General features: G+C 46.7%; 2 protein-coding genes across 4 annotated transcripts in view; both read left to right on the plus strand.

The window, feature by feature from the left end:
- The first annotated feature begins 16832 nt into the window (after positions 1–16832).
- Ccdc69 (coiled-coil domain containing 69) lies at positions 16833–44399 on the plus strand. 2 transcript variants are annotated; one of them, XM_028775926.1, is made up of 8 exons: positions 16833–16937; positions 33838–33922; positions 38950–39023; positions 40712–40840; positions 40935–41006; positions 41436–41555; positions 42830–42927; positions 43558–44399. In XM_028775926.1, exons 1-8 carry the CDS (start codon positions 16890–16892, stop codon positions 43637–43639), a joined length of 708 nt encoding a protein of 235 aa, XP_028631759.1. In that variant the 5' UTR covers positions 16833–16889; the 3' UTR covers positions 43640–44399. The 2 variants fall into 2 exon arrangements, with proteins under 2 accessions (XP_028631759.1, XP_028631760.1); XM_028775927.1 differs by lacking the exon at positions 40712–40840.
- A 16248-nt stretch (positions 44400–60647) lies between these two features.
- The window catches only part of Anxa6 (annexin A6), a 54225-nt gene continuing 43413 nt past the window's right edge, over positions 60648–71459 (plus strand). For both annotated transcript variants that reach the window (XM_028775853.1, XM_028775854.1), the window contains exons 1-2: positions 60648–60754; positions 71044–71087. In XM_028775853.1, coding sequence (XP_028631686.1) covers positions 71070–71087 — 18 coding nt within the window. In that variant the 5' untranslated portion in view covers positions 60648–60754; positions 71044–71069. The remainder of the gene's footprint in view (positions 60755–71043; positions 71088–71459) is intronic.

Raw genomic sequence — 71459 nt, forward strand, 5'->3', positions numbered from 1 at the left:
GCAAAGAGAAAAGAGAGGTCATTCATACTCTGGCTGATCCCACAGGTTGTAGGGGTTGCCCGTGGGGCCTTACCCTTAGATAGGCAGGACTACAGTACTAGCTCTAGACTGTTGCAGGATATTTGATCACACTGTGAACCCCAAGATTGTGTTATATACTGGAAACACCTGTTTTTAGTTGTGGTGCGGCTCAGCCTTAGCATATACCTTTAATCCAAGAGCTTTCTGGTTGCATATCGTAAACAAGAGTAAATAAAATCAACTCCAGGTCAATAGGCTGAGCAAGCAACCAATTGATGAGAAGAAGGAACATAGGATTAAGAAAAAAACAAACAGAGAGTAAGAGGGAGTCAGGAGAACGGATAGAGAGAAGTACAGGAAGTAGAAGGGAGGAACGTTCAGTTTGAAGGAGGTTTTTTTAGACAGCGTGAGAGGGGGAATTGCTTCTGGGACATCAACAGGAGGAAGGTCAATGGGTGCTTTCTCGGCTTCTCTGAGTGAGCAGGCTTTCACCCCAGCATCTGGCTCCCGCATCTTCATTGGTAAAACTGAATAATTGAGATTTTGTTAAAACAAAACAAAAAACCAGTGGACCTGCTGGAGAATTATTCATCCATGTACACAGTTGTGAAATCCCCACACCCCCATCATCCACTTCCTCCTGACTCCTAACCCTCCATCTTCTCTGCCTGACAACCCTCCAGCGTCTCACAGGTAGGTGAACGGACACATTCCCTCAGGTTTGTATTCCTGCATAAATGGATTTGAAGGAAACGCTAGAATCCCACAGACACAGTCACTGGAAAGCAAACCATAACCACAATGGAAAGGGAGATGGGACAGGCTTGTTCAGCAGGCTTCTACTTTGGCCCTGCCACCTACTGCTATAGAAGAGTGGTCAGGGGTCTCAGCTCTCTGACTTCAATTTTCTATTTGAAAAATGAGGATTTAAAAAACATAAGGATAGAGGTGAAGGTGTAGCTCACTTGGTAGAGTGTTTGCATAGTATGCACAAGGCACTGTGTTCCATCCTAGCACCACATAAACTGGGCATGGTGATGCCTGCCTGTGATTCCAGCACTTGTGAAGTAGAAGCAGAAGATCAGAAGTTCAATGTCAACCTCAGCTCCCTGTGGAGTTCTAGGTCTGCTTGGAGTACATGAGACCTTGATACAGCTAAATGTATCAGCAAGGAAATGTATCATAAGAAAGATGATTCAGTCATAAGCCTTCTCTATTCACTGACAGATTTGACAACTGGACAAAATAAAGGCCTTGTCCACACAACACTGCCACCCCCAAGGCACATCCCACCCTCATCAAGTCTGGAGTCTTAGTGATGGGCAGTAGCATCTAAAGAAATCAACAGATGGTACCAAGCAAGAGTCTCCAAAGACAAAAATCCCCATTAAAGCAGTACAAAGTGGGGGTGCTTGCCTTCCCGAGCCAGAGGGGAAGGATCTCAGGAGGTTGACTTTGCCTCTTCTTGGTTAAAATGAGAATCATTGAGAGACTAGCCGACCTGAAAGCCAGTGTCCTGACAATCAGGCCATGGCTTACAGTCAGGGCTATACAGTGACACTCTAGGAACCTGTTCTCAGAGCAGCACTGCAGACCAACTCTAGGCATCTCATCTCCAGAGGCTGGGACTTTCTCATTAACACACAGGACAACTGGGGGGACGTAGCTCAATGGCAGAGCAGCTACCTAGCATGCCTGAGAACCCAGGCCTGATCCTGAGCACCACAAAACAAACAAACATTAAAAAATGGGGTGGGATATAGGTAAGTGGTTATACACTTGCCGGAGCCGTAGGTTGGATCTACAGCCCCACAAAAAAGAAATGCACAAACATATATGCAGGGTGTGGTGGTGCATGTCTATAACAACCTCCCCCCCCCAACCCCCACCTACAGTGAGCCTCCTACCTCCATATTCCCACATGTTTACTTGGTCTTTGTTTTTTTGTTTTGGTCTGGTTTTTGGTCTTCTGAAACAGAGTCTTGCTAGTTGGCCTGGAACTTGCTGTGTAGTGCAGGCTGGTCTTGAATTTACAGAGATCCACCTGCCTCTGTCTCCCAAGTGCCAGGATCAAAGGTATGCACCACCACACCCAGCTTTTATTTTCACTCAATATTTTTACTTCAACATTTGAGATGAGATAACAGCTCTTAATCTCCAAGTCACATGTTGGTGTACTTTTATAATCCCAGCACTCCAGGGGCTAAGGCAGATTGCCGGGAATTTGAAGCCAACCTGGGCTACATAGTGATTTCCAGGCCTTAGACAATGGTTACTTCACTAAATCAGAGTTGTTCTCTCCATAATGATGGTGCCTCTGACATCTCCGACTTTAAGCAAAACCCAGGAAATACAGAATTACTGCTATCTGCTTTCTTTTATATTTTATGGGTATGAGCGTTTTGCCTATGTGTCTATACGTGTACCAGGCGCAGGTTCAGAAGAGTGAAAGATACCTGGGAGCCACCATCTAGGTGCTTCTCTGCAAGAGCTGTCAGTGCCCTTAATCACTGAGCCATCTCTCCGGTCCATGTTCCATTTATTGTTGTTGTTTTAGGATTTTATCTTCCTGGGGGGGGAGGGGCAATGTTGTTTATAATTCTCTTCTTACAACTGTGACAATCCAAAGGATGTTTCCTCACCTCTCTTTTATTTATCGGCTTGTGTGTGTCACAGCACATGTGTAAGTCTGAGAACAACTTGTGAGAGTTAACTCTCTCCACCAGGTGTGTCTTGGGAACCAAACTCATAATGTCAGGCTTGACAGCAAGCACTTCTAACCACTGGACCATTTTGCTGCCCCAACTCTATTTTTATGTTGTTGTTGTTGTTGTTGTTGTTGTTTATGGTGGTGGTGGTGGTGGTGATGGTGGTGGTGTGTCTGTGTTGGTATTTTTGAGACTGGTCTCACTATGTAACTCTGGTTGTCCTGAAACTCACTAATGTAGATGTAGATCAGGCTGGCTTCAAACTCACCCGTATCTGCCTACCTCTGCCTCCAAAGTGCTGGGATTAAAGTTCTGTGCCACCACCCAGCTGCACTCCTGCTTTTAAGACAGGATCTCACTACATAGTTCTAGCAAGCCTAGAAGTCAGTGTATAGTCCAAGCTGTAACATGAAGCAATCCTCCTGTCTCAACCTCCCAGGCACTGGATTATAGGAGTTACCACACTCAGCCACCTAATCACTTTTGGTTATTTGTTTCCAGAGTTCTTTCCGTTACATTCATTCCCGCATAAGGGTGTGTGTGGGTGTGTGCCTGCATGCGTGCCTGCATGCGTGCCTGTGTGCGTGCGTACGTGTTTATAACACTAGAAAGGAGTTGGAGTGTAGCTCGGTGGTAGAGCACCTGCATGGCATGAGCAGGTCCTGGGTTGTGGTGGGGAGGCCTACTAGGATTTATTTTAATGGGATATTCCATAACTATCCAGTTTTGGAGAAAACGAAGCAGCGCGTCAGAAACGGGGACAGGCCTGCCCAGGGTCACGCAGCAGCAGAGTCTCCCCACCTCAGCCACATCTGGGGGTCACCACAAAGCAGATAGGAGTACAAACCCCTCATCATCTCAAAAAAATAGCCTGAACCTTGAAAGCAACTGGAGGCCTGACAGTGCCACCAGGAGCAGGGTTGGGACTGGTTGAGGAGGCCGGACAGGGAGGGGAAGGAGCCCTGGAAGCAGTGCCCCTCGGTCTCAGCAGCCATGGTGGGAGGTGCCTGTGCCTTGGAACACTGCTTTGATTCACAAAGATTCCCATCTCGTTAGGGTCTTCCTTGACACCATCATACTTACTTCAGGCTATACTGTCATCAGCTAGGGAGCCCCAGACAAGTCCTTTGCCCAAGCTGTACCCTGGGGCGGAAATGATAGATTGGCACCTTGTCTAAAGATTCCAATAGCTTCCTAACCTGAAGTTCTACTGTCTCCAGAACTAAAGTGTGCATAGCATCCATGATCTCATTAAAGATGAAGAGAGTCATCAAGGAATCTGAATGGTGCCCAATAATTTGCATTAAAAAACCAACCTTCCCTAGGCTCAGCCCTGCAGGTCATACCTATAATCCCTATATTCCCAACACTTCCGTGGGGAAGCTTCAGGATAGCAGGATTCCAAGATGAGGACATTCTTGACTACATTTTGAGATTAAGGCCAACCTAGACTATGTAAGACCTCATTTCAAAAAGTCAACAAATAACATATAAACAGCCCCCCACCCCCACCCCCATGAGCCAGTGCTGCTAGCCAATACTAAACACCACAGTTTCAATCGTGTTGGGACTCCGGAACTAATACCTCAAGGTATGGCACTTTGAGCTGAAGGCCACTGGAAGAACTTCAGATCTGCCTTGATGTTCTCCTGCCCTTCTTCTGCTCAGCATCTTGTCCAAAGCCAAGCTATGAAGCCAAGAATAACCTCTTACCCAAGGCAATCCCTAGAACCAGAACCCACCTCCCCCAAGGCTAGCCATAAAACCTAGAAATGCAACTGTCCTTTTCTCCTGCCTTCCTGGGGAACAGATTGGAGAACACACAGTTATACTACCTACCTTATTTGAGGATCATTAAGATCCTCATTCCAAAATGAGTCTTGCCCCATACTTGGGAGGACAGAAAGATGCACACAGAGAGAGGGAGGGAATATCGGAGCAGGTCTTGCAGATTGTCCAATCTCTGTCTAATTACTGATAAGTAACTATATAGATGGGTCAGGACCCAGCCCCTCATAAGCAGCTGCTTGTAAAGCCAGGAGCCAACCTGCAGGGCTTTGACTACTGGCCATAATGGGATTTAGGTCCTATCTCTGGCTCTAGGTGGAGGCATAACTTTCTAAACTGCCTACAGTGATTACCATCTAACCAAGCATCATCTCTGGACATACCATTGGCCTCTCCCTTGAGAGTTATTCCAAATGGGCCTATAAATCACCCAAACAGAAAAAACACACCCCAGAGTACCTGTTCCAAAAATTTCAGTAACCATTGTCTCTGTGGTTTTTTTCTATTTGTTCACAGTCTACTCTCAGCTCTTGAGGGTGCCTTGCTTTGGTGTAATAAACTACGTGTCGTCTACACTGCTCTGTTCCATGGCTTTCATCTGAATTCTTTCTATAGACCAAGGAGCCAAAGAAATGCCAGGGCAAGGTCCTGCTGACGTTCCAGTTAGATAGATAGTTCCATTTTTTGTTCCATCACATCTCGATATGGCTACCTGGCTCTCCAATCCATACAGCAGTCAAAGGAAAGAAAGAAAGGTCGCTGGACCTTTTTATAGAGGATGAGGGTTTGGGTACCAGAGACTGAACGCAGGCCTCACATACTAGATGAGCTCTCCACCAGTGAGCTGCATCCACACTCAGTTTCTTTCTATGATTTTTTAGATTAAGAAGGGTTTTGTTTTTAAGGTTTATTTTTATTAATGTGGATGTGTGTGGGGTGGGGGGGAGTACCACCTGTAGACAGGTGCTGGAGCAGGTAGAAGAGCAGGTGTCCATATCCTCTGGAACTGGAGTTACAAGCAGTTGTGACCTTCATAATATGGATGCTGGGAACTGAACTCTGGTCCTCCAGAAAAACAAGTGCTCTCAATCACTGAGCCATCACTCCAGCCCTGAGACAGGGTCTTGCTGCAGGTGTTTTTAGGGCAAAACCCTAACTCTAGCAGCCCCAGCTGCTAGGTTCTGTCACCTGCCTCACCAATTAAGAAAAAAGTAACTGGGCTGGAGAGATGGCTCAGTGGTTAAGAGCACTGTCTTCTCTTCCAGAGATCTGAGTTTAATTCCCAGCAACCACATGGTGGCTCACAACCATCTTTATTGAGATATGATGCCCTCTTCTGGTATGTCTGAAGACAGCGACAGTGTACTCACATACATAAAATAAATAAATCTTTTTTAAAAAGTAAAAAGTAACATTCCTGGCAGTGGTGGCGCATGTCTTAAATCCCAGCACTTAGGAGGCAGAGGCAGGCAGGACCTCTGAGTATGATGAGGCCAGCCTGGTCTGGTCTATAGAGTGAGTTCTAGGACAGCCGGGGAGACACTCTGTCTCAGAGAGAAAGAGAAAGAGAGAGAGAGAGAGAGAGAGAGAGAGACCCCAAGTCTATTTAAGGGCTAGTTAAATGAACTTTAGGTATAAATAGAGGAAATGCTGGATTGGGTGACATCCTGGACAAGGTGTTGTCATGGTCTCAGCTCTTGTTCCTCAAGGTGACCCAAAATTCTCACTCTTGAGGCAGTGGTCTGGCTTTTACAGGCTGACTACCTTTTCCAGGTATGGCTTTGCCTTCATGGATAGATGCCCTCATCCAGGGATCCAAGGTGACTCTGAAGGAAGATTAGGACAGTGATGTAGTTCTGAGCCTTCACTCACAGTAAAGGAGACAGACAGGTAGGAAAAAGAAGAGCTGTCCAGCTGACTGGTTACTGTGGCCCTGTGAGAAGTCACTGCTTCTTAGAGGGACAGATGGTAAACACCTGTGTTCCCACTGAGCTGCACCCCTAGCCTATGCTTTTCTCTTGTTAACATGTGCTTCAATACGAGATCTAAGCTCTTTTTTTATGTTGAGATACAGTCTAATGTAGCCCAGATGGGGCTAGGGTGGTCTGAGATAGCCCCCTTTTCCCCCCAGCTTTCAATTCTGTGGTGGCTTCCTGCACTCCACTTAAAGCAAGGCTTGGGATCAAACCCAGACCCTCAGGTTTGTCACAGTGGCCCTCTACCAACTGAATCACCTGCATGCCGCCATCTTTGACTTGGGAGTGTAGACTATGACTTTTATGGTGGGCTAGACCAACATTCTGACCAGACAGTAGCAGGTGTCCAGGTTCAATTAACTTTTGCCATCCTTGGCTAAAGTCACTATTTCTTCCTAAAGAAGCCACTAGGTGACTGTCCCTTCCCTGCCCCCACCCCCACCCCTCTGCTTACCACAACAGGAAGGAAGGATTCTGCCTCATTCCTTCCTAGATCTCTGCTGAGTGAGGGGAATGGATTCCTCCATGCCTCAGAAGGGGTCTAGATCAGTATTGTTAAAACAGATCAAGAATCTAGCTCTGACAAGTTGCTCAAGAAGAGAGGTAGGTGCCCAAACATCTTTCCTTCCTTCCTTTCTTGCACTCTGCCTTCCTGCTGGGTTCTAACAGACTCAAGGTCTCAAAGTTCTCTCTCTCTCTCACTCTCTCTCTCTCTCTCTCTCTCTCTCTCTCTCTCTCTCTCTCCCCCTCTGTGTGTGTGTGTGTGTGTATGTACAAGCATGCACTCTCAAGCATGAGTATGAATGTGCCTACATGTTTGGGGGTTCATGCGGCCCTGAGCAGTGGTTATCATCTTCCCCATTTTTATATTTTTTATTTATTTTATTTATTGGGGGGGGCTTGAGATAGGGTTTCTCTGTATAGCCCTGGCTGTCCTGGAACTCACTCTGTAGACCAGGCTGGCCTTGAACTCAGAAATCTGCCTGCCTCTGCCTCCCAAGTGCTGGGATTAAAGGCGTGTGCCACCACTGCCCGGCCATCTTCCCCATTTTTAACTCTCATCTCCCCAGACCCCAGACCCAGCTGTTTTCACAAAAGGCTGGATTGAGCAGTAAAAAGTCCCTTCTTAAACCTTGAGCGCTGGATTCCAAGATGAACCATATCAATTTACCTACCAATATTAATAAACCCTTTGCAAGTCCTCTGCAGTTTCCGAAGCACTATACAGCTCGTCTCAGTCATTCATTCATTCATTCCTCACGCATTTGCCAGGCAGGGTAACACCAGGGCATCCGGCTCTGAGATTACACAACAGACAGTGCTCCAGCAACTTTACCTGGGCTGCAAGGATTCTATCCTGCACACAGCCACCTTCAGTGCATGTCATTTTCCAGCAGGGGGCGCCCGAGGCCAAACTCTTGCCTTACCAGTTGAAGAACACTATGACCTAACAGGATTTTCCAAGACTGAGAAGGAAATCTGGATTTTTACCTGAAATCTCCAAACTTAAGGGTAAGCAGCTAATTGCAATCTTCATGAAAGACTTCATAAACTAAAACAGATCTGTAGGACAGATAAACCCTAAAAATCACAAAAGGAAAGAGATGCTCATTCTCTCAGGTTTAAGAAGAGAGACCCTCAACTCCTGACTTTGATCCTGGTCCTCTGGTCCTTTTGCCTATGTGGTCCCCAAGGAGACCTGCCTCTACAGCTTCAGCAAGTACGGACTTCAGAGAGCCAGTCCTACTGTGAAACCAGAACAGGAGGCACATTGCTAAGAATATCTTATTGCTAAGTCACATCTCTTACAAGAATAGGTTTCTGGGCTGGAGAGATAGCTCTTTGGTTGCTTACCCAGAGGACCTGGGTTCGATTCCCAGCACCTATATGGCAGTTGACAATCACCTGTAACTCCATTTCCAGGGGATCCAATGCCATCTTTGGACCTCCTCAGGCTCCTGAAGATGTGTGTGTGTGTGTGTGTGTGTGCATAGACACATAAAAATAAATCAATAAGTAATTCTTTTAATATTCTATTTCTAGTTAAGAAGTTTCTGTTTCCTAAACCTGATATACCCTGCAAAACCTGTTTTTAAGCTAGACAGTTAGAGTGTATGCCTTTAATCCCAGCACTTGAGAGGCAGAGGCAGGCAGATCTCTGTATGTTTGTGACCATTCTGGTCTACAGAGGGAGTTACAGACCATCTAGAATTACATAGTGAAACCCCTTTCCCCCAAACAAAACAAAACAACATACAAACTGTGGTTTTTGTAGCTCTGGCTATCCTGGAAGTTGCTCTGTAGACCAGGCTGGCCTCAAACTCACAGAGATCCACCTGCCTCAGCCTCCTGAGGGCTGGGTTTAAAAGTGTGTGCCACCACCACCTAGCTATTTTTGCTTTTATTCTTGCTTTTTTGTTTGTTTGTTTTTTGTTTTGTTTTGTTTTTTTTGAGACAGGGTTTCTCTGTGTAGTCCTGGCTGTCCTGGAACTCACTCTGTAGACCAGGCTGGCCTCGAACTCAGAAATCCGCCTGCCTCTGCCTCCCTATTCTTGCTTTTTTGTTGTTGTTGTCTTTTTTTCTAGCAGTCAATTATCTCACCCCTGTAAATACACTTACAGTTGTTTTCTTTTAACTTTGTTGCTCTTCCCCATAAAAGGGACCTCAAAACCCTAGCCCAAAGCTGCTCTCTTGAATCCTCACTTAGGTTGCATCTCTAAAATAAAGCTTGCTTTAATTGGTTAGTTATGGAATTGGTCTTTCTCCTTGAATATTTGGGATTAACACTACCACCAGGAGCCCTGTGGGCTGGGGAGGTCGCCAGGCGGGAGGGGGAGCAGAGAGTTTATTTTTAGCTGCCTACACTGAGCCTCAACCTTATTTAGACATCAGGCAACAGAGTGAGCTGGAGGCTGCAGGCTGGAGGGGTCTCCAGCTCCTCTTACCATCACTCTGCCCTGTCCGCCCCCGCTTACCATCCTCTCTGGGAGGCTAGAAATAGCAGCCCTTGCTGGCTGTCCTTAGTGCCATGAGATGTTCTGCAGCCTGGCTTGCTTTTCCACTGATACTTGGCTATCCTCTTTCCCCCAGGATCTCACAAAGAAACTTTCAGAGGACCACAGGGTGCTGTCCCTTCTTGTTCTAGTGGTTTAGAATGCTAACTACTACTGATCTGGGTTCAAATCTCCTGGATGACTGTTAGTGACCTACCCTCCTGAAATCCAAATACAAGTTGGCCCCACCCTCTCCTTTGTTTTCTTCCTCTTCCTCCTTCTCCTCCTCTTCCTCCTCTTCCTCCTCCTGATTATTAGACAGAGACTGATGGGAGTCACACAGTAGAGCCTCACACATGCTAGGCAAGCCCTCTGCCAGCTGAGCTATAGCCCCAGGGCCTCTAAAAACTTGTGTATTCACACAGCAATGTGCTGAAAAGGGGAATTGGGGGCAGTGATTGGGACATGAGGTCTGACCTCATCAGTGATAAAATCCACTGATGGGTTCTTATTCTGCCTATGGGCAGGCAGTGGGCATGGAAAGTGAGACCTAACTGAGAGCCAGTCCTTAGAGGCTGCTACGATTTGAATATGAAATGTCCCCACTGGATCAAATGCTTGAACCCTTGTTCCCCAGCTGGTGGTCTTGTTTTGGGATGTTGTAGATCATTCAGGATGTGAGGCCTAGAGGAATTGGCTAGCCTGGTGACAGGTCTTGAGGGTTATAGCCTGGCTCCACTTGCTGGAGGAGCTTTCAGTGCTTCCGGGTGAGTCCCCATGTGAGGATTTGTAACCAGCATGAAATCCACTGTGCCTTCCTTGCCATGATGAATTAATTCCCTCACCATCACTGTCTAACATGAAGACACAAGGGCTGGAGAGGTGGCTCTATGGTTAGTAGCACTGTCTGGTCTTCCGGAGGACCAGGAGTTTGATTCCCAGCACCCACATGGTGTCTCATAATGCATCTAACTCCAGTTCCAGGGGATCTGACGCCCTCTTCTGGCCTCTGAAGGCACCAGAGTGCATACATGTACCATGTAGACATATTTGTAGGCAAAACACCCATACACATAAAATAAGTTAAATAAACCTTAAAATTTAAAAAAAAATGAGATAAAAACTTTCTTTTTTCAAGACAGGATTTCTCTGTGTAGCCCTGGCTGTCCTGGAACTTGCTCTATAGCCAAAAAATTCAGAGAGATCCGCCTGCCTCTGCCTCCCAAGCACTGGGATTAAAGGCATGCACCATCACTGCCCAGTGGAAAAACAGTTTTATGGAGGTATAATTGGTACACGAAAAGCTGTATACATCCAACATACGCACATAAGCCCACACTCACATCACCACATCAAGGTAACAGTCAATGCCAAAGACCTCCAGGTTTCCTTTGTTCATTCCTTTGGTTTTCTCTGCTGAGTTTTGGAGGGCTTGGTTTGGTTTGGTTTTACAGGAATGATGTTCACAGTCATACCAATTTAGCACCCAATAAAGTGTTATTAACTCATCTCTGCTTTACAGCAGATTTCTAGTACATGTGTGTGTGTGTGTGTGTGTGTGTGTGTGCATGCGCATGTGCACGTGCTCACAAGTTTGTGCACGTATGGTGTGGATGCATGTTCTCCCACATGTGCATGTCAGTGCAAATGCATGTAGAGGCAAAGGTACACATCAGGCGTCTTCCTCGATCACTCTCCACCTTACATACTGAAGCAGGGTCTGTCACTTGAACCCAGGGCAAACGGACTCAGCGAGTCTGGCTAGCCAGCTTACTCCGAGGATCCTTCATCTCTGCCCTCTAAGCACTGAGATTTCAGGCAGCTGTGATGCCCATCGGGCTTTTACATATGTGCCGGTTAGTTTTTGTCAAATTAACAGAAATTAGAGTCGTCTGGGAAAGGGGAACCTCAATGAGAAACCACCTCCATCAGATCGGCTACTAGGCAAGTCGGTAGGGACATATTTTTGGTTACCGATTGAAGTGGGAAGGCAAAGCCCAATGCAGGTGGACCTGGGTTGTATAATAAAGAAAACTAGCAAGTCATATGAGCAGTTTCCTCCATGACCTGTTTCAATTCCTGCCCCTAGGCTCCTGCCCTGACTTCCCTTTATGACTGTTACCTGGAAGTGTAAGCCAAACAAACCCTTTCCTCCCCTGAATGCTTTTGGTCATGGTTTTGTTACAGCAATAGAGAGCAAACTAGGACAGCATGAGTGTTGGGGAATCTAAACTCTGGTTCTCACGCTTGCGTGGGAAGAGCTTTCTACACTGAGCCATCTCCATATAGCCCTAAGAATGCAGTTCTCTGGAAGCCCAGTGCTGTTACTAGAATTTCCAACCCCAATAAGCCCGTATAAACAACACACAATCCAGTTATTATAAGCTATAAGCCCTGATTAGGCAGATCTAACACTACACTAACATTCCCCAGCTATAAGACCCTTAGCTACTTGTGGTTTCTCCTTGCCACACGGCTCCATCATGGCTCCCTCCTCCTCTTCTTCTGTCTTTTTTCCTCCCTTCTTGCCCTCCTCTTCCCTCTATCTGCCCCCACTCTCAAAGATCTCCCATCCCACCTTTCCCCTCCCCTGCCCAATCACAGGCTTTTATCGACCAGTTAAAATAGGAAGAAGATTCGTGTGAGATCACTAGATTGACTGCTCATCTGCTTGTGAGGAGGAAACCCCTCTTGAGGAAGCAGAATTAACATCAGAATACAAATAGCATCAGCACAACCCACAACACTTTGCTGATTCATTTAAGGAAGAATATCTACCCCTGAAAAGAACCAAACAAAAAACCTCGTCCAATCTCAATTAGATGGCTCTGATTATCGATTCTCTGGGGAGCCCTCCCCAGGCAGCCCCTTGCATAGTTTTAGAAACAACACTGTCCTGTGTTACCTTTGCTTACACATCTCAGTGGTACTACTCTCTGTTACACCACACCCCTGAATCAATAACAGGTTGGAGAGTTTCAGGCAGCTTGGGGGGGGGGGGGGGCTGGGAAAAGGACATATTTCGGTTCCTACTACCCTCTGCTCCTAGATCTTCCAGACAGCTTGGAAGATGTTTTATTGTCATCAAATGTTCTCAGAGAAAGCCTGGTCCAATGTAGTATCCGCCTGCAGGCTGCCATGCTTCTTGTCATGATGATTTTTTTTTTTTTTTGGTTTTTCAAGACAGGGTTTCTCTGTGTAGCCCTGGCTGTTCTGGAACTCACTCTGTAGACCAGGCTGGCCTCAAACTCAGAAATCCACCTGCCTCTGCCTCCCAAGTGCTGGGATTAAAGGCGTGTGCCACCATCGCCCAGCTTGTCATGATGATTGACTGAACCTCTGAAACTGTAAGCCAGCGCCAATTAAATGTTCATCTTTATAAGAGGTGCCTTGGTCATGGTTTCTCTTCACAGCAATAAAACCCATACGAAGACAGGTGGGTTATAATATAATCCTAGTATTGAGGGGGTGGAGATGGATCCAGCATCCTTGGCCAGTTCTAGACCAGTAAGAGACCCTGTTTCATTAAGCAAGATGGAGAACAGCCAAGTTCTGCCACGGAAACATATCGGCACACATGTGAATAGACACACACACTAAATGCCTTGAAAAAGCAGGATTGGGCTTCCTCTTCTTGCAACCCTGCCCAGCTTTCAACTCATACCTGAACTTGTGGTCCCCCAGCTACCCGCGATGCCAAGGCTCCCTCCCTGTAAAATTACTTCATTAAAAATCACACGCCTTAGGGTTGGTCCCTGCTACTGTCCTTGGATCTTGTCCAGGGCCCTGATTTAAGAGATATTGCGATGGTTTTTAAAACTAAACGTGTTGTAACCAGAGGCCCCGGTAACCACAACACCCTGGCTGGCCGAGTCTCACAGGCCGAGAGCTGAGAGAAGTGCCTTGGCGCCATGCATTCTGGGAGTGCAACAGCCGGGACAGACTCTGAATTGGCTTGGGAGAGGCAGTCTGTCTGCGCCCTCACCAACTCCCTGTAGATCCACTCACAGCCAGCACCTTCTGTCCCCTCCTCCCCAGTGACCTTGCAGAATACCCATCTGTCCTGTCTTACCCTTGCTTACAAGATAAAGTCAAACAGCTTGCTTAGATCACCAAGGCCACTGGAAGTCTGCATGAGTGCCTCAAATACCTCCTCCACCCAGCTACTCTGGCCACATCAAGCCACAGAGACCCCTAAAATTGCCTCACAGCAACTGACTGAGAAATACTCTTTTCCGTACAGACGAGAAGAAGCCATACTCAGTCTGCAGAAGCCAGTGCAGCCATTGCATGCTGGGGCAGCTGGCCAACCTTCACACTCCCAGATGGACTTAGTCATGCCCTCTGCTTCCAATGTGTTTCTCCAGGCCCGGATCCATCACCTGTCACCTGAGCTGGATGCCGTGACTCTTCCTCCAACTCTTTTGTTCAGCTTGCATGGTGGGGATAGAGGTAGAGAAGGAGATGTGCATGTGAAAGACAGACAGACAGACAGACAGACAGACACCATTGTTTCACGCTGTACTTGGAAAACTCCCAGCTTCTTTTGAAAACTAGAAGACTTGGAAGTCTAATGTAATGAGATGCTCCTGTCAGTCATCCCAGCACTCAAGAGGCAGAGGCAGGAAGAGCAGAAGTTCAAGGTCCTCTTTGGCTACATAGCAATTTTGAAGCCAGCCTGGAACACATATCTCAAAAAACAAAAACAAAAACAAAAAAAAACAAAAAAAAAACTGGGCCAGTGAAATGGCTCTCTGGGTAATGGAGCCTGCCACCAAGCCTGATGATCTGAATTCAATCTCCAGAACCCATATGACAGAGGAGAGAATTGACTTGCTCCCTCAAGTTGAACCATAACCTACACACACACACTAATAACTATCATTATATTTATTTAAAATGTTGCATTTGTCATTATACTAACTATTACAATAATATTTATTAGGATTATGATGGTAACTGTAATGCTTTTTTTATAGAAAGAAAGGAAGATGCCGGAGAGGTGGCGCAGGAATTGAGAGCACTTGCTGCTCTTGCAGAGGACCTGGGTTCAGTCCTCAGCATCCATATGCAGCTCACAATCATTCTTATCTCTAGTTCCAGGGGATCTGATGTCTTCTTCTGACCTTCCGAGGTACCAGGCATGCAAGCACTACATCATATGCACATATACAGGTAAAGCACTCATACACATAAAACAAACATCTAAAAAATGTTTGTAAATAAATAGAAAACAAAAAAAAGTGTGGTGAGGTAGGACAGTTCCTATAATGTTCTGTACTGTGGCATATATGTACCGTGTGGGTCAGAGGACAACTTATGGGGGAGGTCACTTCTCCCCTTCCATCATGTGGGTCCTGGGGACTGAATTGAGTTGTGAACCCCTTTAATCCACTGAGCCTTCTCACCTGCCCTACACTTCCGCTGCCCTACTAAGCATTTCTGTGGTGATTTGAATAAGAATGACCCCAAAAGCTCACAAGTTAGAATGTTTGGTTTCAATTGGTGGAACTGTTTAGGAAGGATTAGGAGGTGTGGCCTCGTTGGAGGAGGTATGTCACTAGGGGTGTGTTTTGAGATTTTAAAGGCCCCGCCCCCTCTTTCTTTCTCTCTCTTTCTCTCTCCCCTTCTCTGCTGATCAGGATGTAGCACTCTCAGTTACTGCTCCAGTGCCTTTGCATGCTCTCTGCCATGATGATAATAGACTAAGCTCCTGAAACTGTAAGAAGCCCCCCCTCCTCAGTTAAATGCTTTCTTTTTTTAAGAGTTGCCTTACTCATAGTGTCTCTTCATAGCAATAAAACAGTGACTAAGACACAGTGTTTCATTATGTAGTCCAGGCTTGCCTGGAACTCACAGTGATTCCCCTGCTTCATTTTTCTTGCTGTTTGGACTACAAATGCCCAGTTCAATATTGTTTGATGCTCTTCTGAGGCCCATTGCCTTGGGAGGTCTTGTGTTATTTATTGCACTGGGTCTCTTTCATCAATACAGCTTTCAAAGAGTTTGTAGCCTGACACTGATTTTCTAACCTGTGCTTCCCAGTACTCTGGAGTGCTGACTTTCAAAGCTGTTATCGTCTTCCCACGTGCAGCTCCCAGTGAGAGCTCAGAGAAGACAGAAAGGAGTTTCTTGTCCTAGATTCTGACCCTATTGTCCCTATTCCTGCTGCATCTGGCAGTCTTGCTGTGTCTGTCCTGAGGAGAGAAGACTATGTCACAGATCTTGTGAGCTGGGGAGAGCTATTGGCCCAGTCTTGCGCAACCTTACAATGAAAGTGGGTGTCATTTATTTGCAGGGGTGTTACAAAAGCCAGGTTTGGGGGAGCATTAGACCTGGGGTTTGGGCCTTGCTGCCAGCATTGTCCTTCTTTGAAGTATACTTTTTTTTAATTTATTTGTTGAGAGAAGGAGAGAGAGAGAGAGAGAGAGAACATGTGCATACATGGCCTACATATGGAGATCAGAGGACAAATTTCAAGAGACAAGGTTTCACTCTGTAGCCAAAACTGACCTCCAACTTGTAGCTGTCCTTGTGCCTCAGCCTCCCAAGTCCTGGAACTACAAATTGATTGACCTTTTCAGCTTAAAAAAATTTGAGATTTATGCATGTATGGGAAAGGCAGTGTGTGTGTGCCATGGCATACATGTTCATTTTCTCTCTCCACTGAGTGGGTCCTGGGGATGGAGCTCAGGTCAGATTCAGGGGCAAACGCCTTTCCTACTGAGCCTTTAGCTGGCTTGCTTGGTTGGTTGGTTTTGTTTTTGAGATAAGGTCTTTGTAGCCTAGGCCTGTAACTTATAGTAATGCTCCAGTCTCAGCCTCCCGAGTGCTGGGGTTACAGACACTCGCTCTCAGTGCCTTCAGAGGTTAAAAGAAGGATGCTCTGAAGCTGGGGTTACGAGCATCTGAGTCACCTGATGTGGGTGTCTGGAGTTGAACCATAGTTTCCTGGAAGAGCAGAAAATCACTCTTAACCACTAAGATCTTTCTCCAACCAGTTCGCTTTGTGTGACAAGTTATTATGTAGCCCACCCAGCCTGGCCTCAAACCCCCTATATGCCTTAGCCTGTTCTCAAACTTGTGATTCTCCTGCCTCTACCTCCCCAGAACTGGGATTACAGACATGTGCCACAACGCCTGGTTTAATTGTTTGCGTTCTTTACCCTCTCAGCCCTTTCTCATCAGAGGGTCCTGAGAACCATCTGTGGTTCTTCGGGATCTCTCCTGCCCGGGCCTCAGGTACTTCTGGCGTGGAGCGCCGCTGGCACCTGCTCTAGCCCGGCCCCGGCTCGGCCCCGGCCCCGCGCAGGCCCTGCTCTTCCGGCATTTAAGGCGCGCAGCCGGCGCGGCTGCAGCTCCAGGCGGTTGAGAGTCACAGCCGGCGGGACGCACGAAGCAGGATGGGCTGCAGGCACAGCCGGCACAGCCGCACCAAGCGTGCGGAGAAGGTACCGGGAGCCGGCACAAGGAGGTCTGCTTTGGGGGGCATCCAGAGGGACGGGCAGAGGACGCCAGATGGACAACAGTGAGGGGGGGCTGGCACGGAGACGGGGTGCGGAGCTGGGGGGTGCTCTGTCCCTGCCCGTGTTGAGCTGACCCGGCAGCCAGCAGCCGAGTTAACACACTCCGTCCCAGACAAACTGCAGCTGACCCTGTTGTCCCCGCGGGGAGGTGACTGGTGTGTCTGTGGCAGGTGGCCTTCGGTGTGGGGCTGTCACTGTGTAGTGGAGGACGGGACTCTTAACCTCTCTGAGCCTTGAGCTAAGGCCGGCAATCTCTGATAGGTCCACAGCCGGACAGCGCCAGCATCACCTGAGACCTGTTGGAAACCTCAACTCCCGGGTCTGCCCAAGGGCTGCTAGACACAGCCCAGCCGGCCTCTTAACGAGTTTCGCCTGGGATCTCTACACCCTTTAGAGCCTAGGAACCGGGTTAGGGCTTCCAGCGGGCTCAGAGCAATGCGTGGGCTGCCCTTAGGGTAGCTGGGAGGGGCTGAAGAGGGAGTCGATTTGTAGTCTCCTGCAGCTCTCTCCTCCCTTCCTGTCTCTCCCCCTAGAGCCCTGAAGCTGGGTTAGTGCCCAAGAGACTGACTCAGATTTCTGCCCCTTGAGGTCTGAGAACCATCAGGAGGTCAGAGCCTGGATCCAGGACCGAGTCCATTGAGGACAGCAGGAGGCCCAGAGAAGGGAGCAGGGACCCTAGAGTCTTAGTCGTTTTTCCTGTATGCCAGTCTCTCCACCCCTGGCAGTGATGGACAGCCCGTGAATTTGATCAGTCCCCACTGTGAAAATGACTAATTTTGTAATGAACTTCAGCTCATTAGTCTTCCTGTTATCTGTTTATCTGCCCCTAACTTTGTCAGTGTGGGAGTGTATCTTCTCTCTGAACCCGCCCCCTGCACTTGCAATAATTTTTCATTGTTTTATTTTTCTCCCCCACTTTTTGAGACAAGGTCTTGTGTAGCTCAGGCTGTCTTCAAACTCAATGTGTAGCCAAAGCTGGCCTTGCACTACGAGTCTACCTGCCTCTCAACAGTGCTGGAATTACTAGCATGCCCCATCACAGCAGGCTGGATGTTTTAGTTTGCCTAAGTTGGCACCAAACTGTCAATCTTACTTACCCTCCCCAATGTTGAAATTATAGGCATGGACCACCATACCTGGCTTCTAGGGACTTCCTGATAGCTGCAAAGCCCTTCACCTTTGCTGCCTCAAACAGCCTGGCATGTCTGCCTTGGACCCGTGTGTGTTTGTTGGGTTCTTTTGCTCATGGTGCCTGTTAGGAGGGCAGTAGACTGCTTTTTGGCTAAGTTTCCACCTGTTCCTAACCCTCCTGGTTGGTGCTTTTTACTTAATTTCCAATGCAGGTGTCAAATTGTGAGCACCCAATATATCTCCACAGTCTGCCAATACCCCTGGGACATGAGACTCTAGAATAGAGGTTCAGGGGTCACAAGAGTCAGACCACAATAATGACACTCCCTAAGTATTTTCACTTCCTGTTCTATATTAGGAAGGCCCTGAGGACCATATTGAGCTGTGGAATGAAGCTTTCCCTACATTACAGATAGGATAACTACTCAGAGAAGGCTAGGGGCCTGGAGAGATGGCTTAGTGGTTGAGAGTGTTGGCATTTCTCCCCGAGGACCCAGGTTCAATTCCCAATACCACATGACAGCTCAAAACCATCTGAAATTTCAGTACCATGAGATCCAACACCTTCTGGCCTCTGTGTAACCAGCATGCATGTGGCACACAGACACATGCAAGCAAAACACCTATACATATAAAAATGTTTAATGCTTTTCTTAATTAAAAAATTATAGAAGACTTGCTGGGTATAGTAGCATACAACTTTAATCCCAGAACTCAGAAGGCCAAGGTAGGTGGGTCTTTGTGAGTTTAAGGACAGTCTGGTCTACATATCAAGTACCAGGACAGCCAGAACTACATATATATATATATATATGTATATGTATATATTGTGTATATGTATATATGCATAATATATATTATAATATGTATATATGTATGTGTGTATTTATGTATACACACCCATACATATGAATGACTGGTTTTCTTCCTTCCATTGGCATCTAGTCTTCCACTTCCCACCCTGACCCCCTGCTGCCTTGTGCAGAGTATGGAGCAGGTGCCTAGGAATGCAATAACAGCCAACTGGGAGCCAGGCCAAGGTTTAGCCTCGCATGCAGTAAGAGAGCCTCCCCAGACTGAGAGGAAGGCTTCTTGGGTGGGGAAGTTTGGCAGGAGTTCCCCACAATAAAAGCCAAGGGCTTAAAGGCTACAGAAAGGCCAGGATGTGAGGCTTGTGCAGAGTGGGGTGACCAGCAGCAGTGAAGGCAGCTGAACCTTCATAAGAACTCCCCAGGCTTGGGACAGTATCTCAATGTTGACGATCCCCCAGTACCTCCATTGCACTAGTCTGAGGATCTGATGACCTCTGTGCTCTGTATCTTGGGTGACCAGACACTCTAGACCTTACCAAGAGGCCTAGCCTGGGGCTAAGTCACTGCTATCTCAGGACAGAACATACTGATATCTTGGGAATAGGGGCTGGGGATGTAGCTCAGTGGGTAGAGACCTGGCTTCAATCCCCAGCACCACATAAACTGGGTATGCCTCTAATTCCAGAGTTTGGAAGGGGGTGGGGTGGGGGTGTCAGAAGTTCAGGGTCATTGCAACAGTGAGTTTAAGGCCAGCTTGGTCTACATAGAAAGTTTCAGGCTAGCCAGGGCTACACAGTGAGACAACCCAAAAAACAACAGCAATAACAAAAAACTTCACCACCCCCCAATATTGGCTACTTTATTTCATGACCTATGTACATACTTTTTTTAATGTATTCTGTTTCTCTGTCTGTCTGTCTATGTGTCTGTGTGTGTACACATGTGCTCTTCATGTGTGAAGACCAGGAACCAACTTTCAGGAGTTGGCTCTCTCCTTCCTCGAGATCAATCTCAGGTGGTCAGTCTTGTCAAAAGGTACCTTCACCCACTGAGCCATCTCAAATACACATAATAAAAAATGTTTTAAGTAATAAATACATACAATGCAATTTTAAAGAACTTGGAAACCGTGTGTTCCCACCCCAGTGGGTTCGGAGCAGCTGTACTCTTCTTTACCTCACAGAGACCCTGGGTGACCTGGCCAGAGACTTAGCTTCTCTGACTCAGAGTCAGACAGGCACAGAATTGGCTGCTGTGTTGTCTAGGTTCATTCTACAAAGTTGATAAAAGATTGAGTCTACTAAAGACCTGACTGGCAGGTAGTGTGCCCTTGAATGAGACAGTTTTTTTTTTCCCAAAACAGTGTTTTTCTGTATAGCCTTGGCTATCCTGGAACTCACTCCATAGACTAGGCTGGCCTCAAATTCAGAGATCTACCTGCCTCTTCCTCCCAAGCACTGGGATTAAAGGCGTGCACCACCATTGCCTAGCAAGACATAGAACTAAAGTTGTGATTTAAGGATTTCACTGCCTATGGTTCCCCAAAAGAAGCAAAGGAGTTTGTGAGGACAACCAAGATGAATGCTCCCTTAGGTGGGTAGGTGCAGAGAGATATACAGCCCAGATCTGGCCTTGGAACCTCTGTTATTAAAGAGGTAAAACCTGTCCTCTGTTGAGCTAGGATGTAGGATCTTGGTCTTGGTCACTGGGAGAAGCTAAAAGGAAGCTAGATTTCTTTGTCTTGTGTAGAAGTAGTTGGAAAATAAATAAAGGAGGGTAGTGAGTTCCTCATTACTAGAGGGCTTCAAGCAGAGGCCAGATGCCATCTGAGTGAAACTAGTAAAGGTGATACAAGCCCCAGATGTACAAGTCCGTTTTGGAAATCCGGTCATTGCACTTTAATGCCAAGCTTAAAAATTTAGAAAGATAGGAAGAAAACTTGGAAATTGCTTCTAAGCTCCCCAGTAAGAAACAGCCTCTGCAAAATACAGTGGATGAAATTCTCAAAGGATTAATAAGATAGTTTTGTTTTGTCTTTAAAACACACTTAAGCTGGGCGGTGGCCACACATGCCTTTAATCCTGGCTCTCTGCACACATATCAGGTCCCTAGGAGCTGCAGTTACAGAAGATTGTGAGCTCTCCCACACGAATACTGGGACCTGAACTCCAGTTCTCTGGAAAGCCAGGGAGTGCTCTCAACCACTTAGCTATCTCTGCAGCCCTAAATCCGAGACTGTATTGCATATGGCTATCTTCTGGTGCTCTACCAGGGGGCATTTTCCCATGTGAAACAGTCTGTGGAAACTTTTGTTTAAATGGCTGTCTAAAGTCCTAGCCATTGTCTTTCTTGTTTAGCTAGTTTGCCCTGTGCGTATTGGTTCTTTGTAGCCCTCCACCTTTTCTAGTTATGAACTTCTTGTGTTTTCCTCCTAACCTGGGGCACGGTGACTTTGTCCCTAGATCAGAAAGAGTCAAGTAAACAGTGGTCTCTTGGCTGGGACTTGAAGGTGGGTAGGAATTGTGACATGCAGGGGGGTGTCCCCGGCACATTTGACCTTTTCCCCTGGGGTTGCCAAAGGCATGCTAGTCAGGGAGCGTGAGAAGAGCTGCCTGCCGGATCGTGCAGCAGCTGTCACTGCACCTTCTGCCCCAGCCAGCATGGACACATCACACCAGCATGCACGTGGCCTCTGTTCCAGCCACCACAGTAGCACTGGCCCTCACATGACCTCTGAGCAAATGTTTTTCATTCGTTTCAGAAAAGAATGCTTCATAAATCATTCTGGATGGATCCATGCAAGCTTCCACACACAGAGTAATCTCAAAGACAGACTCATGAGGTTCAGCCACATCGATATGCTGTACAGTTAAACTTTTCCACTTAGAATGCACTAGAAAACGACCTGGGAATTAGGACTTGGGGCTGCAACTTGTCTGAGAGAGTGCTTACTTAGAGCCCACAGGTCCCTGGGTTCCATCCCCAGGACTGCATAGAAATGGATGTGGTGACCCATGGGAAGCAGAGGCAGGTGAATCTCTGAGTTCGAGGCCAGCCTAAACTACAGAATGAGTTCTAGGACATCCAGGGCTACACAGAGAAACCCTGTCTCGAACAAACAAACATACAAAAAGAGTTCAAAGTTATCTTCAGCTGTATAGTGATTTTGAGGGCAGTCTGGTCTATACTGTATAACAACCTGACTCAGGAAAAAAATCCCTAAGAATCATTTGCCTTTGAGACACAACCTTTGGCCTCATACCTTCTATGTTCTTAATTTAGCTTCTTAAATTTGTGGTTGAACTTACAGGAAGCTAGAATCTTTCCCCAAGAGACTAACACGCCCCAGCCTCATGTAAATGCACCCACATTTGCCTCTGTCAGTGGGTGTTACGCTTGAGCCTATGCTTCCTGTCAGCTCGTAGATTCTGTAACTACAGCCTAAAATGTCGAACGTTCAAGTTAATTCACAGGAGAGCTGATGGAGCCCAGCTTGTGCACCGTTGGGTAGTAGAGACCACACCTGACGTGTGTGTTCATAGATCACATGATGAAAAGAAATCTGCAATCTGCCTGGAAAGAAGCTGTTGGAGGAGTCTCAAAATTATAATTGCTGAAGCTCATGGTATATCAGGTGTGGTGGCATATGCCAATGGTCATAGCACTGGGAGGATCGGAGGGGACAAGATCAAGAATTCAATCTCATCCTTCCTATATAGCAAGTTGGTAGCTAGCCTGGTTTACATGAGACACTGTCTCAGAAAAAAGAAAAAAAATAGAAAAAAAAAGAAGAAAGAAAAGAAAAAAACTAAGCAAAGTCTGCCTTAGAAGTATAGGATCACATGCTATAAAGCTGAGTGATCACAGTTCAGACTGATACCTCACCAGGATTTAGCTTTCCATCCTCAAGATCCCATCCTCAGCACTGTGAGCTATCCTCACAGGATGCATGGAACACCTCTTAGGACCTGGGATGTGGACAACTCCTCAACTCTTCCCTTCTGTGTCCTTGGGTTCCACCACTGTGCAGTGGGTGCCTTGACCACTGTTATATTCTACAAGAATTTGGCACAGAGTCTCACTATAGAGTCCAGGTTTGTCTAGAACATGAGATCCTCCTGCCTTGGATGACACTCCCAGCTCTACTTCTTTTAGATGTGTGATATCAGCCCCATTCGAGTATCATACCTGTCCTTTATGCTGGCTTCTACATTTTCCAGTTGTAAATGTCCTGCCCTGAGCATCCTATAATCTTCCCCGTGTTCTTAATAAAAGGACTTCTCTATTCATGCAGGGACCAGGGAGCACTCTGATAGGAAGTGGCAGGCATGCTTGCATTCTTTCCTCCTAGGATAGAGGTTCTCAACCTGTGGGTCTCAACCCCTCTGGGTGTAAACAGTGATTTCGAAGGAGTCGCCTAGGACTGTCAGAAAGCACAGATATTTAGGTTACAATTTCTAACAGTAGCAAAATTACAGTTATAAAGTAGCAACAAAAATAATTTTATGGTTGGGGGCGGTTGCCCTGACATGAACTGTAGTACAGGGTTACAGCATTAGGAAGGTTGAGAACCACTGCCCTAGGCATTTGACTGTCTGTATATTGTCCTGACCTGGGCTGCTGGGAGGCAGTGTGATGTGAAGGATTCCAGATAAGCAAGTACCCCCGCACACACACACACAGCCTCTACTCCAGAGATACCTCTTCTATGATGCTTGAACATCCAAGTATGTCAAACCTCTAGCCCCCTCCCTGCTTGAAGCAAACACAGGACAAGATTGATGGTGGATGAGATAACGAGATGGCCTCGCTTTATCCCCACCTACAGCATACCAAACCCGGAAACTCTTGAGTTTCCTGTGGTCCAATGTCTGCTTCCTAATTTCAGAAGCAATGGAACCATTTATCCCAGGTTCCTGCCACGATGCCTTCCTTGCCCAAATGGGCCATGGCTCTGGAACTCTATCATCCCTATGTTACATTGCTTCTTGTCATGTTATTTGAGTTAACAACAGTAAGAAAAGTCACTTAAGAAATGGTTGAACCTGAGGCTTTGTACAATCTCTGCCACTGAGCCATGTCCCAGCCTTGCTCAAGCCTTTATAAACCAGGGTACTCATAAAACATGATTTGACTCTAGTTAGATCCAGGAGATCCTGTATCCTCTTCTGGTATCCATGGGCATATGCACTCACATCCACATACTAACACACACACGCACACATACACACACACTTAAAAATATAATACATTTAAAAAAAACAGAAATGTCAGACGTGGTGGCATACACCTTTACTTCCAGCACAAACAGGTAGATATCTGAGTTTGAGGCAAACCTGTTCTACACAGTGAATTCCAGGCCAGCCAGGATCTGTTTTAAAAAGGAAGGGAGGAAATAAGAAAGGAAGGGAGAAAATTGGGCATGGCAGTTCACACCTCTAATCCCAGCACTTGGGAGGTGGAGGCAGGAGGATCATGCATGCAAGTTCATCTTCAGGTACCCAGCAAGTTCAAGGCCAGCCTGGGCTACACGAGACCCTATCTTTAAAACAACACAAAAGATCAAACAAATAGATACAAGGGACCAAAGAGATAGTTCACTGGTAAGAGCACTCTTCCAGAGAATCCAAGTTTGATTCTGAGCACTTTTATGGTGGCTTACAACCATCTGTGACTTCAATTTCATCCAGTGCTTTGTGCTGGCCTCTTTAGGCACCAGATATGTGCATGGTGCACAGATATATATGCAGGCAAACACTAATACGCATATATTTAAATTTTCTACATTATTTTATGCATATGAATGCTTTGCCCGCACATATGTATATGTTTGCCTGGTGCCCAAAATGATCAGAAGAGTATGTTGGCTACTCCAGGAGATGGAGTTACAAATGGTTATGAACAACTACATGGGTACTCATCCGACCCAGGTCCTCTGGAAGAACAGCAAGTGCTTTAAACCACTGAGCCATCTTTTCAGCTCCTAGAAAATAACTTTTAAAGAAAGAAATAATCTAGACACCTCACAATAAGATTAAAAACTAAGTTACCCAGGATATTTCATTTAAGTCACTATAATAAATTTGCAGACTAATATATGATAAATATGCATAATATCTTAGAAATAAAGATATTAGAAACCCTACATAATATCCCATTTTCAAATGTGGTTAGGCAGGTATATAATATACACTGCCGTATCCCAGGCTTACCTGTGGGTCACAGGATTTTACTTTTAACATTTTTCTGTATTCTCCATCATTTTCTTAGCAAATGCTGACTCCTGTATAACTGGAAAAATTGCATTGTATATTAATGTTTAAGTATGAGAAAGCGTTAGGGCCCTCAAGTGTGACATAGCTCAGTGGCAAAGTGCCTGACAGTGTTCAAGGCTCTGGGCTGAGTTCCCAGGGTCATAGGAATGCAAAGGAGGGGAAGGGGGGAGGGGAGGCGAGGAGCTGACTATGGGGAGCCTGGGCTGCCACTGTGTGTGTGTGTGGGGGGGGGAGATTGAGGCAGGCCGAGGTCTGCCACAGCTCTGCAGGGCCTGCCATGTTTCTCAGACACAAAGCAAGAATCTCCTGAACTCTTGGGCTTGACAGTGTAGATGCTTTCTACCATCCTGAAGGAACTGAGGTCTGGGAGCTCGGGTGGTAACACAGTGCTGAGTTTAGGATTTGAATCCAGAGCTTAGTGCTTAGTATGCATCTAGAACCTCAGCCTTTATCATCACTTCACCCTACATGGCCTTCGTCTGCGTGGTTCTGCTCTAACTGAAGCATATGACCATGCCTCCTTTGTTTGCGCTCTCTCTCTCTCTCTCTCTCTCTCTCTCTCTCTCTCTCTCTCTCTCTCTGTTTTTTGTTTTGAGACAGTTTCACTGTATAGCCCTGTCTGTCCTGGCCTTGAAATCACAGAGAGCCACCTGCCTGCCTCTGCCTTCCCGGTGCTGGTATTAAAGACATGTACCACCACTGCCTGGCTTGCTGGGTTTCATTTTTAAGATTTATTTTTGTAAGTGTATGTCTATATAAGTGAATGCCACATGAGTGCAGGTTCCCATGAAGACCAGAAGAGAGTGTCAGATTCCCTAGTGCTGGAGTTACAGGCAATTGTGAGCTACTTAACGCGGTTACTGGGAGCTGAAATCTGGTCCTCTGGAAGAGCAGCCAGTACTCTTAACCAACAAGCCTCTCTCCGGCTCTGGGTTGGTCCTTATTTTGTTTTGAACTCTTCATGTAACTTAGGTTGGCCTGGAACCTGCGATTCCTCTGTTTTAGCCTCCTGAGTGCTGGGGTTATAGGCCTGCAGCACCACCCTGTCAAGGTGCAACCTATCTTGAAATGCCTCCCATGAGGCCTCAGTCTCCTTGTTTATCATAATCAGAGCTTTATTTACTCTCTCTCTCTCTCTCTCTCTCTCTCTCTCTCTCTCTCTCTCTCTCTCTGTGTGTGTGTGTGTGTGTGTGTGTGTGTGTGTGTGCGCGCGCGCGCGCGCGCACGCGCGCACATGACACACAAGTGCAGGGCAGAAGACAATTTATGGCAATCAGTTCTCTCCTTCCATCACGTGGGCCCAGGTAATTAAATTCAGGTTGTTAGGTTTGGTAGCAAACTCCTTACCCACTAAACCATCTCACCTGCCCTACTTTGGCTATTTTTATAAACATTTCATAATCCGTTTGCTAAGAAGAAAACCTCTGGGGCTGGAGAGGTGGCTCAGTGGTTAAGAGTATTGACTACCCTTCCAGAGGACATAGGTTCAAGTCCCAGAACCCTCAAGGCAGCTCACAACTGTGTGACTCCAGTCCTAGGGGACCTGATGCCCTCTTCTGGGCCTTCTTAGGCACCAGGCATACATATGGCATACAGATAATGCATACGTCCAGAAAAAACATGCATACATATTAAATAGATAAATAAAAAATTAAAATTTTTAAAAAATAAATGAGCCTTTGAGGCTGGTGAGAAGGTTTAAGGGGTAAAGATGTTTGCCAGAGAGACTGATGACACACACAAATAAATACACATATTTAAAAAAAAAAAAAAGGAAAGGAGCCCATGCTCTTGGGACATTTGCTTTGGGGCACACTGGCCAATCTCACTAACAGCAGTGATGACAAGAGCCAGTCATTGGTGCTGAGGGATTCAACGCCCTTCTACGCCCACAGCATGGCTGGATAGGGTTGTTGAACTAGAGGATAAACTGTGAGAGAAAGACCAGAATCACGGCTAGACACATCACTTCTGGATTGTTGACTTCCTGCTACTCTTTAGTAGTTGGTTCAAGACACTCAAGGTCTCTTAAGTCTAAGCAGAGACCTGGTATGTTTCTAAAGTCCCTGCCACTCCATTCCCCTGCCTCACTGCATGACCTGCGATGATACCTACACATTTGAAGAGGATATACAGTGAGTGTTTGGTTCGAAACCCTTTTGCCATGTGGATGTAGCCACACCATTTAATCTCTTCTGGTGGAGACAAAAGATCAGATATTAAATACAACTACATCTGAGCATGGTGGTAGTCAACCATAATCCAAGGATTCGGGAGGCAGAGGCAGGAGGATCATGAGTTTCAGGCTAGCCTGAGCTACAAGAAACCATCTCTCTCTCTTTAATGTATTTGTCTCTCATATATTACATCCAGACTGCAGTCTCCCCTCCCTCCTCTCCTCCCAGTCCCTCCTCCCTCTACCCACCCACCCCCCATCCATTCCTCCTCTTCAGAAAAGGGCAGACTCCCAAGGATATAAACCAAACACGGCATATCAAGTTGCAGTAAGAGTAGCCAACTCCTCTCATATTAAGGCGGGGCAAGGCTTTAGGAGGAATCCAAAGCAGGCTTAGGAATCCCACAAGAAGACCAAGCTATAAAACTGTAACTCATGTGCAAAGGGCCTGGGTCAGTCCCATGCGGGTTGCCTGGTTGTCAATTCAGTCGCTGTGAGCCCTATTAGCCCAGGTTAGTTGATTTCTATGAGTTTTCTTGAGGTGTCCTTGACCCCTGTGGCTCCTACAACCCTTCCTCCCCTCTACCGAAGGATTCCCCGAGCTTCATCTGATGTTTAGCCGAGAGTCTATGCATGTTTCCATCTGTTGCTCCGTGAAGCCTCTCTGAGGACAATTGGGCTAGACATCAATCTATGAGTATAGAGAATATCATTATTATCATTAGGAATCATTTCATTGACTTTTCTTCGCCAGTCATGTTTGGTTCCATCCTAGGTCTCTGGGTTATTCAGCCTCTGGTTCCTGGTCCTCCAGGCAGTGTCAGGGATGGGCCCCTTCTTGTGGCATGGGTCTTGAGCTAGACCAGTCATTGGTTAACCACCCCCACAATTTCTGTGCCACCTTTACCCCTGCACATTTTGTAGGCAGGACAGATTGTAGGTTGAAGCTTTTGTAGGTGGATTGGTGTCCCAGTCTCTCCACTGGAAGTCTTGCCTGGTTATGGGAGATGGCTGGTTCAAGCTCCGTATCTCCCACTGCTAGGAGTCTTAGCTAGGGTTACACTCATAGATTCCTGAGAATTTCCATTGCGCTGGATTTCTAGCTCATCCCCAAGATGCCCCTGAATTCGAGTGGTCTCTCCCAGTACTCTCTTTCCAACTTCCCCTCACTTGATCCCTCCTGTTCTGGTCTCCCCTCCTTTGCCTAACTCATCCCATCCCACCCCCTATCCTCTCTCAGTATCTATTCTATTTCCCCTTCCCAGGGAGATTCATGCATTCCCTTGTAACTTAGCCTCTCTGGGTCTGTAGATTATAGTATATTTATCCTTTACAGCTAATATCCACTTATCAGTGAGTACATACCATGTTTGTCTTTCTGGGTCTGGGTTATCTCATTCAGGATGATTTTTTTTTCTAGTTCCATTCCCTTGCCTACAAATTTCATGATGTTGTTTTTTTTTTAACATTTGAGTAATATTCCATTGTATAAATGTAACACATTTTCTATATCCTTCAGTTGATGGACTTCTAAATTATTTCCTGTTATTGTTTCTGGCTATTATGAATAAAGCTGCTATGAACATAGTTGAGCATGTGTTCTTGTGGTAGGATGAAATTTCCTTTGACTATATGCTCAGGAATGGAATAGCTGGGTCTTGAGGTAGTTCAATTCCCAATTTTATGAAGAACCACCATACTGATTTCAAAGTAGCTGTACACATTTACACTCCCACCAGCAATGGAGGAGTGTTCCCCTTACTCCACATCTTTGCCAGCATGAGCTGTCACTTGGAGTTTTGATCTTAGCTATTCTGACAGGTGTTAGATGGAATCTCAGAGTAAGTTTGATTTTCATTTCCCTGATAGCTAACAGTGCTGAACATTTCTTGAAGTGCTTCTCAGTCATTTGAAATTCCTCTGTTGAGAATTCTCTGTTTAGATCTGTTCCCTATATTTTAATTGGACTATTTGGTTGGTTGCTGTCTAGTTTCTTGAGTTCTTTATATATTTGGAAATTAGCCCTCTGTTGGATGTGAGGTCTTTTCACACTCTGCAGGGTACTGTTTCGCCTGTTGATGGTGTCCTTTGCCTTACAGAAACTTCTCAGTTTCATGAGGTCACATTTATTGATTGTTGATCTTAATGCCTCTGCTGTTGGTGTTCTGTTTGGGAAGTTGTTTCCCAAGCCAAGGCATTCAAGGCTGTTCCCCACTTTCTCTTTTATCAGATTCACTGTATCTGGTTTTATGGTTGATGTCTTTGATCCACTTGGACTTGAGTTTTTATACAGGGTGGTAGATATGGATCTATTTGTATTCTTCTACCTACTAACATCCAGTTAGACCAGCACCATTTGTTGAAATGCTTTCTTCTTCCATTGTATAATTACAGCTTCTTTGTCAAAAATTAGGTGTCTATAAGTAATTTACATCTGAGTCTTTGATTCCATTGATCAACTTGTCTGCTTTTATGCCAACACCATGAAGTTTTTATTACTATTCCTCTGTAGTACAACTTGAAATCAGTGGTGGTGATACCTCCAGAAGTTCCTTTATTATACAGAATTGTCTTAGCTATCCTGGGTTTTTTGTGTTTTTTTTTTTCCATATGAAGTTGAGTATTATCTTTTCAAGGTCTGTAAGGAATTGTGTTGGAATTTTGATGGGGATTGCATTGAATCTGTGGGTTGTTTTTGGCAGGGTGGCCATTTTTACCATGTTAATCCTGCTGATCCATGAGCATGGGAGATCTTTCTACCTTCTGTTACCTTCTCCAATTTCTTTCTTCAGAAACTTGAAGTTCTTGTCATACAGGTCTTCCCATTGCCTGGTTAGAGTTACACCAAGATTATTTTATATTATTTGTGGCTATTGTGAAGGGTGGTGTTGCCCTGATTTCTTTCTCAGCCTATTTGTCTTTTGTATATAGGAAGTCTACTGATTTGGTGGTGGTGGTGGTGGTGGTGGTAGTGGTGGAGGTGGTGGTGGTGTCAGTTAATCTTGTATCCAGCCACTTCACTGAAGGTGTTTATCAGCTAGGAATTCTCTGGTAGAATTTTTGGGGTCATTTATGTATACTATCATATCATCTGCAAAAGTGATATTTTGACTACTTGCTTTCCAATTGATCTTCCTTTCCCACTGATCTCCTTCAGTTGTCCAATTGCTCTAGTGAGAACTCCAGGTACTACATTAAGCAGAGATGGAGAGAGTGAGCAGCCTTGTCTCGTTCCTGATTTTAGTAGAATTATTTTGAGTTTCTCTCCATTTAATTTGATGTTGGCTATTGGCTTGCTATATATTGCCTTTATTATGTTTAGGTATGTCCTTTGTATCACTGATTTCTCCAAGACTTTTGTCATGAAGGGATATTGGATTTTATCAAAGGCCTTTTCAGCATCTAATGAGACTATATCTTTTAAAATATGCATGGGGGCTACAGAGATGATTTACCACCCAACATCTGTCAGTAATTCCAGTAACTCTAGCTTCTGGAGATAAAATACCTTCTTTTGACCCCCCAGAAGCACCCATATGAGTGTGGTGCACACGCACACATGCACACGCAAGCACACACACACACACACATAAATTAAAATAACAGTCTGGGTGTAAGGGCACTGATGTCCTAAATTCAATCCCTAGGACTCACATAGTGGAGAGAGAGAACTGGCTCCCACAGGTTGACCTCTGGCCTTCACATGTGTGAGAGACACACACACCCACAGTTGCAACATAAAGTGTCAAGTGATTTTACGAAACACTTCTGGGGAGTAGCTCACTGGTAAAACACTTGCCTGACATGCTGGGAGATGTTTAGAGGGCTTTTTAAGTCAAGAATAGATAACACATAGGAGATCAGAGGCCTTTGTGCACCGACAAAGGCTTGAAAAATTATCTAGAAATAAAGCACGCAGGAAGTGTCATGCAGTGATCAGGCTGTGTTAGTCAGAAGTCAAGGTTACAGATCATGAGGAAAGTGGTACAGGAAATTCAGATTAAAGCCACTGAAAGCAGCCAGGCCCAGCATTTCTTATTCCCCCTTCCCAGCTCATTCTCGAGCCCTCCCCACTTCTGCCTCAGTTTCCTCTCTTGCTGTGGAAGCAGTGGGGAGAAGCTTAGGCAGGTTTACGAGTGTTTTCTCTACATTATCTAGCCAGCTGTTTTTAACTGTACATAGGAAATATGCCCAGAATCGGTCTTCAAAAGTTCTGAAGTTTTGAGTCTCTGTAAATGAATCTGCATAGTTCGAAGCTGATTGCTTCATTTCACTGGGTGGCTTCTGTTCGTTTGTTCTTGTTGCTTTGAGAGGGTCTCATGTACCCTAGGCTGGCCTCAAGCACAATGTGGTACCAAAGTTAGCCTTGAACTTCTGGACCTCCTGTCTCTACTGCCCCAGTACTGAGATTACATGTCTGACTTTAAATGGGTGGCTTAAAAAAATGCTTATTTTGTTGTCATCTAGGGGCATGGGGGAGATGCTCTCATGCTTATGGGTGCCTACAGAGGCCAGAAGAGGACATCTAACCCCCTGGAATTGTCAAGTGGATGCTAGGAATTGAACCCAGGCTCTCTGGAAGAGCAGTCAGTGCTCTTAACCACTTAGCCATCTCTCCAGGATCCCGGGGTGGCTTTTTAAAACAGTAGTGGGAGCCAATGAGAAAGCACCGCATGTGAAGGTTCTGCTGCCAAGGCTGAAGACCTGAGTTCGGTTCCCAGAGGCCAAGGGATAAGAGAAGAAAACCAACTCCACAAGCCAATGCTTGATCTCCACATATGCACACTCACACGCACACACGTGCACACAAATAAACTAAAGTGATTTTATTTTAATGACATTATATTTGTGTGTGGAAATGGGTCATGCATGCCGCACTGCACATGAGGAAGTCAGACCATGACCCGCAGGAGTCAGGCCTCTCCTTCCACCATGTGGGCCCCAGGGATCAAACTCAGGTTGTCAGGTTTAGTGGCAGGAGCCTTTACCCACTGAACCATCTTTGTAGCCTGGTAAATGACATTTTAAAGTTTAAAGTAAGAGGCTGGGGAAAGAACTTAACGGATAAGGCATCTGCCATGCAATTGTGAAAACCTGAGTTCAGAACCCATGTAAAGACAGACTTGGTGGCACACATCTATAATCCCACACCCCTATAGTGAGATGGGAGGCAGAGAGAGAAATTCAGGACTCTTGTAGGCCAGCCAGCCCAGAGGATGCAACAGAGATAAGATCCTGTCTCAAACCAGGTGGTAGGTGAGGGCTGACACCTCTGACTTCCATACAACCCAAATACACCAAAACAATAATAATAATTAAGATTTATATTCATGGGCATGCTCATGTACGTGTGGATGCATGCACAGGTGTCTGTAGAGGCCCACAACAGGGTGTCAGATCCTCTGCAGGAGAGATACAGGAGGATGTGAGCTACCAGGATTGGGTGTTGGGAATAGAACTCAGATCCTCTGGAAGAACAGGGAGGACTCTTAGCCACTGAGCCATCTCTCTAGTCCCATGAAGATTCTTTTAAAAGAATGTCTGTTGGGCTCTGATGGTTTAGGAAGGCAAGCTTCAGGGAACTGTAGACAAGGAAAGTGTTGCCTCAGATAGTGCCTGGAAGACAGGGACTCAAGTCTTCCAGGAACCCCCTTGAATGCATTAAAATATTGTTTGCTTATATGAACTTACCAGAAGCCCACTTCTTCTACGAGGGTGAGTCAAATGTGCACATCTGTGGGGCTGTAGTATGTTTTGATAACATAACTGTCCTGATGTTTCTGGTCCTACCCCTGACCTACAAGAATCCTTAACTGTGGACTCTTATATGACCGGGTACCAGTGCTTGAGGGGGAAGGAGCTGTCCCCAGACACACAGGCTCTCCTGAGACAGCTGTGATAGACTCTGTCATCTGAATCTTGCCCTCAGTGAAGTGGATCTGCCACACATCTCAGGTGTGAGACAATGAGGCTGGCTGCAAGTGAGATGGGGACTGATGCTATTCTCTGGTCTCTGTGGGCACGCCAGGGACCTGACTCATGGGACCCCAGATCAGGGACTTGAGAGTAGAAGCAGAAGTGACCTGTAAACTTTAGAACTTGAAGCAGCGTGAAAATGGGGGATGCTTCATGTAGACCAGCAGAAGCCAGTCCTGCCCTGTGGAAGGCATATCAGCATTAAAAGACTCCTAAGACCTTCCTACCTAGGCAGTCTTCTGGTAGCTTATCTGTGCCTAAGGATGACAGGATCTCTGAGGCTTGCTATGTCTCAGAGGGCTTCTGCCGTGGCTCACCATCTTTCCCATCAGTCATAGAGGAGGTGGGGCGCTAATCACCCAGTTCCAAGTAGCCCCAGGCTGTGTGTGGTGGGCTGTTGAGAGACAGTGTGCTTTAGCCATCCAATCTCAAGCCTGACCTACTCTTCACTCTAGGTGGAAGAGACACAGACAGAACTCCTGGAGACACTGGACAGAGAAGGAAGGCTCCTGGAAGGAAGGCATGAGGAGGCTGGGCAAGGTGAGAAGTGAAGAGGCCCCGGGTGGCTCCTCATGGGGGATTCAGAGGGGGTGATAGGATTTTCCTTGGGGTGTGCCTTTAACATTATGTCACCAAGCTTTGCTTTGCTTTGCTTTCCTCTATTTGAGCATCCTCCCCACCACACCCATTTTTCTTTCCTTCTAAAAACATATCCAGGAAGTCTGCCCACCTTAGGTGGGGCATACCAGCACACATCTATAATCTCAGCAGCTGGGAATGGCAGCGACAGGAGAGTCAGGAATTCAATCACATCCAAAATGGAGGTCAGTTTGAGCTACTCCAAACCACGTCTCAAAAAGGGAGGAAGCCAGATCTAGAAAATTTATACAAATGAAATAACTTTTTAAAAAACATCTTCTGTCCATACAATGATGATGCCTAAAAATTATGGCTAGGATGAGGCTAGGGAGATGGTTCAGTGGGTAAAATGCATGTGGCACAAGTGTGAGGACCCAAGTTCAGATCCCCAGAACCCATGTAAAGAAGGACTACAGTGTGTGTGTCTATTCTGCTCTCATATGGTGAGATGGGAAGTGGAGACAGGAGAATCCCCAGAATATCACTGGCCAACTAACCTACTGTATGCAATGGCACACAAGGTCAGCATCAGGTTAGCCTCTGACCTCTGAATGTGTCTGCCTCTGACCTCTGCATGTGTCTGTGCTCAACACACACACATATACATACACACAGTACATTCACCATATACACACACAAATATGAAAGAAAGTATGTCTAAGATAGTCAAGTATGGTTCGTGGCCATGTAATCCCATTACACACAAGGCTGAGGGTAAGAGGACCACTGTTAAGTCTGAGGCCAGTGTGGGCAAGCATAGTGAGTTAAAAGCCAACCAAGAAAGACACAGCAACAACTGTCTCAAAAAAAAAAAAAAGTAGCAAGTTGAGACTATAGACTGCTCTTCCAGAGAATCTGAGCACTCACATCTGTAAGTTTATAACCACCTGTAACTCCAGTTCTGAGGGCTCTCTTCTGGCTTCCACAGGTATTGCAGTTATATACATAAACTGACAGACAGACACACACACACACACACAAACACTGAAAATTAGGGTTTTTTTAATTAAATAATGTTTTTTTGATCATATTAATGGTTTTTAAATAACTTAGAATTGAAATGACCAAGTTCATGTATACTTATTTTTCCAGATTGGTAAAAACACACATACAACATTGGTATGTGTGACACTGGTGACATTTAATGCACTTACAATCCACTAAATGCATTGTAAATACAATTATTACTACCACTCAAGAACATTCTCCTTACCTCAAAAAGAAACACCCAGCAGTAGTCACTCCTAATCTTCCCACCAGCCTTTGGCAACTGCTAACCTCTTCTCCAATTTCATGGCATCAGACTCATACAAATGACATTAGACAGCCTAGCTTACTTCACCCAACAAGATGCTTCCGTGTTACTACATACAGCTGGACTCCATTTCTTTTTTATGGCTGAGTCATACTTCACTGAATTGGATGTACCATACTTGACTTATTCATATGGATATTCAAGCTGCCTTTACCTCCAGCCACTGTGAATGGTACCACTAGCCCAAGTATTTACTTCAACAGGTGTTTCTATTTCACCTCACCTTACAAATAGAAGGGAATTATGGTATTTCTATACTTGACCTTCAGAGAGACACCCAAACTCTTTTCCATAGCAGCTATCCTACTTTATGCTCTTCCCAGTAAGGTGTGAAGGTCCCAGTGGCTCCCCAACCTTGTCAATGTGTATCACATGTCTATTTCTGTTGTCACTGTGGTGAGCACCAAGTGTCATCTCATTGTGGGTGTCTACTTGGTTTTCTTGTTCGTTTGCTATTGTTTGAGACATAATCTCACTGTGTAACCCTGGCTGGCCTGGAACTTATTGATTGCCCAGCCTGACTTGCAGTTTGCAATGATCCTCTTGCCTCAGCCTCCTAAGTGTTGGAATTAAAGGCATGTGCTAACACACCCATACCGTGTGTTACTTTTGAGACTGGATATTACTAACCCAACCAGCCTAGCTTCAGCCTCCTAAGTGCTGAAGTCACAGGGTGTGACACCATGCCTGGTTTATTGAACTTTTGATCTACATTTCCCTAACTACTAACTGGTTGACATATTTTTGTGTACTGTTAGCATTTACATAATACTTTGGTAAAGTTATGTATGTTTTAACAGCATTAAAATTGACCTTGAAAATGAACACGCAGAATAATAAATCCAGAATTATTATTTTTTGGTTTTGGTTTTTTTTTTAAGACAGGGTCTTGCTATGTAGCTCCGGCTATATAATAACTGGAAACATTATAATTAGGACAGAGGTCTGAATAAGTCCTGGAAGTCACTCTGTAGATCAGGCTAGCCTTGAACTCACAGAGATCCACTTGCCACTACCTTCTGAGTGCTGGCACTAAAAGCATGAGCCACCATATCTGGCTCCAAATCGCTTCCTTTATAAGTTGTTATGATCATACAGCATTCATGTATAAATTTTATAACTTGTTCTTTAAAATATTTGTGTGTATATGTGTACAGTACCTTCAGAAGCTAGAAGAGAGCATCAAATTCCCTGCAGCTGGAATTACAGGAGATTATGAGCCGTGGTCACTGAACTCTGGTCCTCTGTAAGAGCAACAGATGCCCTTGAAGCTGAGCCTTCCTCTAGCCCTTGGGGTTTTGTTTTGTTTTTTGTTTGTTTGTTTGTTTTCATTTAACACTATAGCAAGCATGTTACCAAGTATAGCTACAAAAATGAAGGCTGCCTATAATCCGGCACTCAGGAAGCTGAAGCAGAAGGATGACAGGGAAATTGAAGCCAGCATGGGCTACAGTGTAAGGCCATGCCTGATTTAAAAAAAAAAAAAAGGCAAGTTTAGACAATAACATGTGTTTGCATAGTTCCTGGAAGTCTAGAAATCTAGATTTGGTCCTTAAAAGTAATCTTTTTTCATAAAGATTTGCTTCTCCCTTGGCTTTCAATCCTTCTTCCCAGAAACACAGTAACTAAGACAGAGGTCTGAAGGCATTTCAAAACCTTGAAACATTGTAACATTGGTACAGAATGTTTAGCAATAGAATTTGAACCCCTGGAGGGCAGCTAACCAGCAAGCTCAGCATCTCTCCAGTTTCTCTAAAATCCACCTTCTCTACCATCATGGGAAAAAATCTGTGAGCATTGGTTTAGTAATATTTAGTACAATAAATATATAGCTGCCAAGTGACCCACTATGAAGCCCAGGAGCATGCCAATTCAATCTTCCTGGTAGTCAGAATTTCTTCCTATTTTTCTGTTTTCTTTTTTTTCATAAAGTATATTTTATTTATTTATTTATTTATTTATTTATTTATTTATTTATGTGTGTGTGTGTGTATGTGTGTGTGTATGTGTTTATATGTAGTTGAATGCATACCACAGCACATGTGTGGAGGTCAGAGGACAACTTGTGGGAATCAGTTCTCTCTTCCTACCACATGGGTCTTGGTGATCCAACTCAGATCATCATAGTGACACCTTAACCCAAATAACAAAGATGCATTTAGTGTTTTTGTTGCTGATGGTTGTTTTCATTATTTGAGACAGATCTCACAATGTACCCTTAGCTGGCCTGGAACTTGCTATGTAAACCAGGCTGGCCTCAAACTCCCTGAGCATCTCCTGCCTCAGCCTCCCAAGTGCTGGGATAAAAGATGTGTGTTACTACCTGGTTTTATTTGGTTGGTTTGGGTTGGGTTGGGTTTTGGTTTGGTTTGGTTTTTTGAGACAAGGTCTCACTCTGTAGCCTAGGCTAGCTTTGATATATTTGATATATTTCTGGTGATCCCCCTATGTCTGCCTTCCAACTACTGAGATTACAGGTTCGAGCCACCATACCTCGCCGTGAGCTCTCTCTCCTATGATGCTGCTCTCTATGACCCTGGCCCTTGGCTATAGTTAACTCCCTCTTCCCATCACCCCTGTTGTATTTCTCTGCCTGGTCATTGATTGACTATTTCTGAATGATCAGACAGATAAGTCTGAGTCCCAATAGGGTCTGTGGGAAAGTAGAGTGAGTGGTAAGTCTCATCAGACCTATTGTAGGATGGGCCGATCTCCAGCATTCTGCGCTGCCCATCTGGTCTCTTTCCCCTGGATCCTGCCCTAACAGACAACCTGTTGGAGATTTTCTTGGCCCCATTTCACAGCTAGGGTGATGGACTTTGAGCCACTTACTGTCATCTTCTAACAGTCTCTCCAACTTGAAGCAGAGGAGGCAGAACTTTGGGGATTCCTGCCACAGATGCTCTGTCCTTTTTGTGATTTCATGACCCAGCCTCAGCTGTACACCTTTCCCCTGGCCTGCTGCAGCAAGATGCTACCATACCTGCTACAGGATCCTTGTGTCTGAGCTTCAGGGAGATAGTGCCCTCCTGCTCTGGTAGGGCTCACTCTCTCTCTCAGGAGGAGATGTTTCTGTTTCCCAGGGATTTGTTAAGCCCTACAAATGTCTCTAACTCTGGTCCTGCATTCCTTCTGTGGCCGTAATGAAATATTCTCACCAGGAGCAGCTTGAAGAGAAAAGGGTTTATTTGGCTTAAATTTCTGGGTCACATTCCCATCCTTAGAGAAGTCAGAGCAGGAACTCAAGGCAGGAACCTGGAGACAGGATCTATGGAAGAACGCTAATTGCTAGCCTTCCCTACCACAGTGGGCTGAACCCTCCCACATCAATTAGAAGTCGGTGCTCCACAGATAGACCCACAGGCCAGTGTGACCCTGCCCATTCCTCAGTTGAGGTTTCCTCTCCTTGAGTGACTCTGGACTGTATTGAGTTGATAATAAACTCTAACCAGCACAGCTCGTGAGCCAGCATGGGAGAGAGAAGGACAAAGACCACCATTGCTCAGCTCCTGGGTCCTGTGGGCCCCATGTGATCATCAGAACCTCCCATGCTTTAAGAAACTCGACAGAGGCTTTGGGGAAAGTGATTTATAGAGCTCTCCTTTCTTCACAGTCCCACAGACATCGAAGGCACAGGAGAAAGACACTCTTAGTGACTGCATCCAAGAGACCGAAGCCTCGCTGCAGGTGAGAGGGGCCTGGCCATTTGGGTTTGGGAGGTGAAGAAATGACAAGGAAGTCATGGGGACCCTCAAAACAGCTAAAAATGATGCCTAGATTATAGGGGACTGAAGTGCTTGTTTTCCATGTGTCCTCATTCTTCGATGGGACCAGATAGTTGGTTAAGAGGACTTGGCTTGCAATTAAGGTTGGCCTCCTTCCGGGGGGGTGAGGGGGTACTAATTAATTTCATTATTTTGTCATTTTATATGTATGTTTTTGTCTATATGTATGTCTATGCACCCTTGTATGTCTCGAAAGAACTATAGACAAACGGTTGTGAGCCATCATGTGCGTGCTGGGAACTAAACTGAAAGATCCTCTAGAAGAGAAGGCGGTGTTGGGCCCTGTCTCCAACACAAGCTTTTTTGTTCATTGTTAACTTGACATAACCTAGAATGGCCTGGGAAGAAAGTCTTAATGAGTGATTGTTTGCATTGAATTGTCCTGTGGGGTATTGTGTCAATTAAGCTCACTAGGAAGATCAGCCTGATGTGGGCAACACCCAACCCCAGGGAATTCAGGATCCTGAACTATGCCAGGGTGAGGAGAGCACACTGAGTACAACCAAGGAAGCAATCGAGCATGTATACATTAATTTCTCTGTTTGTTTGTTTGTTTGTTTGTTTGTTTACTGTGATTGTGCTGTGACTAGCTGTTTAAAGTTCCTATCTGTGGGGAAGTTGACTTCCCCAAAATGATGGACAGTAACCTGGAATTTTAATCTGAAAATGACTCCTCTTGCCCCTAAGTTGCTTTGTGTTGGGATGTTTTATCCCATAGCAACCGAGAGGAAAGTAGAGCACATACCAAGGACTGTCAGGAGGATCTTGGCAATGGCACAGACTGTAGGAGTCCAGAAAGACTTCCCAGAGGGATGGGGTCTAAGCCTGGAAGATCCTTGGGACGCTTCAGTGAGGAATCACAGGAAGAAAGTTCTAAGCAGCATAAAGCAACTTTCTCAAAAGCATGGAGGAAGGGGTACAAACAGGTTGCCTAAGGAAGTCCAGGATGCCAGAGATGTAGAAGGACCAGAGGGAGGCAAGCACCATAGGGTGGAACTGAGCCTGGGAACATAGGAAGAGGTTGGACTCTGCGACAAAGGGGATGGCTGAGGAGATCTTTGTCAGGGGAAAGGCACAGAGACAGCATGCCCTGAGACTGGGGTAGGGTGTCACGAGGAGCCACCGCATAGACAGGTAGAGCCTGACATGACTGGGCTTTGAATGTAGGTTGACATTGATCTTAAATAACCAGGATATCATCCCAAGAATTTAGGGATCAGTATTAGTTAACTTTTCTCACTACTCCAATCAAATACCTGACAAGAAGCACCTTCAGGGAGGAAGAGTTCACGTTCGCTTATGGTTTGAGTCATTCCGTTGTGGTGGGAGGATGTGGAGGCTGGTCGAGTTGCACCCAGTTAGGAAGCAGAGAGTGACAGACACTGATGTTTTGCTTGCTTTGTCCTCTTTATGCAGTGCATGACCCTGGCCCATGGCATGGTGTGACCCAGATTTTTTTAAAAAGGGCGAGGAGAGGCTCTTCCCACCTCAGCTAACCTGATCTAGAAAAACTCTCAAAGGCATGCTCAGAGGTTTGTCTCTTGGTGACTCTAGATCTTGTAAAGTTATCTATCTGTATTCCATTAAAAGCTCTACAGTGAGAGGTCGTCCTGGACTGTTTCAAGCCTTAGATGCAATGGATTCAGCCTGCTCTGCTGCACAGTATACGATGTAGGCCAGAATCGCAGTGAAGAACCTTGGCCCTCCCGTTTTTTATTGGTATAGTGAGAATCACCTTGACGGGCCAGGCTCTTTGCTATCTCCCTCCTGCTCCCTTCCTCAGAACACCTGTGCAATTCATGTCTCACCACAGGAGGCCACGCAAGCCAAGATGAACAAGGTGGACGGGTCCATCCTTAGCCGACTCTATAAAAACCACATCCAGGTAGGTACAGAACACTGGCAGACCTTTATCCTTGATGCTATGGGAAGGTGATGGGCAGGCAACTCTAGAGAGGAAGCCTCAAACCTGACAATTTCCCCTTCACAAGAGCCCAGGAGCATGAGGGTCCTCAGTTCACACTGAGAGAGGCAGATAGATGGTGGATGGAACACACAGCTCTATTGGGTCCAGAGAGAACTTGGGGTAACTAGCCAACCTGACACAAGACAGCATTTCAGCCTACCAAACTACAGCTGTGCACCCACCAGGCACATGCCTCAAAGAATGCCCCTGGGAGGAGATCCGAGAAATAAACAGCATGACGGTGAAATCACCCAAGGCCAATGCAGTGGGCTTCTGGGAGGATAGGGAACAGGGAGGACCCATGTCCCTCCATGCTGGTTGATGAGGCCCTTTGGTGTCCTTCTCTAGGATTATGGGAGCCCTGGACCGTTCTGGGAGCAAGAGCTGGAGAGTTTGCACCATGTTATTGAGATGAAGAATGAGCGGATTCATGAGCTTGAGAAGCAGCTCTTGCTCCTGGAGATGCTGGTGAGTGCTGGGCCCAGAGCTCGTAGCTGCTGCTTTCTAGGCATTTCCGGTTCCAGTTTATCCCCCCCCTCCGCCCACTCCCATCCCTCTTCCCATCCTTGTCAGCTTGGCTCTGCCACTCCTGCAGGAGTCAGGCAGTGACTCTTTGTCGTTTCTTGGGCCCCCAGGTTGCTGTAACTAGGGCAGCACTGGGCCCTAACAGCCTGGCTCCTCAGGAGGAGTGGCAGCTGTCAACTTGCAGGCAGAGGTTAAAAAAGGAGATGGGGCCCACAGGCCAGACAGACAGGGATGCTAGCCTTAGTAAACGTGGAACTGGGGACAGAAGACCCTTTGAAGACCCAGAACCAAGGTCTCAGAACCCTAGGGCAGCATTACCCTTAGGGTCTGTCAACTTATGGATTTGGTTTGTTTGGGTTTTTATTTGGTTGGTTGGTTGGTTGGTTGACTGACTGACTGACTGACTGACTGATTGACTTTGTGTATGTATGGGTAAATGGGTGTTTTTCATGGCATATATGAGAGGAAGTCAGATGACAACTTGCAGGAGTGAGTTTTCTCCTTTCTCCCTGCTGGTTGCTGGGATTGAACTTGGATTGTCCAGGTTGGCAGGAAACACCCTTCACCCAAGCTACCTTTTTTTTTTTTTTTTTTTTTTTTTAGGTTTTTTGAGACAGGGTTTCTCTGTGTAGCCCTGGCTGTCCTGGAACTCACTCTGTAGACCAGGCTGGTCTCGAACTCAGAAATATACCTGCCTCTGCCCCAGTCAAGTGCTGGGATTAAAGGCATGTGCCACCACTGCCTGGCCCCAACCACCTTTTTTTAAACCCTTTTTAAAAATACTATTTAAGATTTATTTTTATTTTGTGTATGTGTTTTGCCTACATCTATGTCTGTCCACCACATGAATGCAGGGGACCAGAAAGAGGGTATTGGATCCAGTGAACTGGAGTTACAGACAGTTATGAGAAGCCTTGTGGGTGCTGGGAATTAAACTGGGTTCCTCTGCATGAGCAGCCAGTATTCTTAGCCACTGAGCCATCTCTCCAGGCCTGACTGAGTTATCTTACCAGCACTGGTTTTTTGTTTTTAACACTCTTCAGTAGCAAAAGCCAAGTGGACAGTCCATCTTAACTCTGACCTTGTTTCCAGTTAGCTTCTTGCTCCATAAAGCGAAATGCTAATCTGGAATGAAGCAGTGCCCAGGGAGAGGTGATGGCACCACTGTGCCGAGAGTGAGTGAACCACTCCATTCCAAGCTCCTTGGTTTGTTACAGAAAGAAAAAAATCTGATCTTAGCACTGAAAAACACCACCCTGCGGCAGGAGGTTGAGGACCTACAATTCCAAACTGGGAACAAGTTGGCCATGTCAAGGTAGCCATCCCCCTTCCTCCCACCCCCATCCTTCTGCCAAAACTTCCAGTTGGGAGGGACCTGGAAGAGCCTGGGGACTAGAATGACAAGTGGCCCCAGGACCTGTCTTGGGAACGTGACTCCTCTTTCCTTGGGAGTCAGGAAGCCCAGTTTTTCAACATGAGAAACAGGAAACAGGAAACGATGTACCTAAGCAGGCATGTGTGGAACAAATCGGTCCTGAGGCTTTGTAAGTGAGGGCTGATGTCCGTGTCATGGGCTATTGAATACGTGACATATTTTCTGGTGGAATCCTCCTCCAGATCCCCATTTGCGAGTGAGGAAACCGAAACTCCATGCCACCCCAGGTGACCTACCTAGGCAGGGAGGCTCAGCCTAGAGCCACCCAGAGCTCCAACCTGTGAGGATTTGGCACTTGAACAGACAAAATCACCCCTCACATACAGAGAGGGAGCTAGGGTCGGGGGAAACACCTTGGAGAGAGAGAGAGAGAGAGAGAGAGAGAGAGAGAGAGAGAGAGAGAGGATGACACCCCCCCACACACACACCCCGGGAAGTCTCCCTAGGAAAACGGGTTGGTTCAAGTAATAGCTACTCCATCAGGCAACCCTTGCCCTGTCTGTCCCACAGGCAGCTCCGAAAAGACCTACTTCAGGGCCTTGAAAAGGAGTCACAGAACGGCCACTGCTGCAGCAGACGAAGGAGCCACTGAACCATCTGAGTCCTTAAGGCTAGCGCCTCCTCGCCTCCTCCGTGTTACCTTGCCCTCTGCTACACCTCAAAGCCTCTGCCCTCAGTGTAAAAGGCACAGGGCCTGGGCTCACCGTGGTTCCCAGAGTCACCACTCCCTCCAAAGACTCTGTGGAGAAGCAAGCAAGAGCCACGTCATTCTTCTCCCAGGATGGACGAGGTGGGGGGAGGAGAGAAGCTCCTATAAAGCTGATGGGGAAGATTAGGTCACCAAGACCACCCCAAGAAGTGCCTTTCCTTAGTTGGGGCAGGGAACAAGCAGGTAGTTATCTTCCTCCCTTTGCTCTGTCCTCATGAGGACATTCAAGATTTCTCCCATGGCAGCAGGAGCCATTTGCAGCATCTAACAAAGAGGGGACAACCCCAACCCCAGACCGTCAGCTTTGCTGACAATTTGCCAGCCCGTCAAACTCTTACTGTCACACCCATGACTCTGACTCAGAGAAAAACTGTAAAAGACACAATCCAAGAAAAAGGAACACAGTGTTGTATTTACTGAGTGGGGTCTCGACATGTAGCCTAACCTTGAACTCAAAGTCATCCTTCCTCAGTCTCCTGAGTGCCGGCAACATGGGCGTGTGCTATCACATCCAGACAGATAAAGGGTTGGATCTGCTGTAGAGCTGAGTGCTGTTACTATTTTTAAGCATATTTATCTAAGGTCCTAATGTGAAAATTAATTTTTTTTATTAAAATAAAACTCTATTTTCACGTTCTTTTCAGTGAGGGTATATTTCATTCTCTGTCTGACTTCGTTACTTTCCTGTTGCTGTAATAAAACACCCTGCTGAAAGCAGCGTAAAGGAAGAGGGGCTTATTTCAGCTTAGGGTTCTCAAGGAACAGAGTCCATCATGGTGGCAGGAACATGAGGCCTCATAGTCACATGACATCAGCAATCAGGAAGCTGAGGGCAAGGCTATTAAGCCTCAAGGCCCAAGCCCATGAATGTACTTCCTCCAGCAATGAAGTGGCCTAAAGGTTCCAAAACTTTCTCAAACAGTGCCACCACCTGGGGACCATGAGTTTAGCACATGTGAGTCTATAGGAGACTTGTCCTATTTAAACTACATTTGTCAGGACACGCTAATCCTCTCCTGTGGTATGTTCTTAGAAGGTATGTCTTACAGTTTCTTCAGTGTAGGGCAGTGGTTCTCAACATGTGGGTTGAGACCCCCTTTGGGGCGGTCACATATCCTGCATATCAGATAGTTATATTACAATTCATAACAGTAGCAAAATTACAGTTATGAAGTAGCAACAAAATGATTTACAGTTGGGGGTCACTACCACATGAGGAACTGTGTTAAAAGGTCACAGCATTAGGAGGGTTGAGAACCACTGGTGTAAGGTATTTAGGTAGGTTTACATTCTAAGCATCCCCTAAAAGAATTCTAATTGAAATATCTTGTGTAGCCATCTTTGAACAGATTTTTTTTTATACTGAATTTGTCAGAAGAGTCACCTCTAGTGGGCTACAGAAGGGGTCTTACACACTTTTTTTTAATAAAAAGTTTGTTTTTATTTATGTGCATGTGTGTAAGCCTCTGTGTGAGGGCGTGCCATGTGTGCACAGGTGCCTGTGGAAGCCAGAACTAGGTGTCAGATCCCCTGGAGCTGTGAAGTTAAGAATGGTAAGTCACCTGATATGGATGATAGGAACTAAACTCAGGTCTTTTGAAAGAGCAGTAGTCACTTGGGAGGCAGAGGCAGGCGGATTTCTGAGTTCGAGGCCAGCCTGGTCTAAGAGTGAGTTCCAGGACAGCCAGGACTACACAGAGAAACCCTGTCTCGAAAAACCAAAAAAACAAAAAAAAAAAAAAACAAAAAAAAAAAACAAATCAGACAGAGCATTTGGTTCTCTTAATTCTCTCTCTCTCTGTCTCTCCTCTCTCTGTGTCTGTGTCTGTGTCTGTGTCTGTGTCTCTCTCTCTCTCTCTCTCTCTCTCTCTCTCGTGTGTGTGTGTGTGTGTGTGTGTGTGTGTGTGTGTGCGTGCGCGCGCGCGCTGGTAGGTGTATCCAATGCATGTGGAGACTACCCCTGGAAACAGCAGGCTACAAGCTATGGAAAGGAAGAGGCTTTGTAGAAAAGGCCAACCAAAGTCTCTAGTCCTGACTTCTCCAGGACAGTAAGGAAAGTCCTTTTCTGGGCGCCCTGCCATCCAGAGTGGAGTCTTTCAGAGTCCTACCCAGAAAAGAAGCAGGGATATAGCCAGGAAAGGAGAGACTGGGAGGGAGCACTGGGGTCACAGAAGGATCACAGGGAGGGGTTAGGACAAAAATAAGTGCCTGTAGCTGTGGGAAGAGGTGAGATTTGTGTGGCTGTCACAATTTCTCGGCAGAATTTTAAAGTTTATTTTAGGTGTCTGGGTTTTTTTGCCTGCCGAGGGTTCTAGATGGTTGTGAGCTAATAAAGTATAAGTGCTGGGACTCAAACTTGGGTCCTCTGGAAGAGCAGGTAGTGCGCTTAACTGCAGGACCATCTTGCCAGCCCCTCTGCATAATTTTTGAGGGATGAAAGCCTTGAAATGTGTTGTTTTGTTGAGGCAGGACCCCATTCAGCCCAAGCTGGCCTCAAACTCATTATGTAGTTCAGACTAGCCTTCACCTTCCAATCCTCTGCCTTGGCCTCCTTTCAGATGCCCAGAGTCCAGAAGAAGACATTGGATTGCCTGAAGCTGGAGCTATAGGTGGTCGTGAGTTTCCCAACATGGGTGTTGGGAATAGAACACTTGTGATAGAGCTAGAAACACGTTTAACCAATGAGCCATCTCTCCAATCCTCCTAGCCATTTTTTTTTTTGATACAAAGTCTCACTATGTAGCCTTGGCTGACCTGAAACGCGATCTGTAGACCAGGTTGACATCAAACTGATAAAGATCTGCCTGCCTCTGCCTCCTGAGTGCTGGGATTAAAGGCATGATCATCCCTAACAAATGTTTTTAAATGAAGGAAAAATAGCATTTGGTAGCAAGTGATCTGAAATCTGCGTTTCGGTGTCCATAAATGACATCGTGGAACACGGCCACAAGTACTGTCTGTGGTTGTGTTTGTTCTACAGCAGAAGTTTGACTCACCCAGCCTAAGAGAGTGACCACCTAACTTCATTCAGAAAAAGACAACTGATACTTGACCTTTGCTTTCAAAGTTCAAGTCCTTTGAAGTATTTTCACTTAAATGACATAGAACCTTCTCACCCTATGGAAGGGGGAGTGTGGGAGTAAACAATCACAGGGAAAGCTTAAATACTTAAGACCGGGATGTAATGCTTCCCTTGCATACACAAAGCCATGGGTTCAGTCCCCAGCACCACATAAACCCAGTGAGAGAGACAAAACTCTAGTCTCAAGCACTGCGAAGGTGGAGGCAGGAGGATCAGAAGTTCAAGCTCATCATTGATTACATGAGTGTGAGGCCAGCCTGGGCTACATGAAACTTCATCTCAAACAAATCAATGGGGAGGAGGCTATAACATAGCTCAACGCATCCATTTCTCTTCTTACAGCTTTACACTTTGCATATTTTAATGTTTTGGGCTTTGACTTTTTGTTTTTAGACTTGGGTTTTTGTTTCTTTACACCTAAGGATGGCTCGTCCCTGGAGAATCCTTCCAGGGTTCTGCTGAGCATGGCAGTCAGCCTGGTGAAGAGCAGCCTCAGCCAGCTGAACTTAGGCTCCCACGGCTTGCTCTGCCACCTGCTGGTTGACCATGCATGGCTGAGGCCCAGGCTCCCTACACATCTAAGGAAGACTTTGGTCTCCCCAGGCTCTCTGGTTCTTCTGAAGCTGACCCCTTGGGGTTGAAAGAAGCTTTGGAAAGCTGTGGTTTAGCTTCTTGCCTCAGACTCAACAGTCTCAAAGGAGTGCTAAGATTTTTCCAGACCACAAAGTCTAGCTGGGAGGTTCAGAGGATAAACTTTACATGGATAGTGTCCATGTCTCGCAGATATCCAGCATGTAGGATGTGCTCAAGGCCCTGAGGAGTAACCCTTCATGTCCCTGAGTATATCAGATCCAGCCTCTCAGAATACCTGTTCCTTCCCATCCCACTGTACTTTCCACAGTATACCACTGCTCAAGAGCCTGTATGGTTACTCCAGGACCACTTGCCTCTATTCCTTTTGGGGAGATCATGTGTCCCTCAGAGCTAGACCAGGCCTGGATTACTCATATTTGATTTCCAGAGCCTTAACAAGGCACCCGGCACTTTCTGGCCTTAGTCAATATTGGATGGATGGATGGATGGATGGATGGATGGATGGATGGATGGATGGATAGATGGGTGAATGATTAGATAGATGGGTGGATGGATGGGTAGATAGTGAGTGGATGGATGAGTGGATAGATAGGTGGATTCTGAATAACTGGATTGAGGGATAGATGGGTGAGTGGATAGGTGGATAAATTGATAAACTGATGGATCAATGGATAGATAGGTAGTTAGGTGGATGGATAGAACAATGGTTAGATGGATGTATAAGTATTTGGGTGGAATTGGTGAATAGATATAAAGATGTATGGGTGAGCATATTTATGGATGGATGTGGGTATAGATAGACAGATGGGTGGACAGACAGGTGGATGGATGGATGGATGGATGGATGGATGGATGGATGGATGGATATGTGAATGAGTGGATGAATAGATGAGCACCTAAGACTGGTTTCAACAGCAGGGACATAGTGTCACCTTCTTTTCGAGTCCAAGGGTACCCAAGGGGGCAAAGAATAGATGAGGACAAAAGAACATGGCACAAGCGGTCCAGGCTACATTATAAAATAAGAAATGTCACTCCCTTCCTGGTGTCTAGTCCAGGGTGAGTCAAATGGTGGGGAACATGTGTCTGGAGTAGACAGCCTTGGAAATGATCTATCTTGTAATGTCCAAGTTCTGGAAGTCATATATCACTTAGTTTTCATTGGTCATGTATTTGTTGAGTAGATCATGAATGACATCAAGAATGAAATCATTGTGGGCGTGGTGGCACACACCTTTATCACCAGCATTCAGGAAGCAAAGGCAGATTTCCGTGAGTTGGAGGCTAACCTGATCTACATAACGATTTCTAGGCAAGCCAGGGCTACCTTGTCTCCAAAAAGAGAGAGAGAGAGAGAGAGAGAGAGAGAGAGAGAGAGAGAGAGAGAGAGAGAGAAAACCAACAACAATGAAGAAACAATGGATCATGAAGAAAGCAAACATTAATAATAGAATGATCTCTCTCTCTCTCTCTCTCTCTCTCTCTCTGTGTGTGTGTGTGTGTGTGTGTGTGTGTGTGTGTGTGTGTGTGTGTGTCTGAGAACAACTTTTGAGTGTCATCCTCAGGAATGCCACCTATCTCCATTAAGATGGGGTCTCTGGTTAGCCTGAAGCTCACAGGTAGGCTAAACTGGCCGGCCATCTAGCCCTAGGGATCCCCCTATCCCTGCCTCCCCTGCACTGGGATTGTAGGCACATGCCACCACATCTGGCTTTTATGTGAGTTCTGAGGATCAAGGTGAGGTCCTCATGCTTGTAAAGCAGGTACTTTACCCACCAAGCTGTCTCCCACCACAGAAGAACTTTCACCCCCACACAGGACAACTTAGGAAGATGTGTTCCTTCTAGACCCTTGAGTGTGTTATGATGTCATTTCCACTCTGCTCCTCCTCCCTTATTGGCATGATTGCCCGAAAGCAGACCAGTGGCCCAAGAAGGAAATCAAGTCAGGAACTGCTGGGGATGATGGAGACCCCAGGCTGCCGGGAGTGTGACAAGAAACAGATTTCTGGGGAGTCAGACTTCATTGAGCAGCTCATTTCATTGGGAGGAACATTTAGTTGGGTAGAGGCTTTCAGGGTGAGTATACAGCATTGGCCAGAGCCAAGGTGCTGACAATGTCTCATTTGCATAAGAAGAAATTCCAGGTACTGCTGGACATAGTTTTTTAAGGGGAAGGGAAGTTTAACCTGTGACCTGGCCACCAGGCTATGTGACTGCCTCAAGGGTAGGGGTTGTAAGACTATGTGCTCCAGGACATGCAGGCCCAGAACAGGGAGGGAGGAGTCTTACTCCTGACAGTCTTAGGACAAGATTTGCAGGGTTTGGACATGCCTCAATCTCACTCTTGCTCCAGACTGGCTCCCCCAGTCGCATGGCTCCTCAGCCCCACATTGTAGTCTCTTGGAACTCCAGAAAAGGAATCTGAGAGTCATAGGTTCCCCAAGGAGTAAGCAAGACCTCAGAATGTTAAAAAGTCCATCCTTATCATAGGAAAACAAGAGGAATCTTAAGGTAGAACCCATCCTGTTCTCTGACTATGTAGGTAAATCACAGAACCCAGCAGAACTCTCACCTCCCAGAAAGAGACCAGACCTCTACTCAGGAAACACAAATGGCAATCCATCCCAAATGGGGCCCACCTGCACTTGGGAGGCAGGAGCAGGAGGATCAGGATTCATTGCTTACATTCAGCCTCATTGCCAAGGGCTACTTGGTGCTGGGTGGTTGGTGTCACTGTATTCTCAGAAAAAAAGTTAGTTAACAAATGCTCTAGGGTCACCCAGTGTCTTAGTAACTGCTCTGTTGCTGTGAAGAGAAACTATGCCTAAGGCAACTCTTTTTGTTTTTGTTTTTGTTTTTTCCCCAAGACAGGGTTTCTTTGTGTAGCCTTGGGCCTCCAACACAAAGATCCACCTGCTTCTGCCTCCTGATTGCTGAGATTAAAGGCGTGAACCTCCATGCCAGGTCAAAGGCAACTCTATTATTTTTTTAAAGCATTTAATTGGGAGCCTGCTTACAGTTTTAGAGGGTTTTAGAGTTTTGGGGGATTAGTCCGGGATCATCATGGTGGACAGTAGCTGAGAGCTTTACATCCTGATTCACAGGCTGCAGGCAGAGGGGGAGAGGACAGACTGGACAGGTGGTGTCCTGGCCAGCAGGGCTTTAAACAGGGGTCTGGGGAGCTCACCTGAAAGAGAAAGTGGAGAACAGGCTGACACAAGGAAAGATGATCTGTCTATAGTCTGATCAGATCACCATTTTTACTTTTTCACACACAAGTTATATACACAAAAAGGCAGGATGTGGGGAAGGGGATGACGCAGGAGCGTAGGTGTTCAGGGGGAGTACAGATATCTTCCAGAACAGAGTGTCAGCTGGGTGAAGGTTCAGGGGACAGACCACTATGACTCTGCCTATGATTCATGTCAGGCCTATGGCTGATTTTAGGCCTCCAGTGTATAAGCAGGGCTGCCCTTGACAAGGTGGACCTTTTGAAACCACAAAGCCCACCCCCAGAGGTACACCTTCACCAACAAGGCAACACCTCCTAATCCTTCTCAAACAATTCCACTAACTAGAGACCAAGCATTCAAACATATGTGCCTATGGGGGGTGACATTCTCATTCAAACTACCACACTTGGCTAGACTGTGGTAGAACCAGAAACCCAGAGTTTTTCTGTTGTTTTTTTACTTCAAAGACTACTACCCCTCAACACCTCCCCACCCCCTTGTTTTTGAGACAGGGTCTCACATACACCAGAACCTCAAACTTACTATATAGCTGAAGAGGACCTTGAACTCTTGATTCTCTGCCTCCATCTTTCCAGTGGTAGCAATAGAAGCCCATGCCACCATGTCCAATTTGTGCTAGAGATCAAACCCAGGGCCTCCTGCTTGTTAGCCACACATACCAACTGAGCTACTTTCCACCTCCCACAGAAGTCTTGGGAACAGTGTGGCAAACTTCAGGTCCAACCCTTTTGTGATCTGTGATTTGGCAGAGAGAAGCCAGAGCCTTCAGGGCTGTCAGTCAACATGTTGCCAGCCTACTACAGGGGCAATAAGGACTCTAGCTTTACCCAGTTCCTCTGCCAAGACACTCTCCAGGATTTCTATAGGATTGAATGGCATGCAGATGTTTCCAGATGTCCTCACTGTTGACAACTCTGCCACACATCCTCCTTTTATGTGATCTTCTGTTTTATATTTTTGACTCAGGATCTTCTGCAGCTTAGGCTGGCCTTTAACTTTCTTTGCTGGAGATAATCTTGAACTCCTGCTCCTTCTCCCTCCACCTCCCAAGTGCTAGGATTAGAGGCAGGTGCCACCATACCCTGTTCATGTCAGTGCTGGGCAATGAGTAGGGCTTCAGCAAGCTAGATGAGCACTCTCCAGACTGAGCCGTATCTCCAACCCTGATGATCTTGGCATTTCTCTCCACTGTCACAACTTTGATCCCACCCACGGATCAGACATGCACTGTAGCTTTGAAGGGCACTCCTTTTAGAGGACATTTGCCAGGCCGTCACTGTAGTTCAGAAGCAGGAACCCTGGTGCATCTCTGGAAGGACTGCAACACCAGAAATTGCATCCAGAACCTTACTATGCCTCCAGTGATATCACTAAGCAGGGCATGGATGACATCTGGGAAAAGAGACTCAAGGGTGTCTTCAGAAGGTTTGCCAAGGGGGAAGACACTGAAGAAATCAGCTGTGCTGAGCTGACAAGTGACCAACTGTCAAGCCCCTTAACATGGCTCCTGAGGAGCTAACACATAGGAGCTTGATAATTCTAGAACAGGAGGAGGTAACTGAAGAAGAAGCAAAGGGAAGAATCACAAAGAAAATCCCTATCTGGGTGAGGTGGCCTGTGCCTTACCACTCTGGGAGGCTAAAGCAAGAGAATCATTTTGAGTACCAGGCCAACTTGAGCTATACAGCAAGAATACGATTCTGTCTCAAGAGAAATAATAGAGGAAGGAAATTCACAAGGAAGGGTGCAGCAGATCTGCAGCTCCCAGCCAGACTCCAAAAGTGTGGGAACCTGATGGTACTCAGAAGGCATGGCAGTGCAGTCCTGTCATCTCAGCATGTGGGTCAGTGGAGGGAGGATGGGGGGGATTAAGGTTGGCCTGAGCTACAGAGTTGACACCCTGCCTGAAAACAAACAAACAACAAATAAACAAAAACTAAAGGGCTGGAGAAATGAGTAAGCAGTTAAAGGCATTGGCTGATCTCCCAGAGGACTCAGTTGCCATATTCCCAGGACCCACAACCATCTCTGAACTCCAGTTCCAGGTAATCTAATGCCCCTTCTGGCCTCCATGGGTACTGCATGTACACAGTGCACAGACATTCATGCCAAACATGCATATAAGTAAAATAAAAATAAATCTGGAAGTTGGGGGTGGTGGTGCATGCCTTTAACCCCAGCACTCAGAAGGCAGAGGAAGGAGGATCTCTGTGTGTTCAAAACCACTCTGGTGTACAAAGCGAGTTCTAGGACAACCAGGTCTGTTACATGTCTCAAGTAAATGAATGAATGAATAAATAAAGTGGGAAAAATGTGGAGACCTAGACCCTGAAATACCAGCAACTCCCTTAAGAGAGAGAAATTCACAGAGCAGCAGCTGCTTATAGTAGCTCGCTTATTTATTTATTTATTTATTTATTTATTTATTTATTATTAGGGGGCATTTCACACATTTCACACATACCACATCAGGAGTGTGGAGTTCAGAGAACAACTCCAGGGAGTCAGACCTCTCCTTCCACTACGGAATCCCAAGAGGGTGCTCAACTTGCCAAGTTAGTGCAAGCAGAGATTTTACTTAGTGAGCCATCTCCACAGCCCACCAAGATGAAATGTCAGCGATGGCTTGAGGATTCTCAAGTTCCTCAGGGCTATTTCAGAAGGCATGTCATAGCACGTGACAGCTCCCCACTGTCCTGAAGAACTTCCAAGTGAGATGGTAGTTTCCCTGGCTGGCCTTGAACTTCTGACCCTTCTGCCTCCACTCCCTGGGTGCTAGTATTACAATATGAGCCATCACACCTGGCAAAATGTATTTTATAAGCAGCATAGCCTAAGAATGTTCATAAAGTCCACAGCAGTGCACTGTAATACTCTGGGCCCATACACTCACATCTGCTTTCTGACACCCAAGACCCTGTAGACCTGTTCTACATGCCCCCTTCATAGGGTGTGCCCTGTATAGATGACATCATCATCATTTTGAGATAGGATTTCTCAACTGTAGCCCTGGCTGACCTGAAATTCACAATGTAGACCAAGCCCTCCTTGAACGCACAGAGATCAGCCTGGCTCTGCCTCCAACTGCTGAGATTAAAAGCATGTGTCAGCATGCCCAGCTCTGATGTACCATTTGGGTTGTTGGGGAGTTTGGGAGGATGCTGTTTTGTTTTAAACCAGGCTTTTTGTGTGTAGTCTTGGTTGGCCTGGAATTCATGGAGATCTACTGTTCTCTGCCTCCAGATTAAAAGTATGCACTACCATGCCCAGCCCGGTTTTTATCTTTATAGCATTTTTAAAGTATTTAGTTAGTTTTATATGTATGAGTGTTTTCCCTGCATCTGTGCACATCTGTCTCATGATTGCCTGTTGTTGGAGGAGGCCAGAAGAAGGCATCATATAACCCTTGGGACTGGAGTTACAGACACTATGATCCACAATATGGGAGCTAGGAATTGAGCCCAGGTGCTCTGGAAGAGCAGCCAGAGCTCTTAAGCACTGAGCCATCTCTGCAGGCTCAACTACCAGATTTTCATCATACTGATATATTCTTCATTGTCAACGTCACTGGATTTAAAATATTCTCCTCTTCCTCCTCCTCCTCATCTCCTCTTTCTCCTCCTTCTCCTTCTTCTTTTAAAGATTCTTAACTTTTATGCAGGCCCTGAGAGGGGTCTTGAGGGCGTTCCCAGTTATCTTCTTACAGGATTCCTAGGGCCACCTGGAGGTAGGGAGCCTGCAGGAAGGCACCACATTGCCTGGCCGCCATCCAGCAACTAGCCAGCAGGTGGCAGTATCCATCCACTTCCCTAGGTAGTGCCCAAGCGTCTTTTCCTTCAACCAGAGTTTGAACTAAAGCCCAAAGAAGAGAGTTGAGAGAATCCCTAATCCCGACACATTGTTCTGATCTGAGTCATGCATCTTACCCTCGCCCACACAGACCCCTCTGGACGTGCCAATTCAGAGGAAGGGCCCGGGAGAACACTGCAAACACAATTCCGTCCGGGTGCTTGCTTCCTTCCAGGGTTTGTTTCCATCAGCCTGCAAGGCTGTAACACCTACCTTAAAAAGTGCCACAGCTGAAGGGGCTTCCCCTTTGTACTGTAAAAATACAGTATCGCCCTCAAAGCTTTCCCCAGATATCAAATTGTTTTCTCAGGACTGATTCCAAGAAGCAACGACAATGAGCTCACCCAAGGAATAGTAACTTAATTAGCCTTCATTCTTGCTCAGTGCCTCTACTCCTGAATTAAGGCCTCAGCTTTGCAGCCAAAGAAACCAGATTTTGTTTTGTTTTTCAAGACAGGGTTTCTCTGTGTAGCCCTGGCTGTTCTGGAACTCACTCCATTTTCCAGGCTGGCCTCGAGCTCAGAAATCCACTTGCCTCTGCCTCCCTTGCTGGGATTAAGGGGATGCCCGACCACCAGCTGGCTAAGAAATTTTTAACCCTGTCTCAGCCTCTTCTGCTGACTTTTGGCAGAAGTACCTATACTCCAACACTGGGGAGATAGAAGCAGGAGGATCAGGTATCCAAGATTATTGCAAGCTACATAGAGACTGAAGCCATCCCAGGATACAGGAAACCCTATCTTAAAAGATCAAATCAAGTTTGTCAATTATAATAAAATACAATCAATGCTGCCGAGATGTGACAGTGCACGCCTATCACCCAATGTTTGGGAGGTCGATACAGGAGGGTCATAGTTCAGTGACAGCCCAAGCTGATCAGGAAGACCTTGTAAGACATGTGCACTCTACTCAGTCCCTACACCATCACTCCAGTTGTTACCCCTCCCAGCCTCTTCTCCATCAGTTGCCTACCCCTCTCTAAGGTCTATATTCCTGGCTGGATTTGAACTCACTATGTAGCTGAGGATGACATTAAACTCCTAATCCTCCTACTTGTGCTTCCTGAATGCTGGAATTACAAGTGTGGCTGTGTGCTACCGTGTCCAACCTTGATGTGTTGGTTTTTAAAGATTCAAGACAGAAGAGCCTATTTGTATGCTGATGGGAACAGTCGTAGAGAAGGTGGAAAATCTGGACAGTGTGTCTCATCAGTTGGTAGAGTGCTTGTCTAGTTTGCACAAAGACCTAGGTGACAGACATCCCCAGTCTCCACATAAACCAGGCACAGTGACACAGATTCAGACCTGTAATCCCAGGTGTCAGGAGATGGAGGCAGGCCTAGAGTTCAATGTCTTCCTCAGTTACATTGCAAACTGAAGGCCAGCCTGGGCTACGTGAGACCCTGTCAAACAACAAAAAAAGAACACCTAAATAAATCAGGTGGCCCGGAGGTGGTGGCGCACGTCTTTAATCCCAGCACTTGGGAGGCAGAGGCAGGCGGATTTCTGAGTTCGAGAGTTCGAGGCTAGCCTGGTCTACAGAGTGAGTTCCAGGACAGCCAGCAGGTGTTGGGCAAAAGTTATAACTAGGAATAGCTGACTAACACACCCATGGTTCTATCCCCAGAAACACACACACACAGAGACACACAGAGACACACACAGACACACACACAGACACACACACGTTGGCAAGGATGTGGAGAGATCTGGAGTCTGAACATCGTGTATTGCTGTGAGAATATCAGATGGTGTAGCCACTGTGGAAATCAGTCATGTGGTTTCTCAGCAAGCTAAACATGGAGGGATGTTGTTCAAAGGGAAAGTGTTACCTACTACACACAAGGGTCTGCCTTCATTGACCAATGCTGTGAAGAGATGAGAGAGAGAGAGAGAGAGAGAGAGAGAGAGAGAGAGAGAGAGAGAGAGAGAGAGATTATCATCTAACCATGTCAGTCTCATTTCTACGTAAACGATGTAGACTATTAGGGAGGCCAGGGAGGCCACACTGGCATCCAAGTAGGCATCCCCAGCTGTTCAGCTGTTAATAATCGCTCAATCACAACAGCCAGAGAGTTGAAATGAGTTAAATCCCACCAGCAAATGAACCGAAATCAAAATTCAGCAGACTCCTACAACAGAATATTATTTAGCCATAAAAAGGAAGGCTCGGGGGCTGGTGAGATGGCTCAGCGGCTAAGAGCACTGACTGCTCTTCTAGAGGTCATGAGTTCAAATCCCAGCAACCACATGGTGGCTCACGACCATCTACAATGAGATCGATGCCCTCATATGGGTGTCTGAAGACAGCTACAGTGTACTTTCATATAATAAATAAATAAATCTTTAAAAAAAAAAAAAAAAAAAAAAAGGAAGGCTCGGCACATGCTACAGTGAAGGTGAGGTAATGTCGTGAGGAATTCATCAGAGAAGACTGCTCAGGCGTGGGTTTAAGCCAACAGAACATCCTAGCGGGCTGGTGACCACACTGCGTGTTCTCCATCCCAGTGAGCCTCTCTCAGGACGCGTTTTTAAGCACAAAAACCATGTCCTGGGTTGACATACTTCAATTAAGAAGAACAGTTATCCAGAGTGGAACTACAGAAGCCCAAAAGCCAGGTTAGTACATTTAGAGACATTCTCAAAAATATATGGACTTTGATGGATTAATTTTTCTTTTCGTCCTGGTAGGTGATACTGTCTATGTGCTGGGTTTTACAGCCTGAATGGCACTTCCATTACAGAGTCAGTGGTGCTAAGGTCTTGGGGCCTACTAAGGTCTGGGTGTTAGTGGTTCTGTCTAAGCTCCACCCTACAGTTACCTGGCAACAGCCAGATATGCTCCACCCCACAGTTACCAGGCGACAGGTATGCCTGACTCACTATAAAAGGGGCTGCTTGCCCCCTCCTCCCTCTCTTGATCTCTTGCTCTTGCTCTTCCCTTCCTGTTCCTGCTCTCTCCCCATTCCCTTCCCCCATCTCTCTCCATGTGCTCATAGCCAGCCTCTAGTCCTCTACCCCCTCTCTTTCTCTCTCCCTTTCTCTGTCTCTACTACCGTCTTAACTCCCCTCCCCATGCTCTGAATAAACTCTATTCTATACTATACCGTCATGTGGCTGGTCCCTCAGGGGGAAGAGATGCTCTGGCGTGGGTCCACTGAGACATCCACTTCCCCCATACATCAGCACACACCCACAGAACATACTCTCTTTCTCTTTTTATAAACACATCACTGGATCCATTATACTAAAGCATGCCCAATGAGACCAGACCCCAAAGACTACATACATATGTATCATTCCATTTATATGAAGTGGCAAGAGAAAAATCCACAGAGACAAAAATCAAATCTGTGGGGGGTGGGACAGGGAGGTGTGGTGGCTCACAGCTGTAATCATAGCACTTGGGAGGGAGAAGGAGGAGGATAAGGAGTTTAAGGTCATTGTCAGCTACAGATGGAGTTCATGGCCAGTGTCAAACATGAGACCTTGTCTCAAAGATCAAAAATGGAGGAGGAGAGGGGATGTAAAGGGAGAGGAGGAGAAGAAAGACGAGGAAGGGTTGAGGAGGAGAAAGCTAATTGGTGGTTGCCCGGATGGGGTTGGGAGGCAGGTAGCTGTTGAGAAGATAATGGCCTTGTGCAGTCAAGAAATGGCAGAGTTAGACACAGCATTCACACAGCTGTGGATGTTCTAAACCCTCATCCATCTGGTACCCAACACCCTGCTGCAGTCCCCCACAGACTCCACGCCCTGGAAGAGTTGATCCCTCCTCCATCTCTGCTTCTTGCTGACTCAACACCCTGGACCCCTCTGGCCTGTATCCCAGTTTCCACTGCTGTTTCCTTGACTTGGAACCTTCCAACGTATATTGGAAGTTCTGTTGACTTCATCTCCTGAGTCTTTCTCTAACCTCTCTGATTTAGTCTTTGCTAAACACCCTACTAAGTACTACATCTCTCCGCCAGCACATGTCCCTTTTTGGTCCACAGTTTTTGTCCCTGTTCACATGTTGTCACGTTTGCCATGGTGTATCCATCCCCTCTGGACTGGGATGCAGGCCCTATGACAACTGAGATATTGGTTTGTTGATAAACTTTCTGAGAGAGAGCCTAGTACATAATAGGTGCTGAATAAATAATTATAAACATCCAGTTGATAAAATCCTGAGATTAGATATGACAATGTAATTAAAGGGTATACAGGAATGGCAGGATGGCTCAGCAGGTAAAGGAGCTTGCCTCTAAACCTGACAACCTGAGTTCTGTTACCAGGACCTTGGAGGAGAGGGCCAAGTCCTGCAAGTTGTCATCTGACCTCTGTATGGATGGGATGGCACTTGTGCTCACACACACACACACACTCGCGTACACACAAATACATTAATTTAAAACAAGGGTGGAATATACAACCTTATGACTCATGGGAAATGCCAGCAGTTACAGCTGTGTGCAGGGAGACTACTGACCCCATCTTGTCAGGCAGGGCCAACCCTCTTCTGTCTTCCCCAACCACCTCTCTCGTTTTCTTATGTATATTTATTTATTTGACTTTCTGAGAGAATCTTGAATGTCCCAGGTTGTCCTTGAGCTTGCTATGTGGTTGAAGATGGCCTTGAACTTCTGATTCTTCTGAGCGCTGAGATTACAGGTATGAACCACTAAGTCTGATTTTATGTGGTGCCGGCTCTCCAACCCAGGGCTTCATGCATGCCAAACACTCTATAAACTGAGCCACAACCCCTAGACCATTAGTATTGCATTATTATTGCATGTTTTTTGAGACAATCTCATGTAGCCCAGGCTGGCCTTGAAGATGTTTGTAGCCAACGATGACCTTGAACTCCTGCTCCTCCTGCTCCAGCCTCTCAGTGCTGGGATGCAGGCTCTGTTTCCCACTTGAGCCTGCTCTTCTCAAAGGTTGTAACTGCATCGTTCTCATTCCGAAGGTGACACTGCCCCACTTGCTTTGCCGGATGTGCTTCCTCCACCTTAGCCCCAGGCTTCCCATAGGGCAATCTAAACCTCTGTCTATTGGCCGGTCCCAAGGGTAGGGCAGGGCAGCAGAGCCCACTCGCTCAGTTTGCTCTAACCTGAAGCAAGGGCTCAGTGAGTGCTCACTGGGTGAAATGAAAAAAAAAAAAAAACCACACAAACACAAAAAACAAAAACAACAAAAAATGGAGGATGCGTTTTCCAACTAGATCTTGGTAGATGCTTACTACTCTCTGAACTAGTGACAGATTCTGAAGAGAATACTTTTTAAACTTTTAACATTACATTTTATTTATCGGAGTGTGAAAATACGTACGAGCCACACCTGTGGGTCAAACTCAGTTTTGGCAGCAAGCACCTTCGCCTTCTGAGCCAGCTAGTTGGCTCCTCAGGATGACCCTTAAAGAAACTCAAAGAACCTGTTGACAAACAGAAGTCTGCTGTCAGCTCTGTGGCCACCAGGTAGCGGGGCCTTCTCTGTCAAAGTTGGGCCATCTGTCTTCCACTGACTCCCAGAGATTGTGCCGCTTTTCCACACAGACCTGGACGACAACTTCTCGTCTCCTATCGGTCCCTCTTCGACCAGAACTCATTCCCCAAGGCCTAGAGATTCCTGTGGAGCCACCTGCCCTAAGTTAAATTCCCAACCCCACAATCTGCAAGCTGAGTGACTCTGGGCAAGGCATGGTCTCCTCAGGCCTTTCCTTGCTTGCAAAGTGAATGACTATGACTGAGACCCGATAGGGCAGGAAGACGTGAAATCTGATCAGTCCGGTAAGGTCTGATTCAACTTCAGTTTTGGCAAGCTTTAAATTTCTCAACAAAGCTTTGGTGAGTGGCAGGAATGTGGGAGAAAGTGTTCAGAACAGGACATTAACTTTACTTCTAATTCTGGATGGCGGCGTGACATTTGCCAAGTCCCTTTCCCTCTGGAGGCGGTCAGGGCTGGGGTCAGAACAGACCCAAGTAGGAGGTGACAGGTTCCCCAGGAGGACGCCCTCCCCCATGCCCTTCCCTTGCTGCGGGTGACACCCAGACTCCAAAAAAGCAGCACTCGGGGTGGAGCGGGACGGGGCGGGGCGGGCAGCAAGCAAACCTGATTGGCCCCTGAGCGCCACGTGTCCCCCGCCACCGTGCGCCCAGCCTGCGCTGCGGCTGCTGCTAGGCTAACGGGCTTCGAGCTGCGTCTGTCTGTCCGTCCTGATCTGAGGCCTCCCCAGCGCGGTGAGTGTGTAGAGTCGCCGCAGGGCACGGGGCCCAGGACTGAAGGGACTGGGGACGAGCACCTGGCTGGGTCCCTGCGGAGGTGCGGCCACCCCGGGGTGTCGCGGCTGGGTGTGTCCGGGGAAGGAACCCGAAGTGCTGGCGCTGGATGACAGCGCCCTGAGGGGGAGGGGAGCTGGCGGACCCCGGCCCCGCCGAAGGTGTGGTCCAAGACCTGGGCGCCTAATTATCTAATGTAGTGGGAAAAACTTGGGAACCCAACTTGGAGAGCTGGAGAAATTGAAGGGTCTGCTAAGCACCAGACGGTTTGTGGTGTGATCTGGGAGAAAGGCTCCCTGATGCTCGCCAGAGGAAGGACCAGCTGTCCATCCCGAGATGCTCACCTTTCCGGGAGCCGCAGAGGCTCTTAGCAAGATGCAGAGGCCCCACTCTGTCTTTTGCTTCTCCTAAGCCAGCCCAGTTCCTTCCCAGTTTTTCAGAGCCTTAGATGCTTCCTACTGACCTGGAATACAGATCCTACCACAAACTTGCAGTGCGGCCTTGAGCCAGTCGCTTTCTCTCTCTGAGCCTCCCTCTCCCCAAGTGCTGATAACCCCTGCTTTCAGTCCTATGAAAGTGGGTTGATTTGGCTGCTGGTTGGGGAATCTTGAGTACAGGTGTGGTTGATGAACCGCTCCTTTAGGAGAGAGAATCTGACTTCTGCTTCCTCCCTCCCCCCTCCCGCCCCCTTTTGTCTAAACTCTGGTGGGTCTTACTAGACACTTCCAAATTTGGGCATATGGCTCCAGGGTTTGTAGGGGATCCTGGTGTCCCCTTAGAATCTGCCCTCCTTTCCATCTCTCCTGCCTAGATCACATCTTGAAGTTGCTGAGCCCACCCCCAGACAGGACGGCCTTGACTCGCCAGCCTTTCTTATCGCCCTGTAACTATTTCAGCCCCTGTACGCCCTGATGTTCTTTCTGGCTGCAGACCCTAAGCTCCGCAGAAGACCCTGGGCAATCCTCTCCCATATCCATGAGTTGCAGCTTGCTTGGGACCCTTGGAGGGATCTCTTTTCTCTCTGGGCCCTTGTTCTCCATAACAGTCTGCTGAGGTTGCCACCACTTCCGGTGCCCCCCCCCCCTTGGCTAATTTAACTGTTCTCAGATTTGGGAGTGGGGTGTGGCTGGGCATGGAGGGAAGAGAAGGCCTTCATTCCCTTGCAGCTGTGACTGTCGCTCACCATGTCCCTTTACTACTTCCTGTCCTTTGTTCATGAGCCTCTTTCTGCTGGGATATTGAACCTATTTGCTGTTTCTGGCCAGGGGATGCAGCTGTTGCTGGACAGAACATGGAATTGCCCTGAGAATGGAGTTGCTGGGGTGGGGGTGGGGCTGGGAGTGGGGGACTGCAGCACTGGAGAGCTGCCAGAGACCATACATACATCTGCACTGCAGCTCCCAGAGGAGTCCTGGATACAAGGCCTGGCCCTGCCCCATCTCTGCCCCTCCACCCACAAGCTGGGCACCTCCCCACCTTGATTCCTTCCTCCCTGGAGGAGACCTGTACCCAGGCCCCCAGCTGGTAAGATGTGTTGGACCTGGGTTGGTGGCTCTTTACAGTGCCATTCAGGCTCAGGGGTGACCCCATGCACCCCTAGCCAAGTTTCTTCAAGAGACTTCCTGGGTGGGGTTAACGCCGAGGATGTGGTCTCCACAGATTGCCCATATGGAGGATGGGAAATGAGGGTTGTATCCAGCTTGCTGCTTCCTAGCTTAGAATTCAGACTTTTCTATTTACGCTCTGCATTCCGTTCGTATTCGGAATGCTCTCTGGAGGACTGAGAAGCCCCCACTGCGGCTGGCCCTGCAGAACTGTGGTGGCCCAGATCCCCCATCTGTAAAAGGAAGACTCATATCTTCTTGTGGTTTTGAGCCTGCAGATATGAAAATACCACGTAAACTGTAGAGTGCTCTACGTAGAGAAGCTCTTGCTGCTGTGGTAACCTCAGAAGGGTGTGGTACTCAGGAGGCTACCTGAGCCCCAGGTTCCTCTTTCTCAACACTGCTGTCTTGATGCTTCTTAAAGTCGTCGTCGTCACTGTTGGAACCCTTCCAGCCCAGCAGACCGTGGGTATCAGACCATTACAGAGATAGAGACGCTGTAACCCTCATGGAGAGAAGTGTCTAGAAATGTGTTCCCCCTACACAGGGGAAGCCCTGGTTCCTTCCCTAGTGAGGTATAAACTGTGAGCATCTGCAATCCTAGCACTCAGAGGTGGAGGCTGCAGGATCTGGAAGTTCAAAGTTCAAAGTCACCCTGAGCTAAGTAGTAAGTTGGATACAGGAGAGACTCCATCTCAAAAAAAAAAAAAAAAAAAGGAAAGAAGAGTTGTAAACCCCTTGCACAACACTCGTGTGCACACTTGTGCACACTTGTCTTCCTTTTTGCCAGGTGTAGTAGTCCATGCCTTGGACTTTAATCCCAGCACCTGGGAGGATGAGGCCGTTGGATCTCTGTGAATTTGAGGCCAGCCTGGTGTGGTACAGAGAGAGAGACCCTGCCCTAAGAAAAAAGAAAAAAAGAAAAGAACTCAATCTGTCTTTATCCTTTACACCTTGACCTTAACCATAATGAGTTATTTTTAAATGTTTTTTATTTACATTTATCTATTTGTGTTTGTACATCTATACCATAGTATGCATGTGGAGGTCAGAGGGCATCTTGTGGAACTTGGTTCTCTCCTTCCTTGTTGTGGTTCCTGGATGGAACTCAGATTATCGGGCTCCTCACATGCTGAGCTGTCTCACGGCTGTTTCTACCGCCGTTTTCCATCTGAGACAGGGTCTCTCGTTTTGTTTGCTGACGGCCTGGACGGGTGCTAGCACGGATTCTCTTGTCTCTGCCTCCCATCACGCAGTCGGATGGTAGACTTGACTACTGTGCAGGCTTTTCCAGTGGATTTGAACTTCTGCCCTTCCCAGCTTCCCACACAGCTTCTAAATTACTGTGGGGCTTCCATCTCAGGGCTCCTGGTCCCTGTGAGAGGCTAGACCTCATGGCCGTTCACAAAGTAACCTCAGGTGGGATTCAAACCCAAGCTAGGCCATTTCTGATCCTAGGGCATCCACATGGACGCCTGTGGCCCCATTCAGCTGGGGATCAATGACTGTGGGTCAGGAGTTAGAAAGCACTGCTCTCGAAGAATCTTGAGTGTCTGGGGGTGAGGGGTGGGGACAAGACAGGGGTGCTGCATCCTGCTGCATCCTGCTGCATCCTGCTGCATCCTGCTGCATCAGCTAAGGATTGAAAGCTGCTCCTTCTGACTAAGGGAAGCCAATAAGAAAAGGGAGTTTTCTAAATTTATCTTTTCTTGGGTGGTAGGGATGGAACCCAAGGACTTAACACATGCTCTACTATGTTAATCTATACACCAAAAACTGAATACCCAGTTTAAAAGAGATTTGTGAAGGCCACAGCCTTCAAGCAGTATAGTAGACTTACCCCAGGAGGCACCAAAACTTTCTGGGGTACAGAAAATCTTCAGACTCTATTATTAAAATTGTTTTTGAGACAGGGTCTCATGTAGCCCAGGCTGGCATTAAACTTGCTATGTATCTGATGATGAATGTCTAAGCCTCCAGCCTCCAGCTCCCATGTGCTAGGATTGCTTGTGTGTATGTAACTATCATGCCTGGTTTATGCCATTCGAGGGATCAACCCTAGGGCCTTGTACATGCTGGACAGGTACTCTACTGAATGAGCTACACCCCAACCATGTTTGTCTATGTTATTTTAAAAGTACATTGAAGGAGGGGGGAGTGAACAGTAAAATGGGTCAGCAGATAAAGCAGATAAGCCTGATGATCTGAGTTCAAGCCCCAGGACCCACATGGTAGAAGGAGAGAACCAACTCTCTTAACCCACAGCACATATTTGCCCCCCTCCAAAAACTGATAAAAAGTTTATCATAATCAGGGCTCATTTTTTTCTTCTGTACTTACTAGCGGCCAGACTGCGGTATTAGGCTGTCGTTGCTGAGGGCACAGGAGCCTTGTCTAGCCCACTTTCTGTTCTAGCTCCAGTGAGTCTAGATTGCTAGTAGGTTTGTTGTTTCCTTTTGTTTTCTCACGAGTCCTAAGTTAATCAGTAATTTTCTCTATGGACCTGGACAAGTTGCCCAACTTCGGGTCATTTCCCCTCTGGCCACAGCTTAAGGAACAAAGCAGTTAGGTTCAATGACTCCATTTTTTTTCCCCTTGTGACTTTTCAAGGGTGTCACTAAAGAAACCTCTCATGGCTGTAACTGGAGTCTTTGTCGTGTGAGCCCAGGCTTCTGAAACCCTAAGCTGCAAAGCTCGGCCAGCAGGTCCCAATAAACCAGTTAGAGACCTGTGATGGTGAGAGAGGAAAATGATAAAAGGAAGTTTATTCAATGTGACCAAGTTGGGAGGAAGAATGAACTGAGGGAGTCCGAGACACCAAGCCCGTTTTTCCTCTACTGACATGAGCCTTGGGTCTGAACAGAGGAGGAACCAGGGCAAGAGATATGCATGGTCGATCAGTCTGGTCCTCTTTGTCTCCATTCTGGTTCTTCTGAGAGGTTCTTAGAAGCCCTCACCTCTGTCATCAATATCAATGCCATTGCTTTCGGATCTCACTCTGGTTCCTCCTGGCTGACCACTCCTGCTAACAGTTCAGGGTGGTACTTAGCTCTGTACGTTCAGCCAAAGTAAACAAGACAGACAGACTCCAGATGAAGATGGAGACACCAGGAGATAGCCTGGATTTAGTTTCCTTGTGAGAAGAGTGAGGGGTTTGTGCTTTTGAGGAAAAGCATCCTCGTAGAATTGACTTCTTAACCTCGCCATCATACAAGACAAGCAGAGTGTAGGAAGTGCCACCCTGGCTGGAGGCAGAGGGTAACCTCTCCACGGGGTTACAGCAGGCACAATAGCTATGCAGTAATGGCCCATCTATGAGTCACATGCAATAAAATAAAAATGGTCATTTGCCTAAGATTTTATTCTACTTATAACCAATGACTAGTCCAAGCAGATATTAGTAACCAGCTCAAAGTGGAATCAATAGCCACCTTTATAGTTAAAGGGATATGCCCTTAGAGGCAAAACTGGTTTTTCCACCCAAGGGGGAGGGGAGAGACGGTGGAATGATATTAGAATAGCTATGTATGAACATTAGTCACCTATCACTTGATGAGCTATACAAGAGCCTGAAGACAGAAAAACTAGAATCAGATGATCCCTAGTAGTTTTCTTAGAAGCTAGATCTCCCCACCCCCAGCCCCACAAAGCATGCAAAATCAGTGACCTCCAGCTACACAGGAGTGGTAAATCCTCGATGGCTGACCACAAAGCCAGTCTAGGGAGATGGTGTGCAGCCTGTGGGAATTCCAAGGAGGGGAGCTCTCCCTGGTTTCCCAGTTGAGGTAACAGCTGGATCCAGCAGAAAGCAATGCACTGGCCCTGAAATGTCTTCAATCTCTAGTGTTGGACATTTGGGGGAGCAAAAAAGTCCTCAGGTTGTATTAATAAAGCTGGAATGGAGAAACACTTGTCAAGGTTCTAGAAGGTTGGGTGCTCTGGGGTTAGAGATGAGCACCACTATTCCTGCTTCTGCCTGCCAGTTCTGATGATTTTCATTTTTGAAATGAGCTGAACTTATACACTTTGGGGTGGAAGCACCATGACCATGCACTTAGGCACAGGTATAGGCACTAATCCCAGGCACTCAAAGAGAGTCAAGGGAGCTGCCTGGGGTGCACACAGGAAGCTGAGGGAGGGCAGTGTCCTGTTCCAGACCAGCCTGGACCATAGCATGAAGCCCTATCTCAAAACAACAAAACATCTAGAACCAGGGTAGGATGATGGAGCCCTTCAGCAAGGTAAACAAAGGATGGGGTTGGGCTTCTAGGGGGAAATAAGTAACCAGCCTTATAATTCGGATGAAGTCTCTCAGGTCAGGGTGACCTGTGGTCATTTCCATCTAGGACAATCAGACCTTCAGTGTCTTCCGGTAGGCTAGATCTTTCCTATGCAAAAAAAAGGTGGGGAGGGGGGAGATGTATGAGAAATACCCTATACCCACTGTCTACTGATGTGGGCAGAAGTAAATGGCTTCCTTCGGAAAAACAGCCCCTTGGAACCCGTGTTCTTTCTGCAAAGGCCTGCATTTCTTCTGAATAGCTTGACATATGCCACAGAAATACATTTGGTTGGCTGTGGGTGTGGCTCAGTCGGCAGACTGCTTGCTAGCACCCTGGAAGCCAGCCTGGGTTCTGTCTCCAGCACTGTATAAACTCTGTGAGGAGATATCAACATGAAATTCCAGCACTTGGGAGATGGAAGGTTGAGGGTCATCTGAAGATACTTAGTAAGTTCAAGGCTAGCCTGGCATGCAAGAGACCCTGTCTCAATAAAAACAAAACAAAACTGACCTAAAAACAAACAGTCTGCAGCCAGAGAGATGGCTCAGTGGTTAAGAGCACTTGCAGCTTTTCCAGAGGACTCAGGTTTGGCTCACAACTTTTAAAACTCTAGCCCCTAGGACAGTGGTTCTCAACCTGTGGGTTGTGACCCCTTTGGAGGATGACCAACCCTTTCATAGGGGTCACCTAAGACTATTGGAAAACACAGATATTTACATTACAATTCATAACAGCAGCAAAATTACAGTTATGAAGTAGCAGCAAAAATAATTTCATGGTTGGGGTCACTGTAACCTGGGAGGTGGGGCTGTTAGCTGAGTCCTAGCATAAGCATAAATAAAAAGAAATGCTTTAAAAGTTACTTGTGCAGACCTGGAGAAGCAGCTGAGTTGTTAAGACCACTTGTTGCCCTTGCAGGGGACACAGCATCCACATGGTGACTCACAACCATCTGTAACTCCAGTTCCAGGGATCTGATGCCCTCTTCTGGCCTCTGTAAGCACAGACACACCTGTGGTGCACATACATAATACAGGCAAGCAAAATGTTCATATACATGAAATAAAGAAACCTAAAAAGAATTTAATTTCCAGTGCACTATTTTAGACTTCCACAGGACGGGTAGTTTTTGCATGCTACCTGGCAATAGTCTAAGAAAACCTTAGAGTTTTGCCATTTCTGAGGTAAACTGAGGCAGAAAGAAGTGACACAATTGGGTATTGTAGTGTTAGGATTTAAACCTGGGACTTCAGGCAAAGCCTTTATTTATTGCCAGGTTATCCCAATAAAAATGACCATTTATTGCTGACTGTGTATCAGACAGTCTTACTAAGCATTTTCTCATCTGTTGTTTCATAGTTCACATTGGGATTCCATTATGCCTTTGAAGATGTACAAACTTGAAATTCAGTTTAAACAGCTTGTGTAAATCATAGAGAGTTCAGGGAACATTGTGGCCCTGGCCCGCTCAATAGACTGGGCAGTAGGATTCTGCTCCCAACATAAGATCACAATAGTCACAAGCTACCAGACAAGGCAATGGTGATGACAGCCACCCAGGTAGAAGCCATCCAGGTCACTGCCCAGAGGGAGGGACCCAATTGCTTGGCTGCTCAGATCAAAAGAGACTGAGACCTCTGAGGAGAGAGAAGCCATTTTTACCAGTCTACCAGTCTTGAGTGCCTATTTCAGGTAAGTTGGTAAAACGTACGGTTAAGGGAGAGCTGAGGAGTCCTGAGATCTGGTGAGAGCCTTCCTAGCATTCTCTTGTGAAAACCGGTCAGTGAAATATAGAAAAGTCTTTTCATATTGTTCGTGGTTCTTCCCAAACACAGCAGCAAAGTATTGACCTCACTTCCATTATGGCCCAGAGAGGGAGCCCAGCTGAAATCACATACCTTAGGTCTTTCTCCAGTGGTTGGAAGCCTGCTGTGACCTGGGACTTTGAGGCAGGGCTCCTGGCTGAGTTCTGGCCATGTAGGAAGAGGTTTGGAGGACAGATGGTTCCGGGCCTCAGCTGGGATCCTGGGCTAGTGGTTGTGTAGCCAACCTGAGTCTGTGTGGTGTAGGTTGTTATGGGAGAGTCCCAGTGCTCAGTCAGCTAGCCTATGTGCTTCAGCCTTTAGTTGTCCTATTGGAATGAACCAGATTGGCCATCTGAACTACAATATGAACATTAAATTATCAAAAGAAACTCACTTTCCTCGTACACAGGAGGCAGGCCCCCAACACACACCCAGAAACTGCTCTTGGAGTTTTCCCCAAAGGCATAGCGGCCCCTTCTTGGAGCGAGCTCTCTGTGGAAAGGGGCTGTTGTCCAGATGGGCCTGGGTGCCAGCCAGCTGCTGAAGTTTCCAGCAACAGGGCCAAAGGAAAGTACCTCAGTTTTCAAGTGACAGCCCTCCCTCTCCCATGTCAGCTCATTTCCTGGGCCTTATTCAACTCTCTGTGTTTCTGACAGTTTGGGGTTCCTTTAACAACTCCCTCTTGAGCCTCCAGGCTTGGGGAAACCCCAGATCTGGTTCTGAGCCCAATCCTAGAAGTCACCCCTTCCGAATGTGAGGTTTCCATTTCCTGGTGAGAGCTGCATTTTTATACCAAGGGGCCCCTGGTTGCCAGGGCAACAGCAGCAGGGTTTCCTGTAGCCGTGCTGTGATTACAGGCAGATCTGTCTCATGTCCTCCACCCCCAGCACCATCAGATAACTGCCCCTTGGTGAATGCAGTTTAGGAAGACAGTACTCTGAAGGTACCAACATGGGGGGCAAACTGACAACGTCCCTCCACTGAGATGGATACCACCACCACTGATGTCTGCTCTGTGCTAAAAGAAATCCAGGTCCCATCCCCCAGTAGCACTCCCAGGCAGTTTGTGCTTAGCATAACCTTGAACTCAAATGAGCACTAAACCCTTGATCACATAGCTAACAAGGGTCAGGAGAGCTGTTCCTAAGTTGGGGGTTGGGTATGGCTGGGGGGTGCTGACTTGCAGATCTCTATGGTCCCACCCTTCTTTTTAGTTCATTCTTTGCAAGTAAGTTATTTTTACTCTTACAAAGCAGTATGGAGCTGTTTTAAGCTTTCACCAGCCACTTCTGATGGAGTACTGTGGCCCTCCGTGGCTTCTGATTGCTTAACTTGCATCTCCTGCCTTTTCTGCTGAGTGCTTATGAGCTCGAGCACCCGCCTGGCTTTCACTTGTCATTTATTTATAGCTAATACACCTGCGTCCTTTTTTCCTTTGTTGTAGATTTTGACCCTGATACCTCAAGCCCATAGTCTTCTCCTCGTTCCAGTAAGATATGTCATCCTGGGGCTGGAAAGATGGCTTAGTGGTTAAGAGCACTAACTGCTCTTCTAGGGGTCCTGAGTTCAATTCCCAGCAACCACATGGTGGCTCACAACCATCTGTAATGGGATTCGATGCCCTCTTCTGGTGTGTTTGGAGACAGTGAACGTGTACTTACATAAAACAAATAAATAAACCTTAAAAAAAAATATGTCATTCCTTTTGTTTAAGACCCCCATGATGGTGATGGCTTTGTTCCATCAGAGTAAAGCCAAGACTTCACAGCGGCCTCAGGTCGTGTCATCACGTCACCATCCTTCTGCCTGCTGTCACCTCAGTCACATGGAGCTCTCTGTTGCCTCTTACCCAGGCATCCGTATGAGACCTCTGACTGCCCACCTGGGAGTTACATCCTGTTACCCCTTGTCCCACACATTGTCTTTCCTCCAGATGCTCGCTGTAATCCACATGGGCACCTTTATCACTGGGACCCCCGAGAGTTGTACTGTCCAACCTTGAATATGTCCTGCTTGTGGACTCAGGGTGTAGAGCATTGCAGGCTGGAGGAGACGGTGAATGCAACAGACCCGAGCTGAGTTGGTGTCCTCAGGGAGACGCTTGGGAATTCCTGCTTCTTCTAGTTGCATGCCAAGAGAGCCTGGTTGGGAAACCATTTTCAGTGGCTTGGAGAGAGGCCACACAGAGTGCAGACAGCACACTCGGGCTCTGCATTCTGGAGTTCTAAGTGTTGTGACTTTTGACTAGACATGGCACCAAGTCTTGACCTCCCTTCTCCTACAAAGGGCACTTGCTGCCTGTAAGGATTGCTAAAAGGATTGGGGGATATAACAGGCACCCTGCATGGCCTGGCTCAGTGCTAGGTCAGTGGTCATGCCCAGCCTTCCTGCTCCTCCAGGTCCCTTTCCCACCCTGCTGTGTGTGTGTGACTGACTGTGCACTATAATCTACCAGGTCTCTGGATATCAGAACAGCAGGAGGAGGGAAAATAAGGGGCTAGAAGGGGGAAGTTACAGAGTACTGGGGTGTCTCTCAAATTGTCTTTCTTTCTCCACAGTGGTTTCTGCTGCAGAACCTGAGACCATGGCCAAAATAGCACAGGTAAGGGTCTATCCTCCTCTAGGCCCTGCCCTTGGGCCTGAGAACCCCAGAATCAGTAGGCCAGAGTAACCCCAGGTGCCTTCAGATAACTAAAGTACCTTCAGATAACCCTTGGTGCCCTCTGTTAACCCCTGGTACCTCTGATAATCCTGGGTACCTCCTGACTCCTCCTGATCCCTTCAGCTCAAAAGGAGCAGAGATGGCTCTAAGTTCACTGCCCTGATTCATATGTAAGTCACCAGTGATACACACTATCCCAAGTACCAAAGGATGGGAGTGAATCGGCCCAAGGACTGGAAGTGCAGTGCTTCAGGACTGGCTGGATCCAAGAGCTTGGCTGATAGAGTGAGGGTTCTGCTTCTGCGGACAGCT

The sequence above is a fragment of the Grammomys surdaster genome, unplaced genomic scaffold (genome assembly GCF_004785775.1).
Source record: "Grammomys surdaster isolate TR1022 unplaced genomic scaffold, NIH_TR_1.0 262, whole genome shotgun sequence".
NCBI classification, from domain to species: Eukaryota; Metazoa; Chordata; class Mammalia; order Rodentia; family Muridae; genus Grammomys; species Grammomys surdaster.

Coding starts and splice junctions, on each gene's coding strand:
- Ccdc69 (XM_028775926.1), top strand. CDS start 16,890: ATGGGCTGCAGGCACAGCCGGCACAGCCGCACCAAGCGTGCGGAGAAG. Junction 40,841..40,934: donor GGCCCTCCCGTTTTTTATTG/GTATAGTGAGAA, acceptor GTCTCACCACAG/GAGGCCACGCAAGCCAAGAT. Junction 41,556..42,829: donor TCTTGCTCCTGGAGATGCTG/GTGAGTGCTGGG, acceptor GGTTTGTTACAG/AAAGAAAAAAATCTGATCTT.